This window comes from Macrotis lagotis, chromosome 6, assembly GCF_037893015.1.
Source record: "Macrotis lagotis isolate mMagLag1 chromosome 6, bilby.v1.9.chrom.fasta, whole genome shotgun sequence".
NCBI classification, from domain to species: domain Eukaryota; kingdom Metazoa; phylum Chordata; class Mammalia; order Peramelemorphia; family Peramelidae; genus Macrotis; species Macrotis lagotis.
Window position 1 is genome coordinate 220,542,127 of NC_133663.1, and position 72,089 is coordinate 220,614,215.

Genomic DNA, 72,089 nt, shown 5'->3' on the forward strand with positions numbered 1-72,089 from the left:
AATTGAAGTGTATAGAGAATATAATTATTAATTATTATTATTATTATTATACTTATTAAATTTGAAGAAATAATTTACATCCTCACACTATATCCATTTAGAATAACATATTTTTTATGTTTATCTCAAAAGGCATAAGAAATTCTATTGTAAATGTCACTTCAGAGATAAGCTCATCAATCAATGGATTATGGTCATAAAGCAAGGAATTATGCAAGATTATAAATGCCAAAATCTTTGACAAGATTGCAGTTGGTGTTGTGTAATGTCAATTTAATAAGCATTTTTAATCACCTAATATTTCCAAGGCATTATGATAGAGATAGGACAAAAGAACAATTTTCTACTGATACTGAAGTTCAAATAAATTGATATTCAAGCCCACTGACACAATTCTTATTCAAAGAAGATATTTTAATATGGCAATTAACTAAGCCCTGGAATATTGTGAAACTTTCTCAAAAAAATCTGTTATCCTGATAAGATAAAAAAGATCCATCTAACCATGAATAATGGAAAAACCATAGGGATTTTTTAAAAAAGTATAAATCAGAATATATCTATTTGAAGTTAAAAAGGCAGTTGTAAAATTAGATCATCGGAATGAGAATTTTGAAAAAACTTTCTAGATCTGCAATGAACTAGATCACCTACAGAGTAGGATAGGGCCATCAGAAAGAATCATATTACTTTCTTGTTTTACCTGACACATTTAACTTAATTTCAATAGTATTTATGGCAATGGACAGAGAAGAAAGAGCTAGACTCTAAGGCAGGAAAATTTCGATCTGAATATCATATATATATATACATATATATATATATATGTATATATATGTATATATATACATATATATACATATATATATATATATATATATATATATATATATATATATATATATATACACATATATATGATTCTGTGTTCTTGGGCAGATCTTTTGATCTCCCAATGCTTACACAGTTCTCTACAACTAAAAGTTGCATAGTGTGCATTGAAAAAGAAAATTTTCTCACTGGAAGTTTCTCATTTAATAAAGCCTAACAGTTTCCCTATTTTCCTTCCCCTCTTTCCATAAATGAATCTTCATGTATTATATGCATATACATGGGAATATATGGGAACAAATGATGTGAGTAGATATATCTTAGTTTTTGAAATTCCATCACTTTGAGGAACTCCTTGTTTGAGAACTTCTACTCAGCACCCTTCTCCCAATCCCTTAGCAATTTCTCTAAAATGAGACCAGACAGAATCAGGACTTGAACCCTGGTCTCTTTTTCTTCAAGACTGGCCAAGTCATCACTAAATCTTGCTTTTTCTCAGTTAAGTAAAACTTTTGAACTTTGTAAACTTGGTGTTTATAAGTGAAAGTATTTTTAATATGCACATATATTTAAAGCATACTAATATATATATATATATATTTTAAAAATTCCTTTGAGGTTATTAAATTTGCCTCCTATTTGTATTTTTGTCTCAAGTTTTGGGTTTTTGTTCTTCAGATTTATGAATCATGTCCAAATTTTGATGATCCCATTTGAGGTTTTCTTGGGGAAAATCTGGAGTGATTGGACATTTCCTTCTCCATCTCATTTTACAGACAGTGAAATGGAGCCAAATAAGGTTAAATGACCTGTCCAGGGACACATAACTAATAAATGACTAAGGCTAGATTTGAACTCAAATCTTCCTCAATCCAGGCCTCATGCTCTATCCACTGTGCTAGCTGGCATTTTCATAAAGTCCTAACCCTATTCCATATGTCCCAGTAGAAAGGAAGACTCATCTCAGTGAGATTTTGCTAGTTTCGTCCTATATATATTTTTATCCCTACTTTACAGAATTGTAATTCCCTACAAACAATAGATGCTCAATAAATGTTTATCATTGATGATTAGCTTGATAAATTCCATCCTTAAATGGTAAACAGTAAGTCAATTTATATTTCCCAAAAGACTTCTTAGAAAGTTTTTACAAGTCAGTCATAGTGATATGTACCTGCCTGGCAGAAGAGGTGAGAGGTTCTCTTGATATCACAAGTAACAAGGGCCTAAGCTAATTAGGGCAACTCCTTTGAGGAGGAGCCCCCTAGGTAGCCTAAGAAAGGGCAATGCAACCCAGCCTGCAAATGGAGTGGGTCAAAACTTCTGTGTCAATCTGTATTAGCATTGAGCCAATGAGTATGCCCTGTACTGGGTGAGATAAGTTGAACCAGTTTAAAAAGAAAAAACATTTAAAAGGGAACATACTCACATACTCTTCCCCCTCCACCACCACCACCACAACAAAAACAAGCAAAGAAAAAGAGGCAGTGTAATACAGGGGCCTGGTTTCAAATCTTGATTCGGACACCAATTCCATGAAAAGAAAAAAATCACTTGGCTTCCCTGAGCCTCAGTTTCCTAACCTGAAAAATGTGGTTAATTGCTGTAGCATATATCTTTCCAACAATGGTGTAAAGGTTCAAATATATTATTTTCAAAGAAGATAATTATAATTTTAATAATTGATACTGAATTCTGACAGATATTATACATCAATACAGAGTACAAATCATCATATTAAAATGTGAATTCAATGATCTTAATGATCAATTTAATTAAAGGTTACACTGTATCTAACTTGGGCTTCTCTGGGCATGTCCAATTCTCCCAACTGGGAGATGCCCTTTAGAAACCTTTTGAACATGCCTAGTTCATCTAACATGGAGTATTGCAACATCCCCCCTTCATGTGGGTAGTGATAGCCTCTTTTTTTTGACTATCTAATCTTTAAACCTGAAAAGACTAGCTATTTGTCCTCTTTCTGCTTATATTTTCTCTTATCTTCTATAGTCAGAGGGTGAAGATCATCATTCACTTATAGCATGAGCACCATGAACTTAAAAGGGGAAGAGAAAAAGGATTGTCCTTTCCCCTCGCACTCTAATATTACCTAAACTCTAAGAAATGAATCTTGGAATGTTAGTTTTTATTCTGTGTTATGTCTTACCTCAATTTCAGTTGATAGTTTATAATTATTTATACAAGACCTAGAAATCCAAACCATTCTGAGACTGAAGCCAGAACTGCAAGCTAGATGGTGTAGCTAGCACCTTAGCACTGAAGACTTAAGAAGTCAGAATGTCTGCTGCCATTTTGAACTTGGAATTGGGATGATGCTTTCTATAGGAATTAAGTTAAAATGAGAAACCAATACCCTTTCATCTGGCCCCAAATTTTGGTTTTACTGGAGGGGAAATTATTATGCCTCCTACATTATGGAAGAATATTTATGTTTGTGATTAAACCTTGAAGAAAATATTTTTGGTGAAAAAACTAATGTGAGTGTTAGTGGTTGGAATAGAGATGTAGGGCACCTACCTCTCTGTAACTAGTGGGGGGAGGGAAACACTATCAATGGGGACAAGAGTCATTTAAGGAGGGCCTGGACATAATTCAAACTGCCTTAAGGGTACAAGAGAAGCCTGGAAGAATGGAGAAATCCAACCTTCCTGATCTTCAGGCATGGAGGTCAGAGTAGAGTGTGTTTGTTTTTGTGTGTGTTTGTGTGTGTGTGTGTGTGTGTGTGTGTGTGTGTGTGTGTGTGTGTATGTTGAAACCTATATGTTGGAGGGTGCATGACCCAAAGTCCGGTCACAGAGATCATTTCAAGTTGGACTCCAAGTCAAGCTCAAGCTTTCTAACCAAATTTGGTATAGCTTAAGTAGCACCCCGCTCCCATAAATACAGACAACATGAAAGGCCCACACCACATCAGAGTTTGGATAACACTTCATTTTACCAAACACAAATATAATATAACTTCCCTATTCTATACTTATGGGGCAGGTGTTGACCTTCTACTAACAAGCTTGCTAAAGTAATGTTAACTGGCAAAGTATAGACCAACTGTGGTATTGGTATATACAGTGAGTTTTGAGGGAAAACACACTCTTTATATCTATTTTCCGAACTGGAGAGCAGGTCACAGCATATAGCAATTACTTTGAGGTTTTGTGTTTCACAAAAGGTGGATTCCAATTTCATTCCCACAACTCTTAGGAATGCAATAAGTTGTGGTCACAGTCTAGGAAGGCACAATTTAGCATTTCTCACCAATCAGGTTTTTAGCAAGTTATTTAGTGGGTACAGAAACATTATGTTGCTTGCAACTTTTTATTAAAGCAGTTCAAGAATAAAATGAACTGGGATTCTGGCGGAAATACATCCAACAACATGATCTTTTGAGGAGAAGATGAAGTAATTTTCTGTTTTCATGAATGACTCTGCAAGGAATGTCATTGCTTTCCATTTCCATTGCCTTTAATATCTAGCATTACTCTTCAGTTCCAGAAAGTATAAACTTTTTTAACCTAAAATGTAAAGCTTTATCATGCATTCTAAGACAATTTCTCATGTGATCTATATTCTATTGACTACATTAAGCTAAGAATTTGAACAACAAATAATACAAATAATTTTGAATATGTACCACAAAAGTACTTAAATTATAATTACAAATGCATTGATTCGCTTCTTCATCTGAGAATTCTTTTTTGTTGCTGTTTTGTGCAAGGCAATGGTTTTAAGCAACTTGTCCATGGTTACACAGCTAGGTAATTATTAAGTATCTGAGGTCGGATTTGAACTCAGGTCCTCCCGACTCCAGGATTGATGCTTTATTTACTACATCACCTAGCTGCCCCTCATCTGAGAATTCTTGCCTCAAGGATAAGTTTATGATAGAAGGGTAAGAGTATGAGTCAAAATTCTGGAGTTAGCGCTAGAAGACCCAGGTTCAAAAATTAAGCTTCTGTCACATAAACATACCATTATTCTGACCAAATAATCTAAGCTTTCTCAATCTCAATTTCCTTACCTATAAAATTAAAGGGCTCGTGCAGATGGTCTGTATGTCCCTTCCAATCTAAATCTATGAATCAGTTGAGAGCTGCTAAATTTCTTCAAATGCTAGGAATGATACAGGTGAGTCATAGCTAATAATGCTATTTGATTGTTTTACTTGTTAAGACTTGTGATTTCTTAAAATAAATGTATGAAAATCAAATAGAAATGAGGGCCATTTTTATGTATCCTTATACCTGAAAGTTACCACCATATATTAATACTATCAGTCTGTATTCTATTTTTATTTATTTTGTTAAATAATTCCTAATTGGGGCAGCTAGGTGGCACAGTGGATAGAGCACTGGCCTTGCAGTCAGGAGTACCTGAGTTCAAATCCGACCTCAGACACTTAATAATTACCTAGCTGTGTGGCCTTGGGCAAGCCACTTAACCCCATTGCCTTGCAAAAAAAAAAACAAACTAATAAAGAAATAAGTAATTGCTAATTACTTTTAAATCTGATAATGACTTCATTGAAGAATGTTGATAGTAATTTGGGAAAGGCTCCAAGAGTAGCAAAGTTTAACCTAAAATTTTAATATTGTGTTTTCCTTGCTGCCCTAAAAGGAGGTTTGAAATTTCAAAGATTCTCGATTCCAGTGCTGTTCCTGTAGAGTGATGGGAATTCACTAGGAAGCTTGAGCAGTACTTTTCTTACATATCACCTGCAGTATTAAAAGAAAAATGATCACAGACAAACAAGAAAAATGATCTTCCCATGAGAGATTAAGTAAAATAGAGAAAATTAGGGTGTTTGATGGTTCTTGGTTCATCACTAAGTGATTATAAGGTTATGAAAGTTTCTGCTAACAGCTGTGTGGAGGAGTATGGGAGCACACTTTTCCCCTACCTCTTTTGATGATTAAGGCTTTTTTTCCCTGTCCCTTCCATGCCAGAAAGCTATCTATATCCTATGAGAAGTAAATTTTTTAAAAAACTCACTAAAATCTTCAGCAAGAATAAAGTGCTTCCTATACTACTGAAAGAAAACATTCAGAAGGAAAACAAAGAAGAAAATCACCTTGAAAAAAATCTGACAATATAATGTAATGCAACATTCCACATTAGTGGACCTACTCCCTCTTAGTGTGCAAATTTTATAATTTCACCCTGCTCTACAGTTATCTCATCACTAGCCACTTTGCAGATATCATTCTAGCTAACCTTTCCCTCTCCTCACCCTCTTTTGTATATAATTGTATAAATGCTATCATCTCTACTAGGAAAGAAATGTCAATCCCCTCTGATTCCATTAATCATCTTTATAACTTTTCAAATTATAATACTTTTCTGTGGATACCACTCAAATGGGTTAATTGCCTCTATTAAAATATAAGCTCCTTGAGGGCAGATCCTATATTCACTTTTATATTTCAACTGCTAGTTCTTAGCACAGGGGCAGGAACATATTAAGGGCTTAAGGTGTAAGTTTTCCAGTAAAATTTTCAATGTAAAAGTTGGTGGTTTTATAATGCATATTTTAATTCAGGATGAATTTACTGATGAAGCAATAAGTAATAACTTGATCAACCTGCTTGAGTTGATTGAAAAGCCTTTCATTAAAATCTTTATCAGTTGAAGAAATTTTTTAAAGGTCTGCTCTAATGTAAGACATAGCCAATGATTATTCCTCTCTCTGTGGATCAGTTTCCAGAAAAGTTGTGAGTGTATGAGTGTGTGTGTGTGTGTCTGCCTGTCTCTCTGTGTCTGTGCCTTGGGGAGGTGGGTAAATTTAATAAACTTCTCTAATTTTTTGCTCAGTAACATGATAGCTATGAGAAGATCTGTTAAACAAGAATTATCGTTTTCATGAGAGTCCTGAAGAGGTACTCTGTTATGAAAATCTGTTAAATATATAAGCAGCAAACTCTCTCATCTCATATAACCACTATAGCTGACATTGTGGCTTTTTACAAAGGGCGTAATTCTTGGGAATGGCAGAATGCATGATGGGCTGTCAACTTTTCACTTGGGACAGTTTCACGGTCTATCAGAAGATACGCTTCTAGTTACTTGGGATGTAGAGCTAGCCAAAAATAAATTATGGTGACATGTCCCTTAATTTCAATTTGATGGATGGCTCAAGGATTAGAATAAAATAGAATCATACAAGGCAAACTTTGTTTATATAGGTAGAATAACAGACCTAAGTTGTTTCCTCCATGTAATATACCATTTACATGCACAGTCATAATAAACATTCCTTTGGCAGTTTATCCGAAATGTCAGGAGGGTTCATTAAACTCCATGTTGGTAAATTGATTGGTTTTATCCTTTGTACATATTTATGGAATATTTTGTAAAAAAAGAAAAAAAGTGATATTTAAGTAGCTAATCCCCCCCCCCCCCCCAAATACTGGCCTTCTCAATCAGACAGTGCAGGCCACTTCAAGGAAATATACTTTGACTATACTTTTGTTTCATATTAGACAAGGACAGCTATTTTTAGAGTGATGACAGCATTAGGACAGACATTTCTTTCTTTTCTGAGTGAACATACTGTCTGTGACATGAAAGGGAAACTGTGGGATGGTGACTAACACCAGTGGGAAGAGAGGAAAAGCCTAAAACACCCAAAATAGGTGTTTATGTTTAAGGCATTTACTAAATTGTTGCTTTTGCCTTAACTCCCCTTCTCTTTTCCATCACACACCCTAGAAGTGCCTTAAGTTGACTTTATGGAACATTTGCCACTAGAAAGATTATTTTACATCCTGTAGAATTATCTTTTAGAGTCCCTGGGTTAATGGGACTTTGAGTCCTATTTTAATATTAAAATGCAATACTGCCTAAAACCTCAGTTGTAAATTTTCTTCAGCAAGAATAAAGTGCTTCCTATACTACTGAAAGAAAACATTCAGAAGGAAAACAAAGAAGAAAAAGCCTCAAAGGAAATAGAAGGGAAACTAAAATATGAGTCTTATGGTTTAAAGCTTTGAGAAGTTGTTGCTAAAGGAGAGATGTGTGGTTCTTCCATTAGGACTCTGAAGAGGAATCGATTTCTAATACTCTGAGGAAAATTATGAGAAGTTATATATTTGGTATAAAGCTTATAGGAAAAACTACATATGCACAGATGACAACAAGATTCAGAAAATCATTTACAGCTTTTTAAAGAGGTAATTTCTAGTAGTAGGGAGATAATCTTTTGAGGAGCACAGACGTGTTCATGATAATGGAACAGTTTTTACACAGGAATGTTTATGTAAAAATACATAATCAAAAATATAAAAATTTATTCTCTCAATATGTGGAAAGCAGAATCTTTTTGCTTATACTACATTCCCTGATGAGGGAAAGGCATTAAATTCATTGCTTAGCCCAGTTCCTAGAGAGCATAATCCCAGTCCCAAATCCCAAACACCCTTCAAATTTTAATCCCAGGGACCCTGGGTTTCAGGGTTTCAATACCTGACTAGTTTGCTTCATACACTGGCTGCCATCCTGGCTACAAGATCATTATGGGTGGAACTCTGTCCAGTAGGGATCACTTCTGGCATTTAAAACTTTGGGAAAAGGAATCTATTTGTATAAAAATAATCATGGCAGGTTTTTTTTTAGATTTTTCAAGGCAATGTGGTTAAGTGGCTTGCCCAAGGCCACATGGCTAAGTAATTATTAAGTGTCCAAGGCCGGATTTGAACTCAGGTACTCCTGACTCCAAGGCCAGTGCTCTATCCACTGTGCCACCTAGCCACCGCCATGGCAGTTCTTTTTTAGAGGCAAAGAATTGGAAACAGAGGGGATGCCCAACAATTAGGGAATCCCTAAACAATTCATATCATGATTCTTTAGACAAATTCTTGGACCAGTAAAAGATGGACCAGAGCAAAAACATTTGCCAAGAATGGTTTCATTAATCATGAATGAAGGTTGGAATTTGGAAGATGATAAGATACCATTTTAGTTCTGACTATAAACAATGCTAACTAATAATCTGGCAGCATTATTCCCATGACCACTGGACAGCTTCAGAGAAACTAGTTTTGGATTTGGGGGAGTATGGAGTATACTGATGATACATGGAAACACAGGTTTGGACATATTACATTATCACCATTTTGTCACCAGAAAATCATACATTGTAACCTTGCCCAGATTGCTGTAGTGCCATGATGCCTCACTGATATAAGAAGGACCCACATAATAAGGCCTTCCACAGGATCCATATCATCACCAGAAGTCCGGTGTCTTATTAAATCAGGCCATGGGTGACAGCAGTTCTGGAAAAAGCAATGAAAAGTATAGCTCTGTACAATGTTCTCCTCACTATAATCAACATAATGTGCATGTCATGCATTCTTTCATTTGATGTCATGGTCTTCTTTGATTATGAAGGACATCAATCATCAACCATCATGATTGCATTGGAATGCTATTGTTCTATAAAAAATGATGAACCAGTAGATTTCAGAAAAAAACTAGAAAGACTTACATGAACTGATGCTGAGTGAAGAACATTGTACACAGTAATAATAATTAACTGTAAAGCCTTCAGTCTTCTCAGCATGAAATGTTCGAAGACAATTCCAAAGGATTCATGATGAAAAAATATTCTCCAACTCCAGAGAAGGAGCAGATGAAGTCTGAAAGGAGATAGAAAAATACTGTTTTTCATTTAATTTTTGTGTCTTTTTTGTCTTTATAATATAACTAATATAAACTATTTTATGTGAATATATATGTGTGTGTGTGTGTGTGTGTGTGTGTGTGTGTATAACCTTTATCAAATTGCAGACCTCATGGAGGAAGGAGGAGATGGGAGGGGGAAGAGAATTTGGAACTTAAACATTTTTAAAGAATGTTAAGGGGCTGCGGGAGAGGGTGGGGGGCTGCGGGAGAGGGTGGTCCGGCCGCCGGCCTGAGCGGGCTGGTGGCGGCGCCCACGATGTCGGTGTTTCACGACGAGGTGCAGATCGAAGACTTCGAGTACGAGGAGGAGACGGAGACGTATTGCTACCCCTGCCCCTGTGGGGACAACTTCGTCATCACTAGGGAAGAGCTGCGGAGCGGGGAGGAGGTGGCGGCCTGCCCCAGCTGCTCGCTGCTGCTCCGGGTGATCTACGACCGCGATCAATTTATGTGTGGGGAAACAGCAAAGAACTTCGACCAGCAAAGAACTAGTTAAATGCAGAAGAAAGCCTTGAAAACCTAATTTATCCCAGATAACCAAAGGACGTGCCCAGGTGAATATTATATGTGAACCTGAAAACTTCTGAATTACAAGAGGGTGTTTGTTTTTTCCTTCTTGCTTGCTTGCAGTGTGTGGCCAAGCACAGCTTCTTTACGTCAATTGCCAGTTGAAAATAAGGAACCAAATTGACAGGGGAGAAACCGACATTTTTTAAATCGTTGAACTTGTCTTAATTTCAGTCAAAATTTTTCATTTTCCAGAATTCAAAGGAAGAATTTCAGACTAGCGTATGACCTTATAGTCTAATCATTTCTTTGATATTTGTTCTTTCAAAAGGATCATCTTCCTGCAGAATCAGTAGTAGTGACTGATGCTCATTTAATTGTCTTCAACAGTAGAAACCTTGTCGGTAGCTGAATCTCATAGCACTCCTAGCTAGGTGTGGGTATTGTCTTCTTTTCTTTTGTCATATCCTCATTTCATTAAGTAGAAGCAATGGATATGAAGAGGAAAATCAGTGACCTCTATCCTCAGAAAATTAAAGTCTTCTGTGTCTTAGATACTAGAAACAAAACCCAGTGTGAAATTGCTAGAGACCTGGGAGTTCTCATGTTCTGCTTCCTCAAAACTAAGAGGAGCATAAAAAGGCAGGCATTAGGGCTGGATGATAAGAACAAAGTTGTAACCAAAGGGAAAAAAATGAAAGGCGCTAATCCTGTTGAGTCAAGTAGTGAACCAGTGGATTATTCCAAACCAGAGCCAGTGGTGTCCCTCTGTCTGATCATTTTCTAAAAGTCAAAGCCAGTATCATTTCCCCAAAGAAGGTGGCTTTGTGTATTTTGGTACCATGACAACATTGTGTCCACTGCATGTAAAAAAGGTGAAGCATCTCCATTAACCTTACCCATTGCTGAAGACCATCTTTCAAATGTAAATCAGGCCCATCATCTCACTAGTGAGGGCACAATCCGGGCAGGCACCTTTTAGGTGATAGACTACCAAGCCAGATCCTAGTAGTCCTAAAAGAGGAAACTCACTATGGAGAGAGGAAAAAAAAGACATATGGACAGTCTTTGCAGGAGTGATGATAGTAGTGAAAAATTAGAGCAATTTGTGGGGAAATTGGAGAATCCGCAGCTCATGAAAGGCGTGAATCATCTTCCCTGTGAATACTAAGTTAGCAAACATGCATTGATGACTAAAAAGTTATTTTGGTATTGACTTCTGCAATTATAAAAAAGGGGCTTGCCAAAGTAGATATTTTCATTCTGTTAGATGTGCTGTGGCTGCCCATATTTGAATTAAAACATGTGTACGTTCCTTTTCTGTCCTACGAGGTTTGCGTGAAGTCAGTAGGGACGGTGAACTAAAAGTTGAGTATCTGAAGCCTTTGATTACACAGAATGTAACTGTTTTAGAAATGGCATATGATGGCAGTGAGGAGACCCCTTGCTGCACAGGACACAGTCTCATACAAAAGCCAAGCCTGCCTTGAACACCGGTGATGGTCTGGACAAAACAAAAGGAGCGTCCACACTGACTTGGACTAGAATGAACTACAAAGATAAATGGATTGTACAGATGTTATTGATGTTTATGTAAATGTTGGCTACCTCTGCTGTTACTCTATCAGCATCAGGCATCTCTAATGTGAAATTTGTAGCAAAGATAAATGAAGAAGAGAAAGAAGCTACTTGAGCCCTTGAATCCTGCAAGAAGAGAAACTGGGAACGAAATTTGTGATAAATTATGTTGTCATGAAGGGACCCTGTCCAGAACATTGGGCAGGACCATTGAGTTTGTCTGAGGGTCTGAACCATGGGGGGAAAAGGAAAAAGTCACAAGTTCAGGGTTGTGTTTCTGATCTGTAACCAGTTTTCAGTTGTCAAATAATGAGAAATGCTTCCCTACTCATTTTTATTTTGGACTCCCTTACAGTAGCTTTGCTGTTTATTGCATTTGCAGCTCTGCTCCCTGGTGCTGGCCTGCCAAGATCCCTCTCTGCAAGCAGTGGCATGAGGGCTCTTAGTGTGACCTAGAGTAATTCTTAAGTGAGGAGTGCTCAGAGGAGGTGGATAGAAGCTGGCTGGGGCCTGAGGAGGCAAGGGACAGGGTGAGGCAGCTGCAGTCAGGCAGTTTGGGGTCCAGACTGGCATGGTGATGTGGCAGCTCCAAAGATGGTTTTTCAACTTTCCCTTTTTTTGTGCAGGAAAAAATGACCCATCTCCAGCATAAGTTAAGGAAGCTTCCTCCTCCTTCCCATGATTCATGGGATAGTTGGGGGAGATGTTGTCTTTTGCTTCTGCTTCTTTCCTATGAAATCTTTGAGTACTTTAATTGGTCAAGAGGGATGAGGATCATGGGAATTCAATGGTTTCCCCTTAATAAAGGGGATATGGTAGATGTTAATCATGATTCTAGATGCTTTGGGACCAATTGGGCTGCAAAGTTATAATTGGAGAGACTTTGTGACTGGTTTTAGAGATAAAAAACAAAAATGAGAGAGAAGCAATGATAAAGGTCCATACAGAAGAGTCGAAAGTACAGGCTTGTGTCTTTCCTGGAGGACCTGCCTCTGGTCAGTTGCTAGTACTACTTTGGACAGTGAGGAGCAAAGACCCTCCAATGGGGATGTACTTTTTGCTTTTTCCCTTAGGTTTACACAAGGGAAATTTGTGCAACTATATGTTCTGTAGGGGAGGGTAAAAGTGATTCCCAAAACACAAAGATCCTATTGGGGGTGGGAGGGTGGCTATAGCTATATGTAAATGTGTGTATGCATATATATTCTGTGGCAGGTAAAATCAATTCATCTACATTCTCCAGAGGAAGTGTGGCCCAATTCTTAAACATCTTTATAGATATCATAATAAATGTCATAAAAACCAAAAACTAAATACTGTGAAATAAATCCCAGCAGGCATGGTTTAATGGGCCCAACAACATAGTCTGAAGAGTCTGGTGGACATAGCAGAGGTTGCATGGCATCCAGTGTTTGAAGTTTGGAGAGGCTCAATGTTGTCATTTCTAAGTGACTTTTTGGGTTCCACCATGGTTTGAGAGTGTCACAACATCACAGTAAAAGTTCAGTGACTAAAAATGTTGGAATTTATTTCACAGGGATTATAGTAATAATAATAACTCGCATTGTATAATAATTGTTTGCAAAGGATTTTCCTCACCACTTTCTTAATAGTGTCACTGATGTGTTTTATTATTCTGTACCTGTGTCAGGATGAGTATCTTTGTAAAGATAAATGTAAGTAGACTTAGAAATTTTAAATCTCCAAAACAAGTTCAGAGTATGGGCCCTCTCTGCCCATTTATATGCTCTATCCAAGGAAATGGGGAACTTGAGGTCTTGGGATTGTGATTTCTAAACGGATTTGTGGAGGCAGTGTGGTACAGTACACCATCCAACTAAGACGTGGATTTTAGTTGTAGCTTTGTTACTGATTAGCAGTGTGACAGATGGGTTAAACTTCCTTCCAGTTTGTAACATGATTCTGTGACTACAAATTTAGAATGAATGATAATTAATTTGCTGACCTGAAACAAATTTAACTCAAATATTCATATTCTCTTTCATGGCAAATTCAGCTTATTTTTTGAAAGTAGTTTGGTTGAGAAATTAAATTTTTAAAAAAATCCTTAACTTTTTTAATATATTTAATTGAAAATGCTAGATGAACATGATGACACTTGTCCCAGTGCCCATGTAGGTATACCCTAGACACATGAGCATCAGTGTCAGACTGAGGAGCATATTCTGTAAGGAGACTTACTCATTAGTCTAATTTCTTTGGCCACCTTATAAACTCCTGGGTTTTTGTTATCCTCCTGTCCTCCATTCCCCTGCTCAGAAGAGTAGTCTGTCTTCTCTAGTCTTCAGCAAACATTGCTTTTTGCCACTGAGCTTAGTGTGCTGTATTGTTTGTTAAAAATTAGATTGGATTGGTAGTCTCAGTAATAGCTGACATTTATGTAGACCTTAAAGGTATACCAAAAAACTCTTGACATTGATTGTGTGGCTCTGGGCATTGCCCAAGTCAACTCTAGTTTATAAAGCAGTGGCAAATCTTTACTGGGAGAGAGTTTGGACTTGAGTTTTGTTTTGCTACTTGAATTTCAATCGTGACTATTAAATGGGATCTAATTAATTTTTAGAATGTTCTTTTGAATGGAATCAAAGTGCTTAATGTGCCTCTTATGTATCATTTTTCTTTTTAGAGTTGAACCTTTTCATCAATACTCAAGAAAATCAGAGTGAATTTAAAATGTTATGTAGTGTGAGACCTACTGATGACTTATCTTCATTGGATAGCCTCCATTAGGTCATTGCTATATCAGGCCCCCCAATATGTATGGTGACATGATACCAATGCTTTTCTCACTATGACTTAACCTGTAAAGCAGTTGTTGTGGCTGTCTTAACTCCCAGCATTATACCAGGACAGTGTTGTTCGATAAAAGTGAGTGTGTCTAAATGCAAAAAAAAAAGAATGTTAAAAATTGTTTTTATATATAACTGAGGAAAAAATAAAATATTGTTCAAAAAACAAGTTCACATTAAAGGTCTAGGTAAGAGTTGCCAAAAAACAGCCCAATAGATTGAGGGTGCACTGAAAGGAAAAGAGTGCACCATAATGAGACTATGGCTTACTCTCACCATTTTTAAAGATTCACGGCACAAAGACCAATCAAAGGACACAACCCTCATTCTTATAGCAGGAGATGCAGGCCTCCATGTTATCCAAGCAGGACATGTCCTACAGAGCCCTCATGCAATAGTTTGTATACAGGATATGAAAATGAGTTTCTATTCAATTCAACAAAAACCAAAACTTTAGAAGATGGTAAGGACTAGAAAAAAAATAAACAAACAAAATAAGCAAACAAGCAAGTCCATTACCTAAGACTACTAAAAGTCAGGGGATCAATGTCCATTTTAGATGATTTTCCTAATACTGAGTCAATAATTAACAGCATTTATTAAGTACCTAATACACATCAGATTGAGCCATAGGAATAAAAATTCAAGAAAAGAAAATGAAGTTGAAGACTTAGTCACTGAAATCCTTTCATTGCATTTCTTTTCTCCTTCTTCCTTCTTCCTCATCTTCTCCCTTTCTTTCTTTTTAGCATTTTATAAAACATAAAGACAATACAAAAAGTAAATTGTAAAGACTGTGACTTTTAAAAATAGCAGAAATGTTATGTGAAATGTGAATAAGTTTTGGTCCTGGGAAAATTTCATTCCAGCATTTTTTAACTATCTTTATATCTGATTTTAAAATTGACTATTTATTCAAAATGTTATAAAAGATATATAATTCTAAGTTTCTGCTGAAAAAACCAATTACTTAATCTGTAAAATGAAGATTTATACTATATTATCCCTCAAATACTTTTATCTCTATAATTTTATATAATCCTTCTATAATACTAATGATCATAGAAAATCTTGTTTTTAGCCGTGGGTCCACAGACTTCAAAAATTAAATGGGAAAATATAGATACATCCAAATTTCACCATAACTTTTATTTATACATTAATAATCCTCTACTTTTTAAGTATAAGTATTACTTTGAAAAGGGATTGCCTCCCTTCAGGACTCGGGCCTCCCTTCAGGACTCGGAGCATGAAGGCCCCCCAGTTACATGGGGAAACAAAAGAAAGTGAGGAAATATGTGACCATGAAGCGAATGCTTATTTTATGAGAGGAGAGACTGTGAGTGATCTGAGTTGGTCAGGATTCTAAGGCGGACTAGAGGAGAAAAGAAAAAGATCGGTTAAAACCAAAAAAGAAAGAGAAGAAAGATCCCAGTGATCTCAAAGAAAGAGAAGTTCCCCAGCACCCATCCTGTTTATTTTTTCAATATAACACACAAGTGGTACCCCCTTACTACATTTTAGTTGATACCAACTTTATCAACTTCTCCATCAAAGCCAAGTTGGACTTAGTGCAATCAATGATGGATTGTCTGTATGCCAAATATATTCCCTGCATAACTGTGTGATGGCTGAAATTGAAAAACTGGGGCAGAAATACCGAATAGCTCTGAGGATTGCTAAGGACCCAAGATTTGAACGTCACACAAAGGAACATATGCAGATGATTGCTTAGTCCAGAGGGTCACTCAGCACAAGTGTTACATAGTGGCTACAGTAGATTGTGATGTTAAGCGAAGAATCCGGAAGATCCCTGGAGTTCCCATCATGTATATTTCTAACCATAGGTATAACATCGAGAGAATGCCAGTTGATTACGGAGCTCCTCGATTGTAACATCAAGAGACTGAACTTCTGTGATGCCAGCCTACGAAATACCCATACTATTAAAGAAACAACATTCTAGTCCCTCTCTTGTCATACTATGTAAAAGGGGGTTACAGACTCTTATTTTTGATCCCATTCCAAAATGATTTTTTTATCTTAATGAAAAATTCATTTAATTTATACAGAATTTAATTTTGTTCAGATGTTTTTGTAGAATGAGTTTTTTTGGGTTTTTTTGTTGGGTTTTTTTTTTTTTTTTTTAGTTTTTGCAAGGCAATGGGATTAAGTGGCTTACCCAAAGGCTAGGTGATTATTGGGTGTCTGAGGCTGGAATTGAACTCAGGGCTAGTGCTCTATCCACTGCATCACCTAGCCACCCCCTGAGTTATTCTTAATTGTCTTATTCTTCTTCACTGCTTTAAGCTGGTACTTCTTCCATGTGATTTCTTCCCTTCCCTCTATGAAGTTACTATGTATCATATTTTGTATTGGGAATTAACATATAAATGAGAAAAAGTATTGAAGCTGTCACTAGATAAAAGAAATTTTTCTTTGAAGAATGTGGTACCAAATATCTTAGTATATATATTTCAAACATCTAAGTAATAATTTCTAATTTGTATTAGAAGGATGAGTGGCAGCTGGGTGGCGCATCAACTCTGGAGTCAGGAGGACCTGAGTTCGGATTTGGCCTCAGACACTTTAATATTTGCTTAGCTATGTGACCTCGGACAAGTCATTTGGCCCCAGTGCCTTGCAAAATCTGAAGAAGAAGAAAAATGTATGAAGAAATACTTCCTTGATAATTATGCATATTGATGTCAGCATTCCGGGAAAATGTCTTAACTTTCTCCTCTAAGGGACCTTTTGAAAAGTATTATTCATACCTTTTCTTACATTGCCTTCCTTTCTTAATAATTACTCCTCCACTCAGATGAGTCAAAAAAAGAGAGAAAAGGGGCGACTGGGTGGAGTAGTGGATGGGGTGCCAAGCGCTGGAGTCAGGGGTACCTGATTTTAGGTCAGACCTCAGACACTTGGTGATTGCCTAACTGTGTGGCCTTGGGCAAGCCACTTAACCCCATATCCCTGCTAAAACCTTAAAAAATGAGAGAAAGAAAAAAAAGTTCAGCTAAACTAACATATCTACAAATTCAAACACCTTGTGAGCTCCCATAATATACTATATCCAAAGAAAGAAGGGAAGTACATTCCTATAGTTTGGTAGGATTGGGGTAAGGGAGCAGAGTTGGTACAGAGCTTCAGTCTCCCAAATTCGTTTGGGAAGTATAATCAGTGAGATGTCTTGATTCAAGGATGAAAATACATTTTTAATTCACTTTGAAGTAAAGGTTGATCATTTTGTTCTTTCCCATTTCAACTACCTTATTTTTTTTTCATTCCCCCAAATTAGGTATTCTTATGTACTGAGCCCTATGCCTGGGTAGTGGGAAAAAATAGAAGTGTTAAATAAAGTGAGTTCATGCCTTTAAGATCAGCAAAGGTTATTTGTCATACATGACTTTTTTCCTAAAGTTTAGAAATCAAAGAGAAGAGACAGAAATGGAAACATAGTTAATGGGTGACAAAAAGGGTTTTATAATAGTGGGGTTTAAAAATGTATTTGGAGGCAAATGAGAATAAGTTAATAGTGAGATTGAAGGCATGAAAGTGGGGCAGTTAAGGGGCTTGATTGTTCCATGTTAGACTATGTGATCAAAGAGGGTTAAATTTAATAGGTTCAAGATTTTGTTTGCATGGAATGCAAAGAAAATAGGGTCCCATGATCTAAAAATTTCTTTAGCAAAGTCAGAGTCCATTGAGGGGGGGGGGGGACTAGAAAGCTCCCAAGAGTGACATCTCAAAAGCACAAATGAGAAACAGTCACAGTGAGAAGAAAAAGAGAGTTGTCTGAGGATGCTTGTGTAAGTGAACCCTTTAGATTTTTTTTTTTAGTTTTTGCAAGACAATGGGGTTGGGTGACTTGCCTGAGGTCAGGCAGCTGGGTAATTGTTAAGTGTCCCAGACCACATTTGAACTCAGGTCCACCTGACTCCAGGGCTGGTGCTCTGTCCACTGCACTACCTAGTTGCCTTGTACTCTTAGATTTTTAAAAACTCTGTCTAAGATATGGAAGTGAAAACAAAATGAATACAAAAATGATAGTGCAAGAATAACAGGATCAGGAGCAATAAAACACAGAATGAGTGCTGACTGGCCTGAAATACAAAAGACAAGTTTAAAAAGGCTTATTCCAATTTTTTAAAGCTATATTGAGCAAAAGGAGAATCAAAGATGGGAAGTACCCCAAACTGAGGTTGATGGAATGAGGTAAATGGCAAACTGGTAAGAGTATGATTCAGTTCTTATTTTGTATCTTTCCTCTCCACCAAGGATAATTATAAAGTGTTACAAAAATATTTATAGCAGCCCCGTTTGTGGTGGCAAAGAATTGGAAATCCAGTAAATGTCCTTCAGTTGGGGAATGGCTTAGCAAACTGTGGTATATGTATGTCATGGAACACTATTGTTCTATTGGAAACCAGGAGGGATGGGATTTCAGGGAAACCTGGAGGGATTTGCATGAATTGATGCTGAGTGAGATGAGCAGAACCAGAAAAACACTGTACACCCTAACAGCAAAATGGGAGTGATGTTCAACCTTGAAGGACTTGCTCATTCCATCAACGCAACAATTGGGAACAATTTTTGGCTGTCTGCAAAGGAGAGTACCATCTATACCCAGATAAGGAGCTGTGGAGTTTGAACAAAGTACAAGGACTATTCCCTTTAATTCGGAAAAAAACCCAGATGTCTTATTGTCTGATCTGGTTACCTCTGAGAATTCTGTTCTCTTTAAGGATATGATTTCTCTCTCATCACACCCAATTTGGATCAAGGTACAACATGAAATCAAAGTAAAGACTGACGGAGTGCTATCTGTGGGGTGGGGGTGGGGGGAGGGAAGCAAGATTGGGGGAAAATTGTAAAACTCAAATAATATCTTTAATAAAAATTAAAAAAATATATTTCACTAGACTGGCAGTAGAGTCCATTGTTTTCTCTCTCTGTCTCTCTCTGTCTCTCTCTCTCTCTCTCTCTCTCTCTCTCTCTCTCTCTCTCTCTCTCTCTCACACACACACACACATACACACGCAAATTTCCTCAAAAATTTTGCTTATTAATTTAATATAATACTTTGCTAGTCATACAACTTAGATCTAAAGTCTGCTATAATGAAGGATTCTAACTGCAAATAACGATAATTCTTCCTTCTCTTTCAAGTATGAGAGATAATTGTGCAGATCGATTTCCAATCCCTTCTTGGTATATACCAGGGCATCTGCATGGCACATTCCTCATCAATTAGGCAATAAAGCATAAGAAGAAAATAAAAGCATCAATAATAGTTATTGCTTAGTCTCCTTTTCCAGCCTAAGTGAGGTGGCAGCAACAAAGCTTTGCAGTATAAAGTCAAAAATCATGAAAACCAGTTTAGTCAGAATCTTTCTGATCAAAGTTCTGTAGTTAAACCACTTAAAATTTATTATTTTTGAAAGAAAGTTAATTCTATTTAAATGACAATTCCTGGCCCATTATAGATGTAAATATCCACCAAAATGACTTCTACATTATAGCATAATCCTAACAATGATCCTCTAAATAAAAGACATACAATTATTTCTCAAAAGATGTTGGAAGGGGCAGCTAGGTGGAGCAGTATATAGAGCACAGGCCCTAGAGTAAGAAGGACCTGAGTTCAAATGTGAGCTCAGACATATAATACTTATCTACCCATGTGACCTTGGGCAAGTCACTTAACCCCATTACCTTGCAAAAAGAAAAAAGATGATGGGAATAAATACCTCTCTCAGGCCCAGTTGATCCTAAGTCAAAGGTACACAACCTATAGAGTTAAATCCTTACAAAACTGCATTCAAATTTTTCCCCCAAATATAGTTTGAATTGCTTTTTAAAGTGGTCTTTCCTCTATACAAATTGAAAAGGAAAATTAGGAAAAGCAGGCCAGGATAGTGATGGAGGATCACACATTCCATTCTATTCCGATATTCTTTCAGCCTTGCCTATTTAGTTTCCGTGATTTTCATAGTAGGAAAGACCCTTGGGTAGCATCTAGTCCAAATCCTTCTTTTGGCAGATTGATTGTAGTTCTTTTACTCAAGAAAACAATAGGAAAGTTATTATTCTTCTTAGCATGAAAGCTGCCATCCTATCCTTAATTTTGTAACAAACATTATAGAGCTAAGAATCCATATCAAATATATTTGATAGTCCAAGGTATATATATATATTATATGGCACAAATTATGTGTGTTTAATATATGACATATGTATATTTATGCACATATATATAATACATATAAGAATGAATGTTTATATATATAACCACATGTACACTTTGTATGTAAGTATGTAAGCATATTTATCCCAACCTATCAAATACATATTATATGAATTATATATTCACCTGCTAGAAAAAGGAACAATTTGAATTAAATACCAAATTAGAAATGTGAAAATTAAAGGAGAAATTAATAAAATTGAAAGAAAACCATTAAATTAATAAAGAAAACTGTGTCATTTTATGAAAAAAGTTTTAAAAAAGTAAGAAGAAAATCAAATTACTAGTATCAAAAATGAAAACAGTGAACTCACCACCAATGAGGAAGAAATCAAAGTGGTAATTCAGAGCTATTTTGTCTAACTGTATACCAATAAATTTGACAATCTAAGTGAAATAGGTGAATAATTACACAATTATATGCTACCCAGATTAACAGATGAGGAAACAAAATTCTTAAATAACCCCATTTCAGAAAAAGAAATTGAAGAAACCATCAATAAACTCCCTAAGTAAAAGTTTCCAGGGACAGATGGATTTACATGTGAATTCTACCAAACATTTAAGAAATAATTAATTTTTAAAAATTGGAGGAGTTCTGCCAAATTGCTTTCATGACACCAACATGTTACCTAAACCAGGAAGAACCAAAACAGAGAAAGAAAATTATAGACCAATCTCCCTAATGAATACTGATGCAAAAATTTTAAATAAAATTTTAGCAAAGAGATTTCAACAACTTATTACTAGCATAATATACCATGATCAGGTAGAATTTATACCATATAGGCAGGGCTGGTTCAATATTTGGAAAACATTCAACATAATTTACTATATCAATAACAAAACTAGCAGAAATTATATAATTCTCTCAAAAGATACTAAAAAAACTCTGACAAAATACAAAACCCATTCCTATTAAACCACTTCAAAGTAAAAGAATAAATGCAATTTACCTTAAAATAATAAATAGTATCTGCTAACCATCAACAAACATTATATGTAATGGGGATAAACTTGGAGGATTTCCTCTAAGATCAGGAGTGAAAAATATACCTATTATCACCACTATTATTCAATATAGCATTAGAAATATTAGCTTTAACAATAAGAGAAAAAGAAATTGATGGAATTTGAATTGGCAATGAGGAAATAAAACGTTCGTTCATTCTTTGTAGATGATATGGTGGTATGCTTAGAAAACCCTAGAAAATCAACTAAAAAATTATTTGAAACAATTACCAACTTCAGCAAAGTAGCAGGAAAATAAACCCATATAAATCATTAGAATCTCTATATATGAACTACAAAGCCCAAGGACAAGAGATAGAAAGAGAAATTTCATTTAAAGTAACTGCAGACAACATAAAATACTTGGGAACCTACAACTCAAGAGAAACTCAGAAACTATATGAAGCCACTTGCAAATTGCTTTTCACACAAATAAAGTCATCTAAATAAATGGAAAACCACCAATTGCTCATGGTTAGGCTAAGTTAATATAATAAAAAATGACAATTCTGCCCAATTTTAGTTACTTATACAGTGCCATGCCAATCATAGTACCAAAAACCCACTTTACAGAGCTAGAAAAAAATAGTAACAAAAATTCATCTGGAGCAGCAAAAGGTCAAGGAAATTGATGGGGGGAAAATATTGCAAAGGGAGATAGCCTCATTGTACTAGATTTAAAATTATATTATAAAGTGACAGTCATCAGAACTTTCTGGTACTGGTAAACAAATAGAGTAATGGGGTGGCTAGGTGGTGCAATGGATAGAGCACTGGCCTAGCAGTCAGGAGTACCTGGGTTCAAATCTGGTTGCAGACACTTAATAATTACTTAGCTGTATGGCCTTGGGCAAGCCACTTAAACCATTTGCCTTGCAAAAACTTAAAAAAAAAACCAAATAGAGTAATGAATGGATCAGAGGAGTAAAGTAAGTACAAGAAGCCTAGCAGTAAATTACTATAATAATCCACTGTTTGACAAACCCAAAGACATTAGTTTATAGGATAAGAACTCACTTTTCAACAAAAAAAAATATGCTGGGAAAACTGAAAAATCATATGACAAGAAGTAACCATAGACTCACATCTAAGGTCAAAACGGTTACATGGATTTAGAAATAAAGAACAATACCAATTAAGAGAGCAAAAAATAATCTATCTATTGCATGTATTGATAGGGGAGAAATTTATGATCAAATAAGAAATCAAGGACATTATAAATTGCAGGATTGATGATTTTGACTACATTAAGTTAAAAAAGATTTTGTATTAATAAATAAAATGCATACAGCTAAGATGAGAAGGAAAACAAAAAGCTAGGAAATAATTTTCAAAGCTAATGCTTTTGATAAAATACTCATTGCTAAAAAATATAGAGAGAACTGAATCAAATTTCTAAAATTATAAGTTATTCCCCAATTGATAAATGGTCAAAAGATGTGAACAGGCAGTTTTCAGAAGAAGAATTTAAAGTTTTATGTATATTCATATGAAAAAAATTCTCCAAATCATTATTAGAAAAATGCAAATTAAAACAAATATGAGATACCACCTAATACTTATCAAATTGCCTTAGATGACAAAGAGGGGAAATGATCAATGTTGGACTGTTGTAGAAAACTGAGACATTATTGCACTGAAAGCGGAGTTGTGAATTGATACAGTCATTCTGAAGAGCAATCTGGAAATATCCCAAAGAGCAATGAAACTGATCATACCCTTTGACCCAGTAGTACTGATACTAAGTACTTATCCCCCCAAATCATAAAAAATGTGAAACGTCTCACACGTTCAAAAATATTTATTACAGCTTTTTTCCACAATTGATATTTTCTTTTCTTTTTTCCAATAGCAAATTATGAAAATTTTTCAACACTCATCTACTTACATATGCATATCTTTAATTTATATAATTTGTTTCATTCCCACAGCCCTCCCTTCAGTGGCAAACAATCTGGTGAATATTGTACTTACATATTTGTGTTTACCATAATTATAGATTAGTTATTTTCTGTGTAAGGAATTAGGATTAAGGGAAAAGAAATAAAAACATGAGATAGAAAAGAAAAAAAACATAAATGTTTTTAAAATGAATGTAGTGTTCATTCAGGTTCTGTAAATTTGTTTTGTTTTGTTTTGCTTTTCTTCCTCTTAATGTATATAGTATTGTCCAGAGTTGATCTCCTAAGGTTGTCTTAGCTCTCTGAGCTGCTGAGATGAATTGCATCCCTCAATAAAAAATATTATTGTTAATGTGTTCAATGTTCTCCTGGTTCTAGAAGCTCTTTTTTGTAATGGCAAAGTATTGGAAATTGAGAGGATACCCACCAAATGAGGAACTGCTGAACAAGTTGTGGTACATGGTGTTATGGAGTACTAGTTATCTATAAGAAAGTGTAAGTGGTTGAACTTCGGAGAAACATGAAAAGAATTACCTGAACTGATGCTTATTGAAATGAGCAGAACCAAAAGAACATAGTACAAATGAACAACAACATTGGGAAGTGATCAATTAAGCTCCTCTTTGCAGGTCATAGATTAAGGATAACTCTGAGACACCTGCTATAGACAATGTCATCCACATCCAGAGGGAAAAAATCACAGACTATGAATTCATACTAAGATAACTTTTTTAAAACTTCTTTTATGTTTTTTCCTTCCTCCTTCATGTTTTATTCCCTTTCTCCTCAGTTCTAATACTGCTTTTAAAACATGACTAATATGGAAATATGTATTACTTTTACCAGACTGTTTCACAGCAATGGGGAGGGGAGGGGAAGGAATGGTGATAGAAAAACATGTAACTCATAAATTTACAAATGGATGAATGCTTAAAAACTGCCAATCTGTGTAATTGGAAAAATGAAATGAAATGTCAATTAATAAATAAAAACAATTTTATATTTAACATGTTTAATGTCAATAAAATAATAGAAACATGAATATACATATATAACAATAGTTAGAAAACAAAGTAAAATTACCATACTTCCCACTTATTATCTGAAAGAATTGGCCAGGTGTTCATGGGAGTTAATTTTGGGGTTTCTAAATTCCTTCCATCCTCTCCAGACCCTTGGGGCAGCACTTACCTAAACTGAAGATCAAATTGCTTCAGGCACAGGAAAAGTTGTTTATTAAAAGTCAGCAAGTGCCAAACACATTATTAGAAAGACAGCAAGAGTTCTTGCAACCCATACCATGTGACTCCCTCACAGTTTTGTTTTCTATGTGTGTGTGTATGTGTATGTTGGGATTTAGCAGAATTCATTGGAGAAGGCAAGCAAAATTATCCTGATCACTTTACAAGAATGTAAATCATAGAAGTGAAAACCTGACCATTCCAGTTGAACTGGTGATCAATTTACCAAGTAAGTCCTTCACAACAAAATGGGTTGGAGCATTGGCAGTTTCAGAAATATCCCTAGGATACCTGTTTAAACTTAATCTAAATAATAGGAGTTAACATAGAGTAGCACAATGCCAATGGGTAATCTCAGGGAGGAAATGCCTTTGAATCCTTCCTAGACCAAAGATGAAAGAGTAATTTAAATGGTATTCAAAACTGTTGAATCCAAGAAACAAACAAAAAAAGTTGCTTATGTAGACTTTTACCATTTAGAGATGGCTTGAAATAATTTTCAAAACATATGAATAAAAGAAAAATTAACAGTATAAAACAATTTTTGAAATGACAACCTTGGTGACATATTTCACAGTTCTTTGAGCTCTTAATTGTGCTTTATAACCTCTAAAAATAAATAAATTAAGACTTGGTGCCCTGTTTTCAATAGTGAGTTAATATTTTTTAATTTATTTGCTCCATAATATTTTTTAGGCCTGGTCTAATCTATTGAGTCTTTCCAAGGAATCAAGACATAGTCTTTTTATATTATTATATTGATGTCTTTTTATGATTAGAAAATCCATTTGAGAACCAGGGGGAATCTGAAGAAGAATTCACATATCACATTTTAATTTCAACTTAATTTTAAAAAAAAATCTAATCTTTCTTTCTAGTACAAAGTAAGAATAAATCAATAGTAGTAAGTAAAGAATGACAAAAGTCTTTCTATGGTAGATGCTCTTAAAAAGTATAGGTATAGAGGCAGCTAGGTTGCACAGTGGATAGAGCAGCAGCCCTGGAGTCAGGAGGACCTGAAATCAAATCTGGTTTCAGATACTTAATAATTACCTAGCTGTGTGACCTTGGGCAAGTCACTTAACCCCATTGCCTTGCAAAAAAAACAAAAAAATAAGTATAGGTATCAACATGAATAAGAGAAATTAGGTTGGACAGGGATCTGTCATGTATTTGAGGATAGGAACTGGAACTATGATTCCATTGATAAGACAGAACTTCCAGGTGATCAAACTTCCTCTATCAACTCATCACCTTCATTGAAATTTACAGTTTTATTGAATTGTTGAGTGCTGAAAGATAAACATTTATGTTCAAAATTTACAAAAAAAAAATATTTCAAAATGGAAATAAACACTTAGCAAAGAGATGTCAAAGCGATTTTTCCTTGCAATGTATAAATGACACAGAAAGGGTGTTTATGGGATACAAAAGAGGCAGGATATTAATGACTCTCTAGTTCAGGTTAGTTAATGATTTCAATTCTACTCCATAACAATTGATGTGACTTTAGCATCAGCTCTCTATTCACTATATCACAGTGTCTATATTTAGGATGGTCAGTAAGATGATTTTTGCTTCACGTTACTCATGTAATTTGTTTGATTTGGGAGTTATGGTGGCCTTAAATTTCTGATAGGTTATTTTGTATATGATGTTCTTCATTATATACATTATATGTAAGTAATTGTAATTTCCTAGCTAATTAGATAGATGATATATAATAATATATATAGAGAGATAGATAGATTTCAGTCATGTTTGATTCTTAATAACTTCTTTTGTACTTTTCTTGGCAAAGAAAATAGAGTGATTTGCCATTTCCTTCTCTAGCTCCTTTTACAGATGATGAAACTGAGGCAAAGCAGATTAAATGATTTGCCCAGGGTCATATACCTTGTGTCAGAGGCCAGATTTTAACTCAAGAAGATGGGTCATCCAGATCCATGCCAACTACTTGCCCCAATTAATAAACAGATAAGTGAAATTGTGATGTTATTATTCTCAATTTCCATAAATGTTTTAGACCACAGAACTGTATCTGTTTAATATTAATAAGACATAAAATTTTACAAAAAGAAATAATCTTTCAAAATGGAAATAAAACTTAGCAAAGAGATATCAAAGAGCAGTTTTTAATTGCAATGTATAAATGACACAGAAAGTATGTTTATGGCACACAAAAGAGGCAGGATATTAATGACTCTCCAGTTTTTGTTGGTTAATGATTTCAATTGATGTGACTTTAGGATCTTAGACTTCTCTGGTACATGTTTTACTCATCTGATAAATTAAAGGACAAAAGAATACAAATTACACCTGTAATTTCATTTGTGTAGAGAATTCCCAAATGAAGATCTTTCTACCAGTATAGACTACTCAGGGACATAATCAATAATAATTCTTATAGAAATAGGATTTTCATAGACTGTATCAAGGGAAAAATCACAGGAATAATTAATTGAATTAAAAATTATTTGCTCAAGTTCTAAGGGATCTTGACCCCTTTGAATTTTCCTCCTAGAAAATCAGTTTTTACACTGGCAACATAAATTAATATTAATCCTCTTGATGAATTCCTTTTGTAATGTAAATATATATTTGAGAAGATGTTAGAATCCCTTTGGAAGTTTCTTGGAATTACTAAATTGCTATGAGACTGATTTCCTGATTTTGATTTTCCTTAAAGGCAGTCAGCAGCCGCCAGTATGGTACCATTAAAAAGTTTTCTTTCTAAGTATCTGCCCCATTGGGTCAGTTAGATGGTACAGTGGATAGAGCACAGTCCCTGGAGCCAGAAGGGCCTCAGTTCAAATCTGATGTCAGATATTTAATAATAGCTTGGCTGTGTGACCTTGGGCAAGTCACTTAACCCCATTGCCTTGCAAAAAAAATTAATAATCAAAAAATAAACCAAAAAGAATCTGCCCCATTATCCTTATGAAGTTTGTCCTTCCCTTCGATTAGAACCTTTATTAAATATTTTAACTTATTTTTTTTATAAAAATAAATGACACAGCAAGCCTTTATTCTTTATTCACAACTTAGGTTGACTTAGGCCTTAGCAAGTACCAGATGTTTAATTCATATTTGTGAATTTAATTCAGTTATCACAACAGTTAAGAAGATGAGGGAGTGGGTTCAGACTTGTTTGGATGAGAAGAGTAAGAAAAGATCTGAGAACAGATTTTGGGTTTGGGGCTTCTGAAATTGTAGTATTAATGAACTGGGTAAGCAAAGGGCTAGAAGGGGTGGAGATGATAAAAAAACAATTTTTTGAGAGTGAATACTCTTATAACTTTTAAATAGAACTAAAATTTTTGTTTTCAATGGAATGTCTTACTGAGTCAGTCTACTCATTATGCTTAATTCTTTTTTAGAGGTTCTTTACCCAGGACCTTTTTAAATATAGTTCAGTAAATTGACTTTTTCTGTACTTACTATGACTTTTATTTTATACACTTAAATACATTATTCTGAGAAATGATTCATAGATTTCACCAGAAAGCCAAAAAGGAGCATCATATATATTTAAAATAAAGTTAGGAACCCCTTCTTTATTGAGTGTATAATGGAAAAACTACTGGACTTATAGTCAGAATGAATCTAAATACAAATCATATGTCTAACTCTTATTAGATGTGTGATCATGGTCATAAAACTCCATTCTTAACCTCAGTTTCTTAGTACAATGGGAGTTACATTAATAGTAACATTTTTAACTACCTTAAGGTATCATTATGGAAAATACAAGTAAAATCTATGTAAAATGTTAATGTAATATATATATATATATATATATATATATATATATATATATATATATATATATATACATACACACAGATGTCAGACTTTGTTATTTTTAATGATAAAGTCCTACATTGATAATAGAGAATGGCATCAAGGAGACCCTGGATTCTGTAAATTCTAACTGAACCTTATATGTCTTCCTAGTAGACCCTGAGTCCTTGAAAGCTGTACCAAAGACAGTGAGATTAATTTCTTCACCAGGGTATAAAAGAGGATTATCTGAGATGTGAGCACTCAATTGTTACCAGTATCTGTGTTTGGTTTTAGAGTGTGAAGCAAGGAGCAAGTGGGTAGAAGTTGTAGAGGATAGTCTGGAGTGAGATTAAGGAAAAAATTGTATAATAATGTTAATCATCTAAATATATAACGAATCACTTCCAGGGGTAATAGTTTATCCTTTACAGAAGGTCTTCAGGCTGAGATTGAATGATCACCTTGCAGAAAAGATTCTTGTTTGGCTATGTGTTATTTTAGATCAGATATTCTTAGTCTTCTTTCATGTTATTATGAACTTGTTTAGACAGTGAAGCCTTTGAAGTCTACCCTCTCAGAAGAATGTTTTTAAATGCACAAAAATAACATAAGATTCTAAGGAAGACAAATATGTTGACTCAAAATATTAAAAAATGAAATGAGTTCATGGATTCCAAGTTAAGAACTACTGGTAAGAATCCTTCTAACCCTTACATTCTTCCTATGATTTTATCTTATGGTCACAGACAGTATGAAAACCATCCTAGCAATGTCTAGAGAGCCTCATCACTAATTACTTTCAGAATACTGAATGTTAGCCATAGCAACTCTCTATGACCTTCCATATTCTCTATCTTCAAATGTTACACTAAGTTCTAAAAGAGTTGTACTCTACTTCAATGGCCTTACCAAAGAAGTTTCAGATAATTACCATTGATTTAATTTATAGATGAGTTTGACAAAGTCAGATGACTGCTTCCTGTGACTCATTTCTATAAGTACAATTCATGTAGCTCTAGAAATGGAACCACAAAGACAAGGTATGTGAAGATACTTTATCCCTCCAGAAGTGTGTGGCATGGTAGGCCAATTGATAAGTGTAGATCCTTCAACTCTTAATGTATTTATTAGTATGAGGACATTTTTTAATCTTTATCTTTTTTAAAAACTACTCTTAATTATAAGGGAAAATGGCTTCTATCATTGTCAAATACACTTTGATCATGTAAAAAATTTTGTGTGTTCACATATTTATATATGTGTATATGTGCATATGTGTGTATATATACCCATGTATATTACTTCATAAATCTATATATGATATTTAAAAAGCTACAATAATATTATCTTTATTATCATGATACATATAGGCATATATTCATATTATCATGTATACATATGAATAACATATAAGCATACACAAAAAGACATATATCTTTTTTTCTTGCACATCCTAGATTTGATCTGTAACCCTCTCCCTTCACAATGACAAAAGGTCATCTTTTATAAAGGAAGACCTCTGGCCCCAATTCTTTGTAGAGGTGAGAGACTTCAGCTAGGCAGTACTGCATATAATGTTAGATCTTTTTGATAAATTGTTTTGTTTTTAACTGAACATTTTCCTCCCTCTTTAATTGTTTTATAAGAGATTCTCTGGTAAAGAGAAGAGGGAGAGAGAAGGGAAAAGAGGAAAATGCAAAGGCGAAAGGGTAGGATACATTGAAAAAGATAGGTTGTTTAAATTGTTTTTTTAAGACAGCAACATTTCTTAAAATGCAAATGAGATCAAATTATTATTTTTCTCATGGTATATTCTAAGTCACTAACAACCAAGAAGTGTACTAAACTCAGTGAACTATACAAATTAATTCTGAAGATTTCCTACCATTAAGACCTTTGCTACTCAATGAGCAAATAGGACTAATATTTACAAAATCATTTTTTTGATAATAACATTAAATTGTATATATAACATATATGTAGGGTCAATTAAGACTGGAATCATTGTGGAAATTTTCAAGTATAATATGTATTTTAAAGTATGCCTTTAAGTACAGAATGAATTTAGATGGTAGCAAGATAGCAAAACAGTCTTTGGCACAATTCAGAGAAGAAAAAGAAAGAATAAATAACCATCAATACATTTTAAGCAGCAGTTAAATTTCTCATCCAAAGATTACATTTACCTTAAATTGTATGCAAAGTATCATGACTTTGGAGACTTTGCCTATGAAATAGGTATAAACACAGACATTTTCATTACTTTCTAATGCATAAAGAAAATAATTGTCATCTTGTTAAATGCTATTATAGGTAGGAATGCCCCCTCATGAATAGAGGCTCATTCCTTTGCTTCAGAATAGAACTACACTTAAAATTATCTCCAAAAAGATAATTTTCTTTAAAATATGCAAATAATTTTACTGATTATTTTATATGTGTGTGTTTATGTATATTATATATGCATATATACAAACACATACACACACATATATATGTATATATCTATATCTATATATATATCTATATATATATATATCAAGTGAAAGAAGTATATTGCCATAAAAACTAGACCTGTGATTTCATTAATATAGGAAACTCTAGGATGAATAAATTCCCTCTTTCAATACATGTTGGTCCCTTCTCTACAGTTTATAATCTTAAAGAGTCACCTAGAATCTTGAGTGATTGATTCAAGATTATACAGCTAAAACATGTCAGGTAGGACTAGCATTAAAATCAGGTCTCGGACTAGCATTAAAATCAGGTCTCTTTCCACTGTCATAGTGAATATTGTACCTATTTAATTTATATATTTGAATACTCTCAGAAAAACTAAGAATTCCATATATAATAGACTGATTGTCTTTCACAATCTTGTACTAATCTTTCTAGCTTTATACAATATTTCTCAGCTTTGTAAACACCATTCCATCAAAATGGAGCATAGATCAATTATTTTGTCTTATCTAAATTTTGTATCTCCCTGGACCCAAATATAGTGTTCTATCCATGGTACAGACTAATTAAATATTTTTAAAGACAATTAGTTGAGATAATGATGAGAATTTGGCCTTGGACTCTGGAAGACCTGAATTGGACTGTCTCAATCATTTACTGGCAGTGTTATGCTGAACTAGTAATTGAGCTTCCCTTGATCTGTTTCTTCATATGTGAAGTAGAGATCATAAAACCATCTCCCTCACAAGGTGGTTAAAAGAATTAAACAATATATGTAAAGCATTTTACAAACCTTAAAGATCTATACAAATATTAGCTGTTGCTCAACTATTTTGTGTTTCTGTGTATGCACGTTTGTCATGTTCTCCTTTCCACCTTCAAAAAATCTTTTGCAAAAATCCCCTTCTCTATCCTCAGATTGCGCCCACCCTGTTGCAAGTGGTCACCATGTCATGTCTCAGGCTTTTCCTTTTAACTTCCTACATCATGGTGCTACTAGCTCAAATACAGCATCCACTCAGTTATCAAAGTGATTTTTCTAAATATCATTTGACTTTTAAAGTCTCTCATAATCTGACTTTTTCCACCTTTCCACTCTTCTCTCTTTTCATTTTTATTTTTTCTCCACTCCACATCCAACATAATCCAAAGATACTGGCATACATGCTATTCCTCTCACATGGCATGGCATCTTTCAGATCCCTGACTTTTTATTGACTTCCCCATGCCTGTATTGTTCTCATTCCCCACCTCCATTTTTGACTTCCCTGATCTCTTTTAAGACTCAGCCCAATTCCCATCTTCTGCCATAGACTTTTTCCTATTTAGTACCTCTGCACTAATAGTACCTTCCTTCTATGATTAACTGTCAAACTGTTTGTGTATATGTATGTGTTTGTGTGTATCTATCAATAATGCATTTTTATGTTATTGTCACCATTATTAAGAATAAAGTTCAGTGAGATCAGAGACAGTATTGTGTCTTCTTGTATTTCCTCTTCTTAGCACAATGCCTAACATATTACAAATGCCTATTGACTGACTCACTGAGGAAGGAGGGAAGGAAGGAAGGAAGGAAGGAAGGAAGGAAGGAAGGAAGGAAGGAAGGAAGGGAGGGAGGGAGGGAGGGAGGGAGAGAGGAAGGGAGGAAGGGAGGGAGGGAGGGAGGGAGGAAGGGACGAAGGGTAAAAAAGGAAGGAAGGAAGGGATGATATAGTCATGCCATACTGCTGACTTTTGTAAATCAACAATATGAAAGCATACTTCTAAAGATAGAAGAAAATAAAATAAATTTTTTGGTCTTATGGCAGTTAAAATATTTTAGTTTATGTTTTTAAGAATTCTAAGCACTTTGCAAGGAATTCTTTTTATATTCTTCATCTTAAAAAAAATCAAAATAACTATTTCTGATTCTTCTTGTCATTCAGAATATAGACAAAATGGTTAGGGATAGTGAAAAGCTATATCATTTACTTGAGAAAAACTATATAATTAGTCAGCACTGAGTATAAACTTCATCCATCTAAGTAAGAGATTAAAAATACACACTGGTAGTATGAGGATTGATTAGTTAACATATGAAAATTAGGGGAAAAAACAAGTATGAAGCCAAATGGATTTTAATGAGACAATGTTTATTTCTATGACAATCTGTGTATAAAATCAAGCTTTATTGTCTTATGTTGGAATAAATGTTGATATAGCCATGGCAGTTCTGAACAGCAAGATATCTTGGTTTTCCAACCAACCAAATGACCCCAATGAGACTGCTGACACTTAAATCCCCAAACCAATAAATGTTTCAAATTTCCATATTGTTTGGGTAACCATAGGCAATGACCATTTCATTTTATTTATGTTGTAGGATTACTCCACACCACTGAAATTCAAACTGAAGCAAAACACTGGAAAAGTAGCAGCAGCAGCATGAGTAAATAAGTCTAAATAAAGAAGCCCTAAATGAGAACTGAGAAAATGACTGCATTTGGGCAGCCTTAAAATATCAGACAGTTGTCCAGAGGAAAAAACATATGACTGACTTGGAGCTTCAAGAGTAAATTAATAAATAAAAACACCTACAATAAACTGAGGTCAAACAGTGGCTTTTGCCTCATAGATGTATTGTCTTTCACACCTTCCAGATGAGCTAGACTACTATGGAAACTATAGTCTCTGCTAATTTGCAATTGAAATCAATTGATTTAAAATGCTGTTGTACCTGGACTCTTGAGAACATAATTTCAATTATATTTGGACTTTGAAAAGAGAGGAAAGCCAATTTAGCTGTTACTGTGACTAGGAAGCCAAGGATCCTTAGAGTTGATAGCAAAAGACTGGGAAGGAAGTTATCTACTCAATTAATTTCTGGTATGTCTGTCTGTTTACCCTCTTGTGTGGCCTGTTTTATTCTTAGAGATTCAGATTTACATTGTCTGGGTGTTCTAATCTCAGAGAAAACAAAAGCATCTCTGTGAAGCAACCAGATGAGAATCAGTCTTTGAACTGAGGTCGTTTACTAATCCAGTCAGTAAATTATAACTACAGAAAAAGTAAAAACTATAATGTCTACTTTGTTTTTAAAAAAAGATTATTATTAAAGTTTATTGTTAAAACTTACAAATCCTAAGTAACAAATTCTGGTTGTAATGTTAATAATCTTTTATTTTTTATCTTAATTTTTTTTTACTGTCTGTATTTTGCCAGATCTAATAATGAATCATTTTTAAAATTATTTTAAATTAATAATAATAATAATAAAATTTGAATTTGGAATTGCCACATATTTTAAGATTTTATAAATTTTGTTCAATCAGTTTTGGTTAAGATATTAGTCTCATTTTATAGCATTTATAGCATTGAATCTAATATTGTGATAAGAATATAGTCATGGAATTAAGAATTTGACTTAAACTCATAAATAAGAAATCAGCAAATCTCATCTTTAAATTATAATCCAATCAATTATTTTACAAATGGTTTATTTACAGCAAATCTTGCTTTCAATTATATGCATGAGGTGTTCAGGGATAACTGTTTAACCCTTTTCAGGCTGGCCAGTTCATCTTTGACATTCACAGTCACCCAACTTTCATCTCTGATTCCAAGCAGCTATAATGTAGGTAGCAGCTGCACCCTGCTAAACAGTCTAAACAAGATTGAAATAATCAACAAGCCTCAAACTTGTCAGTAAATTTGGGGAGTGTCTATACCAAGCATGCAAAGACTTCCCCCTGGTAGAATGGGCAGATGAGAACAATTTGTTTCAAGGCCATGAAAGCAGCTGAAGCAGTCAAAAATGAAGTAGGTAGAATTTGATGAAGCATGAAAAATGTCAAGTTCATCCACTGCACCCTTGCCTATTGCCAGTCATTTTGACTTTTGTCCTGCCACTGGACTTTGACTCAGGAAGGGAGATTGAAGCTATGATGTTGTGCAGTTCTGACTCCTTTAAATCATATTTGAGGCCAAACCATCACTTATGATATAATTCATCCTCCCTGAAAACAAAGGACAAGTTTTCATATTCAAAAAATTAGTTTCATCAATATAGGGAAACCAGGTGGAAAAATTCATTTTGCTAATTCAAGTTGGCATCTTCTCTGCACCCTGTAGACTTAGAGACATACCCCCAAAACACTGGGCCCTGGGTCACACATAGTCTGTGTGAGAGGCAGGGTTTAAATTCAGATCTTCCTAACCTCAAGTTCTACGGTGTCTATTATATTACACATACATACACACACACACACACACACACACACACACACACACACACACACATACATATAATATACAAATAACTTTCATCTCTGTTTTTCTCCTGTCTAAAAGCACATTGTAAAAAATAAATAAAATAAAAGCATATAGTCATCAGAAGCCAGGAATGACTACTTTTAAATTAAAAATCTTTATTTCTTGCCTTTTATATTCAGGATAAGTGTAAACCTCAAATAGATGAGGCATTAAGACAACTTCCATAGGATTGATGCATGGTATCTTTCTGAGAAGTCTCCAAGCATATTATTGAACTGTATAGTAGGAAAAGATAAACAATGAAGTTACTGGTTGAAAGGATGTGTATTCCTGAGAGATATTCATGATGCTATTTCATTTTTTCTTTTTGCAGACCTATGATTTCTATAATTCAGGAAAGTCCAGATGAGGAAATCCTTTCTAGCAATGCAAATCAACAACTTATTTGTTCCTTAGAGCCTTAGAGAATTAGTTACCTAGATCAAGGAGAAGTTAAGAGGCTTGCACAGGATTACCCAGTTAATAAATGTCAAAGATAAAATTTCTGAATCCAGGTCTTCATGGCTTTGAAGCCAGCTCTAATCTCTCTGCCTCTCTCTCTTTCCCCATTACAAAATTTAAAATGTTGTGAAATGTCATCAAACACATTTAAAGCCATATATCCTAGCACTTCTAAGCATGAAAAATTCCAATTAAACATATATGATTTTCAAAATTTATCTTCATTTGTGGATGATACAGACCTTTTTGGTTTTTGTTTTTTCTTTTTTTTGGGGGGAGTAGGGGGGTTGGGCCTTTTTTTGTTTATTTGTTTTGTGTCCTACACACATATCCACCAGTCATACTCAGGAAGCAGAGAGTGGGGCTGGCTGAGTGAGGAACCTACCTGGAGCTAACCTCAGAATGTGTAAGAAGAGAGGTGCAAAGGAACAAAAAAACCTATAAAAAACAAAAAAAAATTGAGCTTATTCAATGATCTTAGAAAAATAGAGAAACTGGTTTCTTAGGCTAATAAAGAGTTTGCTCAAAAGGCAGCAAAGTATTGACAAAAAAGAATTTTGTAATGACATATATTTAGAACTGGAAAGTCCAATTGACTCAATGTACAGTTAAGGACTCTAAGACCCAGAGAGAGATCATAGAACTGGAAAATCAGAGGGTTATAAAGGGCAAGGAGCTAACATTCAAAATTAAGTCCATAGTCCAAATTCTGATCTCTAGGCCATTCTACAACTGAGTTCAGGTATAAAGTCAAAGTTAATGAACAAGAAATGTTGGTTCAAAATTATCTTTTGGAAATATATTTACATTGCCTACCTGATCTTTTGAATTAGCCATACCCCTTCATTTAAATACATAATCAATTAATCAATAGTCAGAAACTTCATTTGATGAATGGAAGTTGGTAATATTGACAGAAATTAATAAATTTTGCAATAATTTCATAATCCCGTGATAACCATCATATTTCTTTTATATAGCAATGACATGTTTTCCAGGTAACTGTTGTCATAACACCAAAGATTAACCTCTGTTTCATATAGGCTTCAAATGCCAGAAACAAATATTAAGGAAGCATAAGTCAAAATGAGACTTGCTGACTGAGGGGAGGATGTTATACCCCGGAAGAAGTTCAAATGTATTTCTCCAAGTCTCCAATGTCAAAAACAGTTCAGAGACAGAATTCAGAGAGTGAAATAGGAAAATAAACAAGAAAGATATTGAAGCATGTTTTAAAAAATTAGAAATATTTGTTCTTTAATCATATCTGACTCATGACTCCTTTTTGAGTTTTCTTGGCAGAGACTTGCCATTTTCTCCTTCATTTCATTTTACAGATGAGGAAACTGAGGCAAACATGGTTAAATTACCTAACCAGGTTCACACAGCTACTAAGTATCTTAGGTCACAAGCCCAGCACTATATCCACTATGCCACCTGGTCTCATGGTATAATGAAATAACTAATCTAGGAGGCAAGAGACTTGCCATATGACTTTTGGATTCATGATTTAATTTCTTTGAAACTTAATTTCAGTGATGAATTTGGACTAAATTATTTATAATTACATTTTAGCTTTATTCTTTTTTTTCTTTAAGGTAATGGGGTTAAGTAACTTGCCCAAGGTCACATAGCTAGACAATTATGAAATGTCTGAAGTTGGATTTGAACTCAAGACTTCCTGACTCCAGGGCCAGTACTCCATTTACTGCATCACCTAGCTGCCCCTACATTTCAGCTTTGATCATCTATTTCTATCATTCTGTGAATGAGTAGTGATTACAGTCTTTAGGAAATATTAACAAAAAACAGTCAATTTTTTAAAATTTATTTTTGATCAGTCAAATTCAAAAGAAAAAATACACATAACCAGGTAATATTTAAAGAATAGAGGAAAACCAAAGAAAGGGTTGGTATCTAAAGTCAAAGGGCAGGATCATATACTTTGAAGTATGTTTTTGGTTTTTTTCTATAGAGGAACAGAATAAGACATAAGCTCCTAAAGAACTTTTTTTGCCTTTTTTATTTTTTTTCTAAAGGATTAGCAGAATTTCCAGCACATAATAAATATTCAACAAATATTCATTAACTAAATGAACAGTAAGTCAAAATTGCTACAAATTGAACAGGGCATTATTTCATGTCTTTTTGAAGTCATAGTACATGCTTGACATGATAGTAGCCTGGAATCTAAAATATTGTCACCTGTGTGATAGCTAAGCTAGGAGATATCTAGAGTTAGCTTAGTGACCTATTGTCATGGATCTATGAGTTACAAATGTTATGACTGATGCAAATTGGAAACCAAGTAATGTTTTTGAGTCAAAAATATGAATGTTAATCCTAGTAATAACATTGCACTGACTGTGTGATTTTGAGCAGTTCTTTTTCACCTGCCTGGGTCACAGCTTCTTCTTCTTTAAAACAAAGGGATTAACCTCAATGAACTCTAAGATCCTTTCCAACTCTTATTCTATAAACCTATGAACTTCTATTTCTATTGTGTTTTGAAATACGACTTATGTCCTATGTCCTAGGTTACAAAAATGCTACAGGACTTTTAATAATCCTTAGCACTATTCTGAAGCACTTTAAAATAGAGATATTCCTACATGAGATACCTTTTTATTCCTTTGTAAAATAGACTTCAATTATCAAGGCAAGGTGAGAATGTTTATTTTAAATAGCAGGAGAGGTAAAAGTAGCAAAACAAATTAAGAATTATAGACTACCAGTGATGGTAATAGCTAGCAAAGATATAGAACAAAAAGGTTTACAAAGCACTTTCCATCCTTTAAGTCATTTGATCCTTACAACCTGTAGAACTGGTGCTTTTGTTGTTGTTGTCCAGTCATTTTAAGTTGTGTCCAACTTCTCTGTGACCAGATTTTGTGATTTTTGTTTATTGGCTTGTTTGCTGGCAAACATACTAGAGTAGTTTGCCATTTCCTTCTCCAGCTTAGTTTCCAGATAAGAACTGAGGCAAACAGGATTAAGTGACTTGTCTAAAGTAACATAGCTAGTAAGTGTCTGAGGTCAGATTTGAATTCATGAAGGTGGGTTTTTCTAATTCCAAAACCAGTGCTCCATCCACTGCAACACCTAGCTACCCATTGGTTAGATGCCACACCACTTTAAAAAAAATAAAGAACCTGAAATACAAGGAGATGTGCCCAGGATCACATAACTAAGAAGTGTCTAAGAGGATTTTAATTCAGTTCTTTCTGATTCCCAATTTCACCCTCTATCCACTTCATCAATAGTAATAAAATTAAATTTAAAAATGGTAGGACTAAGAGGCACTCATAAGAGGGACAATATATGGATACAAGCATTCTGAAAAATAGCATGACAGCATGTAGTAAAAATTAAACTTAAAAAACTGATCAAGTAAAATATTAAGACCTTTTAGGAAAGTATTATTTTTTTTCTATTTCTTTCTTAGCACCTTGCACAGACTTTTACACATAATGTTGAGCCATTTTTCAGACACATGTTTGACTTTTCATGAACCGATTTGGGTTTTTCTTTTTTTTTTCTTTTTTTCTTTTTTCTTTTTTTTCTTTAGGTTTTTGCAAGGCAAATGGGGTTAAGTGGCTTGCCCAAGGCCACACAGCTAGGTAATTATTAAGTGTATGAGACTGGATTTGAATCCAGGTACTCCTGACTCCAAGGCCGGTGCTTTATCCACTATGCCACCTAGCCGCCCCCCATTTGGGTTTTTCTTTAGAGCAATTTATCATTTACTTCTTCCATTCATTTTACAGACTGAAGAACTAAGGCAGAGTTAAATGTCTTACTCTAAAAATAATTGTTGAATTGAATTAAATTGATAATTAGCTTTCTTACTAGCAATTCTATTGCCAAAATTTTATTCTAGCAAGCAGTGCAGAAATGGGAAAGCTAAACCCTAACACAAATAAGGCAGTTAGGCATATTCAATGAATTGGGCTTCAGGCTAATCCTGGTTCCAGAAGTGCCTGTTTTTCATTTCCAGAAGAGGACTCAAGGCTCTTTTCTCTCCTTGAGAGGACTCCAAAAAAAATGTGAGGAGGGAAAAATATCTGCACAAAAAGTATTCAGAGATGCTATATATTTATAATAAGAGAAAATGGAAATAATCTATATGTTCAGCAATTGATGTAATTTGTCCTTCATTCTTAAAGAAGACTAAGATGTCAGGGAGGTGATGCATGAGAAGCACATGAATTGGATTTGAGGGAGGGGGAGGAATTCAATAAGTCATACTTTCTCCTCCAGAGTCATCTGTGTCCAGTAGCAAGATATGGATCAGGATGACTGGAGATGACCTGGATGCCTGGCAATTAGGTTTAAGTGATTTAACCTAAGATCACACAGCCTAGTGTCACATGTCTGAAGTTGGTTTCAATCTCCCATCCTGACTCCAAAAGCAGTACTCTATCCACTGCTCGACCTAACTGCCCTTCCAGGAATTGAGTAATGACTAAACACATTGTTTATATTGTTTATATTCCTGTAATGGAATATTATGGTGCTATAAAAAGATATCTAGGAAACATACAATGATTCTGTGGAAAAATACTCTCAGTGATAAAAATCAAGATTAACAGAACAAGTATATAAATTATCAATATATTAGTATGCATATATATATATATATATATATATATATATATATATATATATATATATATATTGACCAAAGCTACATTTCTGAAATTGAATAAAAGAGGGAAGAAGGAAAGACAGGAAGAAGGAATAAAGATCCAAGGTTAACAGCACATAAGAAAGATCTCAAAAAGAACACAGAAGGAAAATATGTCTTTTTTTAAAGTTATTTTTTTCTATTTTGTTATATGTTAATGGCTTTATGAAAGATTTTGCTCATTACTTTTGTAAGTTTATGTGGCAGTTTCTTTTAATGTCTATTACAATATAATACATTCCAAAATGCTATGCAATGTTTTTTTCCAGATTTGAAAGTTAAGAATTTTCCCCCTTAAAAAAAAGGCAGGGGCAAAGGGATTGAGATTTTCAGGAATGTCTTTGATTCTAAATCTTGGATAGGAATTGGAATTGTAAGAAAATTTGATGGTTATTCTTAAATATCTAAAGGGATGCATTTCCTCCCCTCCAAAAAACCCAGTAGAAGTGACAAAGGCATTAAATCCATGTCTTTTAAGGATTTGATAAATACCCAAGTTCCATCTTTTCTGCTTTTTCTTTCTGTTTTCTTTCTCCTTTTTTACTCTCCTCTGCAATTAGATTTAACATAATAAATTTATTCTTAACATGTTACCTAAATATGTTATTATTCTAATTAAGTAAATTTTTTTATATATCTATTCTCATGTACATAAGTGTATAGGTAAAATATTTCAGATTGATCACTTTTTTTAACTCTGTAATGTCATTTTGTTGCAAATCATAGAATTCTATGATTTTCAAAAATTCAACATTGTATCAATGGAGAAATATATTGGGCACAAATATCATATATATATTTCCAGTGATGGGTTCTATAGTATAAATGAAAATTTAAAAATCATTCTCAAGAGCCTATATTGGCAGAAAAGAAAACTCCATGACTACTTAGCAAAATCAAGGGATAATAGATGAAAAAATCTGAGCACTACGCTGATCTGTACAAATTTGAAAATTTGACGGAGGTCCTCTAAAACTGGACAAAACTTGCTGAAGATTTAATAAATTTTGTGGACAAAAATTACATAAAATGGGAAGACATTAACAAGTTAGGTTTAGTACCAGTATGTTGAGTCATTTAAGTAGTAAATTCATTTTTGTTCATCTGGTCTTCCTTTTTGCCAGTGGCCTTCAATGGAAAAATAAAATTCTATTTATGGGGACATAGATTTAGAGGATAGAAAAACTTAGTAATAATCTGTATTCTAGAATATTAATTTTATTCATCAGGAAAGTTAGGTCCAGTGAAGTAAAGAAAAATCAAATTTTAACCCACGATTATACTGATAGTACATAGTAGAACTGTAATTCAAATATAGACCCTTTAACTACAAATTCAGAATTTTTCTATTATATAAAATTGCTTCATTATATTATTGTGTTATATGAGGCAATTTCATCTATTAATTACATTTTTTCTTATGTGATGTGACCTAGAAGCGAAAAAGAAATCCAATACCATCTGAACATATAAAATGCACACCTGAAGATTCTCAGATGACATATATTAGTATCCAGGTTATATATTTTATTGCATCATTAGTATTATTACTATTATTAATGTTAATATATTAATAACATATACTACTTTTACATATTTTATCATGTCTATTACCATTAAAATATTATACTGCTAATCATATCTGATAGACTTGTTCTTTCAAATGAAATATTTGTAAATAGTTTAATAGCAACTGGTTCAAAGCACTTTTAAAATGTTTGTTTCCTTCCCCTTCCTGAGTCTTCTAGGTTAAAAAAAACCCAGTAACTCATAGGATCCTAGACCTAAATGAGAAAGATCTAAAGAAGGAATTTTTATAGATTAGGAAATTTAGGCACAAAGATTACAGGAAGTGATTTGACCAAGGTCCTATAGGTAGTAAACAGAAGATATGAAATTGAAACAGCTCCTGTCATTTCAAGTTCAGTAGTCTTCCCAATGCACTCTGCTGCTTCACAAAGAACAAAAACTTGTAATTTCAGAAAACAAAAATTAAACCAAGGAAATTTATGACATTGCTAAAAATAATACTGATGATAATAATAAAATTTTAAAAGATGATCTTTGGAAAAAATTGGTCATTAGATCAGTAAATAGCATACAATCTATCTGGCTTATTCTCTTTAAGAAGGGTCATCTACACAATCCTATTATTATATTTTGTGGGCAATGATGTGAAAACCTGGTCATATTTTAAGTTGGTCAAATATTCAGTGACAGAATAGTAATTTCCAAATGATAGCATTTATTTTTCAAAACCGAAAAATCATCCCCCAAGTCTTTTACAAATGCAAATGCACTTAATTTATAAATTGTGTGTACTTCAAGGGCAATGGAACACATATGTTTCCGATTCATATACATTAACTCATCAGCATATTGTTTTATTAAAGCTATTTGATGTTGGAGAGGCCCTTTGAGTCTTTGCATAAAACACTCCAAAGGGTTTAAGTGTTCTCCTTAGAGAAGGGAAGTTAGACTGAGGCCATATTTGACCCAAAGAACTCTCAAGTTTTGTTCAGAACACAGAATTCATGGAACCCAGAATAGCCCTGATTATAAGGAAACAGCTTTAGTAGAACAGAAACCTGATTATGTACTCTGTGTTCTGAATACTTCTGATCAGTCTGGTCTGGACCTATAGTGTGATCAGTCTCCATCTTTCAAATAAAACTATTTTTGATGCAATTTGACCTAATTATAAAATCAGAGTCTCTTTTCTGCAAAACAAAATGTCTAAGCAAAATTCCAAAAGAGCCAAGACCTTTGAATTATAGCTTGCTATGGCTTCACTGAGTTTTAATTCAGTAAAAATTATGTATGAACTTGAGTAGAGAATAGACTTTATTTGTTTCAAATATTGCTACTTAAAGAAACTCATGAACTTAAACAATATATTTATAACTCCTAAAACATTTTACGTACATAGTCTTTGACCTAAGTTTCTTTTAACATATGTAGTTTGTGAGCATTTTTTAAAATAGAATCAGAAGGCCCTAAGTCAGATATTTAATTGGATTGATCTGGTTGCTAGCATATCCATGCAAAAATCCAAAGGACAGATTTACAAAGTAACCCATTTGTTTCTCCATTGCAGTGAACTGCCTAAAAGTTTAACACTAACAAATCATCAGTTGTTTGTTGTGAAATAAGTTATCTGAGCATGGTGGCTAAGGGAGGGACTCCAATCACTTTGCTTACCAGTGAAGCAATAAGATAACACTCTGTATTGTGATTTTAAATGAGGTTCCAATTCCTTCCTGCAAATGACACTCTTGCTGACACTCCTGAGAATGAAAGTATTTTAATTACACTACACAAGGAATAGATTGATTACAATAACATCCAAATACAGCAACTAATACATTAAAGATAATGGGTTAGTAATACTATAATCAAAGTAGAAGAAAAAGATAAAGATAACATCACCAATTCAGGGGAGCACCAACTCTGAACAGTCTGTGGCTGGGGGTATCCCATGTTCTTTTCCAGCCTTTCTGTTAAGTCCGGTTTGGGAAAGAAAGGAAGAGAGAGAGAGAAAGAGAAAGAGAGAGAGAGAGAGAGAGAGAGAGAGAGAGAGAGAGAGAGAGAGAGAGAGAGAGAGAGAGAGAAAAGAAAGAGAGAAAGAAAAGCCCCAGGCAGAATCAACTCTCCTTGGGTGAGATTCTCCCCAATGCTTGTAGCCTCAAGAGTATTTATCAGTGGAGAACAAAGAAGGCTAGTTGTTAATTCAGTTGGGAGGGATTCCCTTAGTTGGGAGGGAGTTCCTTTAATATGAGAACAAAGAAGGCTAGATGCTAATTTAGTTAGGAGGGATTCCTGAGTTCCTTTGACAGAAATGTGGGAAAAGCCTACAAGTCTAGCAGTTTGAAGACTTCAAGGAAATGCCATAGGAGGCCAGAAGATTTTACTTTGAATAAGGTCAATACTGTGAGAATAGCCAGTTCTCCTCAGTACTACCTGTGTATTCCAAGGAGTGGCTGGCTCCTGGAGTCTTTGAGATGTGGCCAAATCACCTATGGAATATCTGGGGGGGGGGAGGTAAATTCGTGAGGAAGGCACATCCTCATACAGGCTTGAAAGAACTTACTTATAAGAAAACTTCATTTTCTCATTCACACTCAAAACATTATTAATTCACAAACTCAACCTTTGCCAGTTTGGCAAAGATTATAGACCTCTAACACATTGTTGCTGATGAGAGCTTTTGTAGTATAAAAGCATGAAGGGGTAACAATATTTACACAAAGTCCTCAAACAATTCTACTTTTTTGATTTTGGCATTCTAATAGACCAGTATTTGGGGGGGGGGGGGGATGCTGAGGAGAAATTGAATGTAGCATAAAATCATAGATGAGCTAGCATTTCAGTATAATGATTGTCTGGTACTCCCAATAGAAATGTGAGAAAATTTGGACAAAGAGAGGGTAAAAGCCAGGCCAACTAGGAAACAAGATTTCCAGTGTGAGGAGAAAATTATATAGAGCTAAATTTGTCCAACTTTTTAGTCTTGTCTTTCTTACATCATGGTAAAACTGAATTTATCTTTCACATTCCCCCATCTCCATAGATACAACATGGTCCAAAAGTCTTGGTGTAGATTTTAGCTTCTGAAGCTAAAAATTGCATCAAGACTTTTGGGACATAATGTAGATAGCATAAGATCAGTAGTTTGCAATAGTTAATTGACTGTTTTCAAGAGAGACCTTAGGGCCATGGTAAGAGGTAGATTAGATCTGGAGCTAAGGACAAAGGGAAGGCTGTTTGAAAGAGGCCAGCACATACTATCTTAAAAGCCTGAAATTCATAGACCCTTTCACATATTATTGTCTTACTTTTTTTTCCAAGCATTAATTCACACACTCCTTTTGGAATTTCCTTCCCCCATTTTGCTCATGAATAGTTTTGCCTATTTTCTTATGCCTTTGAATCTCTGTGATGTGAAATCCTTGGATTTGAGTAGATTAAGAAAAGCAGCCTAATATTTTGTACACTTAATGATCATGCCTTTTACCCAAGATAGTCTGGTTTTATGAATGGCTTTTGCAATTTGTGCCAATATTTTGGAAACAAACTATCTAGCCACAGTGTCTCTGCTTCTACTTGCTTATATGTTTGCATAGTTTATTAGTAAACACCCTTGGCTAACTAAAATTCAAAGCTGATCTCTGAGCAAACAAACCTGACCTCTGAGATTTCTCTCCTTACTCCTTCACCGGTTTAACCATTTTCCCTCCCTCTTTATGAACATTAGACTTATTGATTCAAATAAATTATTGAGTTTTCTGATACCCAAATTCACCATAGCCTGGTAGGAAGCTGTTGCCTGGCAATTAACTCTTGACCTCTGGGAAGTACACATAATTATGGCTTCTGTGTCAATGGTTCAACTTCTAAGGGGAAACATTCAATTAATATTGTCAAGCTGCAATGTCACAGCCATAATACAGAAGAAACCTTTGTTGACTCAGAGTCAAATGGTGTCAAAACACAGCAGGAAGCAGTTATTAACTGATCTGGACTTTCTCAACTCCAGATCACTAGTAGCAAATTCATTATAGAAAAAAGATAATTTAATAAGCAAGTTAGCTGTAAACATAACTATTGACATTGACAATAGAGCTATTCTACCATTAAAGATAGACTCTTATATTGGTTTTTTCACCTGTGAGTCCCCTATTCCCTCTCTCTCCCAAATTTGGCAACAATAAATCATTTCTGCAAGTAGATAAGAACAGCTAACCTACTGGGAGGGTGAAAGTAGAAGGTTGTATGAACACAAGAAACATGTGAAGACACACCAGCTGCTCTAATATGTTTATCATGCTAGATATTATAGAAACTTGTATACCAGGCAAAAGGCAGAACAGAATTTCAAGGCAACCATTCTGTGAACTGGAGCATGTTTGATCCATCCTTGGGATGTATTTATCTTTCAATGTGACGAAGACCATATGCATTCACTTAAAAGATGCCAATATCATACACGTGTGTCTTCAAAAGCTCTACGTTCATGAAAACAATTTTTTGGCATTTCATCCTCATGTGGGGGGGAGCTCAATTTAAGTTCCTTATGTCACTAAGCTGTATTCTGGGATTTAATAGAGAAGGGTGCTCTTAGACTCTCATCAGTTTCCTAAAGAATCCAAAACATACTCATGGATTTAATTTATGGCAAACATTAAGAAAGACTTGCATCTTTACCCTCTCATTCCTCTACACCAGCCAGGCACATTTATGTGCTGCCACTATCAAGCTTATGGCTACTAGAGCCTGAGATCTGTTTTAAACTTAGAGAGTAATTGGGGTTTTTTATTAAGTTATTTCAGTTGTGTCCAACTTTTTGTGATCCCCTATTTGGGCTTTTCTTGGCAAAGATACTAGAATGGTTTGCTCTTTCTTTCTCCAGTTTATTTTACTGGTAAAGAAAGTAAGGCAAACAGTGTTAAGTGCTCATCCAATGCCTGGTACAGATTTGAACTCAGGTCTTTCTGAACCCAGGTCCAGCATTCCAATTACTTCACCACCTAGCTGCCCCAAGGGAACCTGGTTTAATCACAATCACAATATATATTCTATTTATGCTGTTCTGTGTACATGTTTTCTTTTCTGGCACTCCATGCTTACTACTGAGACCACTGTCCTAGATTATGACTTCCTATTGCTCTGAAGAGTTGGTCTGAGTTCCTGACCTCTATCTGAGTTCTGTTTTTTAGGCTCAGCCAAAATTTCTCCTCCCAGGCATCTGACATCATTGTGCTAGCAAAATTAAGAACACAGTGGAGAGAGAAAAGAAATGTGAACACTGCAGTGAGAAATGCTTTTCCAGTATTTGCATTCAAACAATATTCATAAACCACTGAAAGAAACATAGATATCTAGTATTTGATCTCAAAGACCAATTATGATTGTATATTTGAGAATAAATAAGATGGATACAAAAACAGAACAAGACAGAGAGCAAGACAAAAAAAAATGTTTTTCCTGATCCTTCTTCCTCCTATTCCCTCTCTCCTCCATATCTACCCTATATTCATGTAGCATATATTCATGTATATATTATGTATATATTTTCACATTGCAATTATATTCTGTATGTAATATATATATATATGTATATGTATATATATGTATATATGCATATGTATATTCTGTAAGGCAGGTAGCTGCCCAGGCAGCAGTCCTGGAGGCAGGTCTAGTCTTAGTTTAAATTTGGCCTCAGATGCTGATAAATTGAATAATCCTGGCCAGGTCACTTTATCCTCTTTATCTCAGTTTCTTCATTTATAAAATGAGTTTAAGAAGGAAATGGCAAATCATTCTAGGATGTTTCCCAGGAAAATCCCAAATGGAGTCACACAGAGTTGGATATGACTGAAACAACTAAATAACAATTTATTTCATATATATTGATAGGTGTAGTTGTTTCCTTCTCCATTAAAATGTAAATTTCTTGATGTAAGGAGCTATTTCATTTTTTGTTCTTGTAACCCCAATGCTTAACACCATGCCTTAAATAATGCAAATGATTAAGAAATACTTATTAAGGGGTGGCTAGGTGGCACAGTGGATAGAGCACTGGCCCTGGAGTCAGGAGTACCTGAGTTCAAATCCGCCTTCAGACACTTAATAATTATCAATCTTTGTAACCTTGGGCAAGCTACTTAACCCCATTTGCCTTGCAAAAATATAAATAAATAAACCTAAAAAAAGAAATACTTATTAATGTGAATGAGCAAGTGAAAGGAAAGGTACAGAAAGTTCCTTGTTGGAAAAGTCTTGACATTCCCCTTGGAATATATCATGTTTATTCATGACTATAATAGCAACTTGCCTGGATAACAGGTATATGGAACTGGCCAGTGAAAATCTAATGCTCTGGGTAATCATGTCTAATTGATAATTTTGGGGTCATTCACCTTCCCCCTCCCCCAACATCAGAGATTCTTGTCATTCTCAACATGATTACTGCCTGCCTTACACATAAACTGAGAATTCTCCTATATTGTTCCACTTGATTTGGTACTTCAGATATTATGTAGTCATTGCCTCTCTCTAAATGCCAGTAAATAAATAAACATTCTGGACAAAAAATAACTTGTGAATATAGTGAACCTCTATTAAGAAAATAGAGTAAGAATTAAATCATATTGTATGAAACAAAGATCTCCTAATATGAACTAATACATTTGTATGAACATGAACATGAACAATACCGAAAAGAAAAAGTAACTGCAAAAAAGGAGAATCCATTGCTGTGACTTAGCTATCAGTAAGAATAAGTTCTTCGTAGTTACCAAATTTCTCCATGTATAAGACACCTTAATTTGGGGGGTCGAAATTAAAAAAAAAGTATGACATAAAATTAATGAACTCAAGTTTTATTCATCATGAAATTCAAGGACCTTCTGCTCATAGCTTTCAGGCATCTTTCAGGCAAGTCTGGTGCATATTCAAATGCTTAGTCCATTCCTTTTCTGAGCCATTTCTGGGAAGAACATGGCAAAATATAACCTAATATACAGGTAAAAATTGTGAAACAATGAGCACAAAGACAAAAAACTCAAAAAAGTGGGAAATGCAAGTAAAAAATCTACAACTCTAAGACACTCCCAGTTTTTAGACCCTACATTTTTCAAAAAAGGTGTGTCCTATTCATGGAGAAATATAGTACTATTACTAATTACATCATCTAAAATTATCAAACAAAATACAAAGAAATCAAAGAATAAACAAGTATTCATTGTCTGGGTTAGAACTATTCCTCTATAACTGCCCAAATGAAAGTCACTTGGGATTCCTAAGTCAACGCCCTTGCAGCTGTTAAATATAATTATTCCTCATCTATAAAGAGAAAGTTAGACTAAATGATCTCTAAGGTCCCTTCAAATTCAAAATCTAAGTTATGAATTCCCAGGGGTAAATTCAACAGAAAAAGGGAGAAGGGACTCAAAAATCTTAATTAATTTTAAATGTGATATATTGAGCATTTCAAAATATTTAATGAAAATCTATAAGAATTAATCTTTAAGAATATATATATGATGTGTGGTGAGTACCCTTAAGGTTGGACAGATATTTGGTGTTACTCAAATTTTCTCTGTGGAAAGGTAAAGGATATTTCTTTAAAATACATAAATATAGAAAAACTGAACAGAAAATTGAGGATGAGATCTCCCAACTGCACAGGTACTTATAATGCTACTAAAAAATAAATTTAAAAAAACCAACTGGAATAGTACAGATACTAAAATATCCTGACAGATGGGAAAAGAAGAGATGGAGATTAAACTTTTGATGTTGATCCAAGTTCAAGAGCCCAGAGAACAGCCTCTATGGAGCTTTTATCATAGAATCTTATACTTGGAAGGCAATTTACAGATTATCTAATTTGACAGCTTCATCTTCACCCCAGGCAACCGAGAATGACTTTCTTAAGGTAATGTAGACAGTAAGAGAGACAAATCCAAGTCTTGAATCCAGGTTTTCCTTCTCCCATGCTACAAAAATCAGAAAGAAAAGAAGGGGCGGCAGCTGGGTGCTACAGTGGATAGAACACCAGCCCTGGAGTCAGGAGTACCTGAGTTCAAATCCGACTTCAGACACATAATAATTACCTAGCTTTGTGGCCTTGGGCAAGCCACTTAACCCCACTGCCTTGCAAAAACCTTAAAAAAAAACAGTCAGACATGAATGAAACAACTAAAGAACAAAGATGGCAGGTAGAAAGTCAGATAAACCAACCAGAAGAATTATAATACTAGGAGATCTCAGGATCAAGGGACTGAGGACCTGAAAAGTCAAATGGAAAGAAAAGTAGGAGCACTTGAAAATCAGTGCTTTTAACCTTTTCCAAAGTAATGCATACAAAGAAGAGCCTTATCATATACCCCAGCTATATATATAGTTTGTACTGTGAAATTCCATACCATAAATTTCATAGTATAATGAAGTTTCACTGTTTAAATATTTTGGGTCCTGGACAGCATTAAGGAAGGAATGAAGGAAAGACTAGTAAAAACACCAGATCCAGAGTCCACCTATAAGACATTCAGGAGTAATACATATCATACAAAGTCAGCAATAAAGGAAGAATTAAATATTTGGAGAGCTACTAATAATTCATGATTGGCCCATTTTAATGAGATAATAAGAGCAATATGGCATAAATTAATTTACAAATTTTGTATATGTTATTCTAAAATACAAAGGGTTAGTTTATAAAGCTGGAAAAAATAATAAAATTCACCTGGAGCATCAAATAATCAAGAATTACAAGACCAATATTATTTTTTAAAAAAAGAAGAGGGGCGGCTAGGTGGCGTAGTGGATAAAGCACTGGCCTTGGAGTCAGGAGTACCTGGGTTCAAATCCAGTCTCAGACATTTTATAATTACCTAGCTGTGTGGCCTTGGGCAAGCCACTTGCAAAAACGTAAAAAATAATAATAATAAATAAATAAATGACTGACTGAATAAATAAATAAATAAATGGATGGATGGATGGATGAAAAAGAAGAAAAGACATAAAGTATCTAAACATGTACTCCACAGCCATAGTCTTCCAAATTACTTGGTACTGATTAAAAAATAGAAACATGGGGGTGGGAAGTGGTAATGGTAGAAGTATATAAACAAAATTCATGAGCTAATGAACATAATAGCATTTTTTTTGTCATGCAGTGTGTCCAAATCTTTGTGGTTTCCCCCACACACACACACACACACACACTCCCTTTACATAGTACATCAACACTATTCTTTGGGGTTTCTTGGAAAAAGATATTGCATCTTACTGCACCATTTCCTTCTCCAATGGATTAAAGCAAATAGAAGTTAAGTGACTTACCTAAGGTCAGAATTATTAAGTGTCTGAGGCTAGATTTTTTTGATTCAGTTCTTCCTAACTCCAGACCCACAACTCTAAACATTTTGCCACCTAGCCTTCAGAATTGAAGAAAAAATTGCTGGAAAAATAAAAAGCAGCATAACAAAGAGGGAAGTCATACTAATGGAAACTATACTAATCTGGAGATAGAAAACTTGAGTTCAAAGACCAACTGACATTTACTACATTATCTGGGACATTCAATGGAGACCAACAGGTGAGGCAGAGCTGAGTCTCAACTGTGTATGATTGAGAAGGTTTGAGTGCATACATCTGGTATTCAACCCTTCAAAATCAAAAGATGAGGCTAAGTTCTGCCTCATCTGCTCCCTCCCAAGTTGTAACCTTGGACAAATTAATTAAGGTCCCTGAACTAAGTTAACAGGGACTAACTTTACTTATCTAATAAATGTGGAATTTCATTAAGTATCTCTGAGATTCCTTCTACTACTTAATTGATGATCCAATGATCCAAGGTCAAGACCGACATTTGAAACTACATACATTTAAAGAAGCTTCCAGTGAATGTAGTAATGTAAAATTGAAAATTAATTTTAATTCTATTTAAAAATTTAATTAAGCTGGATATAATATTCCCTTTCACTGCTCCTAACCCTTGTAACCTGAATTCCTGGAAGAAACTTGATTAACCTAAAAGGTCAAATAGTTACAATTTAAATTCCAATAACAACTCTGATGGCCTGCAGACTAATCCCATCACTTCATCACTACAGAAAACTAATCTCATTTTCCAATAGGGAGGAGCTAAACTGACATTTCAAATTTGAATTGTTTTTTACTTGGTCTTGTGATTCAAATTACTTGTCTTGTTGGTGATTGGGGTGGGAGATTCTGAAGGGGCAACTTGGTGGTAGAGTTGGATAGAGCACTGGAACCAGAATCTAGAAGAGCTGAGTTCACTTTGACCTTAGACACTCATTAACCAAGTGAAAAATCATTTACCTACCTCTGTTTGCCTCAGTTTTCTCATTTGCAAAAAGAACTGGAGAAAGAAATGGCAAACTACTCCAATATCTTTGTTAAGAAAATCCCTTAATATGGTAAAGAAGAGGTGCACATGACTGAACAACAAGAAAACAACAAATTCAAGAGGGGCCTATCCAAACAATTTTAATATCCAGCTGATGCTAAAGGGTTTTTACTTTCTGGCTAATCAGAAAAAGACATGCCTATAAGATCAAGATTTTGCTCTGTTATCCTGTTTATCACCATAAAAGATCCTGCCCTCCCTGGTTTTTGAGAAGACATGGATGCAATTTTGTGTCACTGCTAGCTTAGCTAATAAATTGATTATGTGCATAACTTTGTTCTCAGAATTTCTATCATAACAATAACATGACATACATGACAAATTAGTGAAACATGCAAGGATAGGCCATTCACACATATAGTTAGGGGAAAGTACTTAGCTAAACAAGTGGTAGAGATTATTACCAAAAATGTGAAATGAATTATTTTGATCACATAAAATTGAAATACTTGTATACAAATAAAATCCATGCAATTATTTTTGGAAAATCAATTGGGAAAAATCGGCAACAAATTTCTTTGAAAAAGAGCTCATATTCAAGAACTGCATGAAATTGATACACATATGTAAGAAAAAGAGGCATTTAAAATGGGGAAATGGTAAAAATATATGAGTTGGTAATTTTTCAAGGAAGAAATTCAAATTGTCAATAACTATATGAAAACACTGTATTACTAATAAAAAAGAAATAAAAATAGTTTTTAGGTTCTACTTCATGTCTATCATGTTGACAATGATAGTGACTGTCACAAATAAGGCCCACAAAACCATTATTGGTGGAGCCTTTATTTGGTCCCCAAACTCACTAAATTGTATTTTTCCTTTGACCTAGTAATACTTGATATATATCCAAATGAAATCAAAGACAGAAGAAAATATATATATTTCTACAAAACTCATATTTTGTTAAAGCAAAGCATTGGGGAATAAATGAGTATACATCAGTAGTTAAAAGACTAAATACATTTTGGACATAAATATAATGGAATATTATTGTTCCATAAGAAATGATGAAAAAGAAAGTTCCAGAAAAAGTTTAGAAGGCTTATATGAGCAGATGTGAAGTGAGCAGAACCAGAATAATCTATACAATCATCATGATAATTATGTAAAGAAAAAAAGTTTGAAAGAAGTAATTCATGACTTCAAAAAACCAGTCAAGAAACAAGTTTCCCTGCACATGGTTGAGAGATGATGGAATAGAGATGAAAAAAATGGGACACATTTTTTTCAAACATAATAAAATATGAATTTACTATTACAAAAAAAGGTTTTAATAAAACAGTTTAAAATACTTTGAATAGGATATGAGGGAATTCATAAAGGGTAATTTTTTACTATCATATAAAATATGTAATGTACTGTTAAAAGTATATATAAAAAAGTTCACATTTTCATATTGAAATAAGAGAAATATTAGACAGAAAAAAATGTTTTATTATCTATTCCCTCTACACTGACCATATTAATACTAATCCTCCCCCTCCCATCCCCTTGCCCAAGCTATGAGATGAAGTCAATGAACTTTTAGTAAAGTACCTTGCCCCAGCATGGCAAGGACTCCTAGTAAATCTTTAACCCACCCCCCATCCCCACCCATAGGCACAAAACTAGCCCTTATAAACAAAACAATAGATCCCAGCCTTAGCCTGAAAGGATTAAGTCTTTCACTACCACTCCTTACCTTATATCCCTAATTACCTCATCTTTTCTCTCTTGAGTTATTGCCCCCATCTACATATACCTAATTATCTCATCTTCCTGCCACTTTAAAAGTTCACTCCCTCCTCAAATGAATTTCCTTACTTCCTTGGAAGACAGCTGGCTCTGGCGGAATGTTCCCCCCAATAACCTCTCATAATACTGTGCCTTTCTTTTGCACTCATCCCAGATTGCTTTTATTCCTTTGGCAGGTCAGCCCACTCTGGGAGAGCTTGATTTCCAATATAACCTCTCTTGCTTCTACACATCCTCTCACAACTTAGGTTGTTTAGGTTGCTTAGGATCAACTTCCTTTAGTCTTTGTTCCCCTTAGCTTCTGCTAATCATAGCAATATTTAAATAAATGTTTTATTTCCCTAAAATTTCTTCTGGGTCAGAGTACATCTTTCGTATCAGTTCTTTCATGTTCTGCCTGAACCATTAGCTGTTTATATTTTTCCCTGACAGTAATAATAAAATCCTGTTTTTCTGCTCTATATATTTAATTTCTCATGTTGGTTGATGTTAAAATTCATAAGGGCAGCTAGATGACACAGTGAATAATAGAGCAGTAACCTTGAAATCAGGAGGATGGAAGTTCAAATTCAGCCTCTGACACTAGCTGAGTGACCTTGGGTAAATTACTTAACCATGATTGCCTTACATTCAGGGCCATCTCCAGTCTTCCTTATACATATCTGGTCACTGGACCCAGATGGCTCTGGAGGAGAAAATGAGACTGGTGACAGCATAGCACCCCCTCACTCAAATCTCATTCATGTGCTTGTCATAGCATCATCTCTCTGATGTCTTCGTCTACTTCAAGAATGAAAGACAAGCATTATGATGTTATAATTCATAATAAAAACAAAAAATAGTTCTAGACATGAAGTCTTGATTAAAATAAAAAATATTAAAATTTCATGATTGAGAAGTAGTGAAGTTGGTTAGTCAACAAGAATAAGTCTTTTAATTTAATTTAATTTAAGCATGTAATCCGAAGTAGAATTAGATGGCCCCTCTCTAATTTAATGGGATCACCTGAACTCTCATCGCAAAAAGTGATTGATTCAGAATTTCATATTCTACACCTTGTGAATGTCCTCATTTGCCTCATATTTTAATTGGATTGCTTGAGAGTAGAGTAGGAAGCTCCTCCCAAAGTTTTAAATTTTAGCATTTCCAAGAAACTCCATTTTCCTTCAGAATTTGATTCTGCTAAACATCTGTCTTATCATTTCCCTGACTCTTTTCTGGTTCTTTTAGTGTATTGTCTTCCTCCAATAGTTAAACTCCTTAAGGACAGAAAATGTTCCCCCGTGCCCCCTTATTTGTATACAGAGCACTTAGTACAGTATGACTAAGACAAAAAGATGAAATATATAAAAAAAAATTTAGCCCTACACTTGTCATTAAGCTCACTTTCAAATGGGGAAAAATGGTATTCAAGCAGTAATGTATATAAAATATGTATACATGGAAGGTATTTTTATTGGAGAGTTGTGCTGAGGAAGGCAGGAAGGCAGGAAAGTCTTTTTGCCAATTTGAGCTAAGACATTAAAGAAGTCAACAAGCAAAGATGAAGAGGGAGAGAACTCTAAGTCTGTGAAAAAGTAGGGAAGGAGCTTTGTATGAAAGGAACAAAGAAGGACATTACATAATTATAACCAGAGGGAAACAAAATGATGGATTATTGGAAAGATAGAAAGGGACGAGTTGTAAAAAGATTTAAAAATCAAAGAGGATTTAATATTTTATTCTAGAGGTAATAAGGAACTATTGGAATTGATCAAGCAGGGATATGAGATAATATGGGCAAGGAGAGATACTTGTGGGAGAGAAAACAACTTCAGTGTGAGGTAGCTCAGGCACCTCAGCTCAACTGAAAGAGAAGGGATTAGACTCATGCCAACACAAGAAGCAAGAACTGGAAGACTGGATTACAGGAGGCAGGAATAGTCATGTATCCACACAACAATGTAGGAAAGACTGAAAGCTGGTACACAGACATGGCAGAATTTTGGGCATCTTTTTGAGGCCGCTGCTTTTAAATGCTTTTTTTGCTTCAGTGATTGGAAGCAGGTGCTTTCAATTTGTTGAGGTAAAAGACTTTGGATATAGAGCAATGTATATACTGGTTAATTCAGTTGGTTTTATTCAACTGGTTTTTTTTTTCTCTTTCCTTTTCTAAAAAATAATTCTTATTTATACAGTTAATACAATTATTAATTCCCTTGAGTAGGGAAGATTATGCTCATAAAAATGATATTAAACAAAACATACATTTCTCTTTATTTTTGAGGAAAGCAAGTTCATACAAGGCAGAAACAGTAAGTTTGGTGACTAGTGATAGTCTCCAGGAACAATTTCACTTCACTGATTATATGATTTGATAAGAAAAATGAAAGTATAAAATCAACTTATACATCTTATACAACTCTAAACATGGAAAATCCAGGAAATGGTATCAAAGGTTAATTCCACAAGTGTAGAGGGAGAGAGGAGGTTGGGTCTCCAGCTAATTAATAGAGTGTATTATCCTGGAGGACAGATGATACATGACTCTGTATTCATATCTTCAGTCTCTAGAATAATATTTCACACATAGTCACTTCAAAATTAATTCACATGTCAAAGAGATTCCCACTAGGAAATTCATATCATTGTAAACACATTGACATTGAGATCTTCCCACCCCTCCCTTTTTTTTGCCAATCATGCCATAATTTTGACTCATATTAAGCCCATAATCTTTTTAAACTCTTGGATTGTTTTGTTGAATATGGTGGCTAGGTGGTTTAGTGTATATAGTACTTTTGTTGTTTCTGTTAACAATTAGGAATAATATGCTCCATTGTTATTGTGGGTTCATTTCTAAAAAACTTTTTTTTGGTTAAGCAGGCTTTTATTTTGGTCTCTTTTCTTTATTTCTTGGCCTTCTGATAATGTCCTGTAAGTACAAATGCCTAATGGGAACTTGTTTCTTTAGTATTATGGGATGAATTGTACTGAATATCCCTAGGTGAGAATTTCAATGATATTAGTTGTTCATTTAATGATTAGAGAGAAGCTCTGAAGACTGAACACAGGATTCTTCATAAGAACAGGGATCTAGGAATTCCAAATGGTATGTGTTGCTCTAAAGTTCACAAAGAATTTATTTTAAAGTTAACATTTTGTAGTACCTGGTATAAATATGTATATTGTAAAGTATGCGCTATATACATACACACATATTCATGTATCTGTACTCACACACACATACATGGCTATAGGTATGTATCAATGTATGTGTGTATGTGTATGTCTATATGTACTCATACAAATACACATGCACATATATTTACACATCTACATATGTGTATTATGTGTATTATGTGTATTATGTATATATATATATATATATATATATACATGTATGTATACACAGAAATAGGAACAGAATCCGTGTGTGTGTGTGTGTGTGTGTTAGTCCTTTTGGAAAATTATGAGATCATTCTCTCCTTTTCAATGCTCTGTTAATTCTCCTGTTGTCCATAATCCCTGTAGAGTCTAGACTGTTGTTGAATAATGTCTATAAATTCTCCTCAAGGCCTCCAGATATGATTCTTATGTTTCTAGAAACCTAAAAGCATTTAAAATACCAAAGTGCCCCCTGTATCCTTTATCTCAATCAATTCATTCTTAATCATATTTACTCTTCTTTTCCAAACTACAGATTATTCAGCTGAATAAAGAAGATGGAAACAAATTAAGGGTTAAGATCCTTTCCCCCCCTTTGTCTATTGTCCATTTCATATCACATTCTCTATAGGGTTTTGCCCTTCCTGGTTCTGAGCAAATCTTACCCCCAACTCCTTTTTATTTGCTTTTGCCATTTTAAAAACTTCAGTTCTTTTAGAGTATTAGAGAATTTCTAATACTTCTTTATCTTTGTCCATATTCTAATGCACTTTCAGAAATGAGACCTCTGGGGCGGAGCCAAGATGGTGACAAGAAGGGATCGAGACTTAGGAGCATTCTGATAAAAGTCACCAGCTAAGGACTCTAACTAAACTTTCGAGAGACAGAACCCACAAAGGGACCCAGTGAGGAAGTTCTCCTACTCAAGGTAACCTGGAAAAGAGCAGAAAGGCTCTGCTCCCTGGGGCCTGAGGGGCAGCCCGCCAGAGGGGTGGCCCACCAGAGCCAAAGAACCTCAGCCTCCCAGAGGCAGCCCCAGGGCACTGGGGGGTCTCAGCTCACAGCAGCGGGGGAGTCTCCTGAGTTGCACTCTGAGGAGCACCAGGCACAAAGTGGGGGAACAGCGGGGGAACTCTGCCAGAGCAAGCATGTGGAGCCCAGCCCTCAGGGCACACAGCTTTGTCTTTCCCCAGCCCTGATCCAGGAAACAGAAGCAGGCTGAGCGGGTAAGCAGGAGCCCCCAGGGCATGAGCCCATTGAGCTGAGGGAGGGGAGTGAAGAGAGACTGCCTAGCTCTGTCCTCAGCCCCTGAAACAGGACTCTGGGGCTCTGACCACATTCAGATCCTGACCACAGTCTAGGCCCCCCCATAGAACAGCAGCCCCCCCCCCCACATCAGCCCCTTGGCACAGGGGGGCACTTATGGTCATTCACAGACCAGGAGGGAGGACAGAGCCTCACACACTGCGACCCTTGTGGGACTGTCCCAAAAGCTCAAGAAACACCCCAAACTAGGCCCAGGCTGGGAAAATGAGCAAGCAGAGAAACAAAAAGAAGACTATTGAGAAATATCAGTCTGAAGATGAGGAAGCACAAGCTCCTGCATCTAAAGACTCCAAGAAAAACAGAAATTGGGCTCAGGCTATGATAGAGCTCAAAAAAGACTTTGAAAATCAAATGAGGGAGTTGGAAGAAAAACTGGGAAAAGAAAGGAGAGAGATGCAGGAAAAACATGAAAATGAAGTCAGCAGCTTAGTCAAGGAAATCCAAAAAAATGCTGAAGAAAATATCATGCTAAAAAACAGCTTAGGTCAAATGGATAAAACAGTTCCAAAAGTTATTGAGGAGAAGAATGCTTTCAAAAGCAAAATTGGCCAGATGGAAAAAAAAAAAAAGATAAGAAAACTCTCTGAGGAGAACAAATCCTTCAGACAAAGAATAGAATTCAGGGAGATTGATGAATTTAACAGAAATCAGGAATCAATACTTCAAAACCCAAAAAATGAAAAATTAGAAGAAAATGTGAAATATCTCATTGAAAAAACAACTGATATGGACAACAGACTTAGGAAAGACAATTTAAAAATTATTGGAATACCTGAAAGTCATGATCAGGAAAAGAGCCTTGACATCATTTTCAAAGAATTACTACAGGAAAATTGCCCTGATATTCTAGAAGCAGAAGGCAAAATAGAAATGGAGAGAATACACCGATCCCCCCGAGAAAGAGATAACAAAAAAACAACCCCCAGGAATATTATAGCCAAGTTCCAGAAGTCCCAAGTCAAAGAGAAAATATTACAAACAGCCAGAAGGACACAATTCAAATATCGTGGAGCTGCAGTCAGGATCACACAGGACTTAGCAGCAGCTACATTGGAAGCTCGTAGGGCTTGGAATACAATATACCGGAAGGCAAGAGAGCTTAGAATGCAGCCAAGAATGAACTACTCAGCAAGGCTGAATGTCCTTTTCCAGGGAAAAAGATGGACTTTCAATGAACCAGGAGAATTTCAAATGTTCCTTTTGGAATGGCCAGAGCTGAACAGAAGGTTTGATCTTCAGATAAAGGACCCAGGGAAGACCTATGTGGTTGCAGATGGCATGTCTAGAAGACAATAGAACAACAAAGCTATGGTGATGCCTGAAGAGAAAGTGAAGATCATGCATAGCAACATCTATTGAACTGGATTACTAAAAAAAGATGGAAGAATATTTGAAGGTTGAAGACACCAGACAGCATCCTGATAGCCAGTGCTTCATGGAGCCATGCTTTTTTAACCCATGATAAGCAAGTAGATGGTTGTCAAAGAACTAAATAAAATAATCTATGTCAAGAAAGGGGTATGATAGCACAGATTCTTAAGGCACTAATCTCCTTAACATATTTTAGTATTGAGATAATGACAGAAGTTAAGAGTCACACCACAGATTACTATACCAGACTGTCACTAATCCCATATGTGGAGTAGGAAGCAATTGGTGCTATTGTGATATAATGCACAATATTCTGGCCCTGAAAGTATTATACATCTTTGGACATACTGGCCAAGAAAGGGCCCTAGAGAAAGTAAATAGATTTAACTGATCCAGTGGCTTCAAATAGTGTAGCCAATGGCTACTTGGGTTCAGTTCTGCCTATAAGGAATCATTATTCAGACTTGGGAAAGCATAGGTGGAACTAAAACAAAAATTTACTTAAAAGGTTACAAGACATAGGAAGGGCTAGAGAGAGAGAGATAGGAGAGAGATAAAAGAACAGCCAAGCAGTGTTGGCTGGGCCATGGTCAGAGAAGACTGTGGCCTTGAACCAGGGATTAGGTAGAGGTTGAAGCCTAAGGAGATCAGGCTGCAAATCAAAGGGGTCTCCAGTCAAGCAGCTCTTTAAGATTCCGATTGTTTCTGTTACAATCATATTTCTCTACTTCAAGGCAATTTACATCTCCACCCAAATTCTGTTCCTTTCACAATTCTCTTCATCTTTCCCCTACATCATTCCCCACTCAAATTATTCAGGACCAGATTTTTCTGGGCCTTTTGAAGTCCATTTGGAGATGAATGCATTACAACAAGGGCTTCATTGAGGCAGGGTCGAGGTAATGATTGGCTGGCACAGCTGGTTGGCAACCTGCAGAGGCTGGTCTTGGAGTTATACAGATAAGAGAAACAAAACTCAAGGCAAAAATTGAGCAAGCAAAAACCAGAGATACTGTAATAGAAAAGGTTATTTAACAGAGGTCCAATAATTAATAAAAAACCAGAAGGTCTATAAGGGGCAAGAATTATACTTTATGATCCTAAGCCAGTATCAAAATCTTTTATAAGAATATGGGTCCAATATAATAGATTTGTTGATAGAGGTCACATAAGTTGCAAACAAAAGCTCAAAAAATAATATAAAACAAATGTACTGAAAAGGCCTACCCAAGTTGAGGCTAGTGTCATTCTTTCAAAGGTCACTTACTCCATCTGAATATCAAACCCCATAGGGCTAAATGACTTAATTGGCATATTGTCTATTTTATCATATCTGATTTCAGGCAGATCAATGTTATAATATAGCAATTACCTAGAACTAGAGCTTTAGATGGCTTGAGCACTAAGGAGAACCAAGAGCATGCCAGGCTGTAATTCGGTATAAGAGATTGGGGGGGATCACAATTCAGGTGTTGTTCATGTAGCTAAGGACAGTGTTAAACAGATTTTGTGATAACATATATATATATATATATACATATACACACACATACAATATATATATATATTATTTTAATAAAATCAACTTTTTGCAATGGAAAAAAAAAAGAAATGAGACCTCTTTGGTGAACTTCTTTTTATTTGCTGTGGCTGTCATCCTTCCTTTTTCTTTTTTTCATTACTAATGTGCATCAATATATAACACAATTTTTGTTTTCAAAAGCTTTTCATCCCTATTGAGTCATCTTTTATTTTTGAGTATCTAGTGGCCAATCATATTTAACATATCTTGAAACTTTATTTTTCATGTTTTCCTAAAATCTAGAGTATATCTTTGAATATTCCCAGCATCCTTCTCTTTGACTATTGTGAAATTTAATATGATATAATCGCTTTTAATTTTGTCAATTTTGACAATGAGTTATTCTTTGTTTATGCCAAGCAATCTACTTAGGCCAAGAATGTTAAATTATGAACAAATTTAGGAATTCATTTTAACTTTGTTGCATTAGCAATGACTGCTATAAATTTTATTTACAAATCAATGACTTACTAATTACAAAGGAACATTCAACATTATGACTTAAATGAAAACCTATAGAATTTAAGACAATTTCCAAAAATAATTTATATATGTGTACATCTTCTCTTTAAATTTCAAGAAGGAAAATTATTTTATACCTTTTATATTTGCTGAAGTATACATATGAAATATAAATATATGCATATATATTATATATTAAATTCATTATTTTATTTTTTTTTATCTTTACTTCAAAATGTAAATGTTTTCATTCTTGTAAAAGGGCATTGTTCTGAAAAAATGGCTAACTAGAGAGGTGGTAGAGACTGGATTTATTTCATTGATATTGCTTATTCTTAGTTAAGGAAATTTATTACTTTCTGTGCAACCTGTAGTGTTGCTTGAAAATCTGAGATTTAAAAGTTTTGTCCAGTGGCATGTGTGCCAGAAGTAAAACTTGAACGTAGGTATTTCTGACTTGAGGGTCAATCATCTATCCACCCTGTCACTGACTTCATTAAACCCTTAAAGACTGTATCATAATACACTATGCTTATAGTAGTTTCATAGAATTAAAGCTGGAAGGCCTTTAAGAAGCTAATTCAATAAACTCATTGCATAAATGAGGCACAGAAAGATTAAATAATTCACCCATTGTTACATAGATACCAAGTAGCAGAGGAAGGATTAAAACATAAATTCTGTGATTCCATGTCCAAGTTTTGTTTTTAAAGACTTCCATTAAAACATCCCAATTAATGAATCCAACAACTCGGTATATTAATTCCAGTGTTTTCCATCATATTAATATGATAACTCCCCTTCAACTAGGCTGATTTTCCCCCTACTCCAGGCACCATAGTCATGAACTTCATTTTTGTATTCTCCTACTTTAGCTTACAAAATATTTTACCTTTTTCTCTCAAGTAATTACAATATTTTAATTCAATGAAGACTTAGGAATTTTTTCAGTGCCCAATTTTCTCAACATGATTTGAATTCTTTTCCTCACTGTGGAGGAAATACTTCTGTATATAAACTCTACTATATGGTTATAAAGTCATAGACATATCTCTTAAAGGTACCTCAGAGTTCACCCAATCCAACTCATGGATTTACAGATGAAGAAAAGTAAGCCTAGAGATATTGTAAATTATTTCTTATTTGAATTCTTACTGTCTAATGTTTTTATTGTCTCCTCTATAAAACTTGTATCATCCAGGGATAAAAGCGTCAATCCCTTTTGAATCCCGCCATGGCACCTCAAATGATAGATGCTCAATATGTACTAAAAAGATAAATGGATTTCCATTCCAAATATCTTCCAAAAGGATAAAGTTGTGGATTTTCTTTATGTTTAACTCCCAAAAGTCCATGTAAGAATAATCTAGAAGAGGAGTTTTAGGGTTAATTTACACTTGTTCAATTTAAATACATACAAATTTCAAGTCATAGGTTTACAAACTAGGAAGGAATTACAATGGTTGTTTAGTTCAACCTATACTTGAAGTATGAACTAGATCTTGGATATCCTGGGGAAAAAAATGCTCCAAATTCATTTATGCAAAATGAATTCTCCATACTATGAAACTTTAGAAATAATATAAACATATTAATAATATGATGGTAAACACTGGAATTTATCCAGATTTTCTTAAATATATTCAGTGAGTCTCTTCCAATTACATTTCAACAAAATTGAAATGCAATAGTCTAAGTCCTATAAAATTCTACAAAGAAAACTTTGCAGAACCAGGTACTTTCTTCTTAAAGTTTATAGGAATTAATATTTCAATGCAAAAATATATAATGCAAAAATATCATCATCTCAGTAAAGGAAATCTTGGGTAACTAAGTGGTGTCATGGATAGAGTGCTGGTTTGGAGTCAAGAAGACTCATTTTTGTGAGTTTAAATCTGGCCTCAGATTTATTTACACAAATTTCTGGTTGTGTGACTCCTGGGCAAGTCATTTAACTTTATCTGCCTCAGTCTCTTCATCTGTAAAATGAGGTAGAGAAGGAAATGACAAATGACTCCTATATCTTTGCCAAGAAAAACCCCTAAAAGAGTCACAAGGAGTCATAGAATAACTGAAAAACAACAAAAAAGGAAATCTTATGCAAATTCCTGATCTTCTATCCTTTTTTTTATAATGTAAATATTTCTAATCCTAAGATACTGTAGTTTAGTATGATGGAGAAAGCAGAAAAAATGAAGTAAGCTAAATTTAATTCACATTACTCCTACCTTTGACAAAAATATATAGAGCACTCTGTATATGGAAGGTATTTTGTTAAGAACTGGAAATAGAAAGATGAAAAAATAATTACCCAAACTCAGGACTCCAGGCAAGAAGACAGTGTGTAAACAGAAAATTTTAATGTAAGGTAGTATAATGAAATGTACAATACATAGTACACAGTATACTTTGATGTGGGAGAAGAAGTTGTAGACAAAGAGCAAAGAGCTCTAAGCAAGTTTGGTGATGGAAAGAATACATTTTTGTTTTTGCGGGGAGGAGGAGAGGAGCAAAGGGAAAGAAAGTTTCACAGAGATGCCAATGCCCAAGGGACTAAAAAGAATATTGAATATGTAGCCATAGAATGTGCATTCAAATTTTGTCTGTCATATTTTATCTATGTGACTTTAGAAAAGATATTTCTCCTTTTCAAGCCTAAATTTCCTTATCTGTGAAATGAGCAATTTAGGCTTGATGTTTTTCTAAGGTTTCTTCAACTCTAGATCTATATGCCTAAAATAAAGGAAGATAAAGATTTTGAAAAAAAAAACCTGATGATTGAGAATATGACATTATATACTATATACTTGCAGAAAGATAGCAGACAAAGTATGACCTTAAATAATTCACTTAGGTGATCTTGGCTCCAGTTTTTCTTTCTGATTTGACAATCTGAAATTGATAAAAGGCAAATTTAGAATCACCTAAAAAAGTCAACAACAAATCCCTAATAAAGATCTCCAAAAGCAGAATGGGCTATCAAGGGAAGGGGTTATCTTTCTCCTTAATGACCCCTTAGTAGGTATGTAATGGGGTTCTTTTAGTATTTGAATTGAATTTGATAACTGGCTAGGTATTCCATTTCTCAAATTCTCTAATCTTATGATGTAATATAGAATTACTTTAACAGTTTCTACAAATTCTGTTATATTTATTTTAAGCAAAAGTAATTCTGCACTTATTTTGTTAATAATAACTCCAACTTTTTATAGTTCTATAAGTTTTGTAAAGAGCTTTTAACAAATCAACACTTCAACACAGTAGTGAGAAACAGTGGTTCTGTGTGTAAGTGATTCAAAGTGAGATTTGAATCCAGATTTCCTTAAATTTGTCTGTTGCTCCTCTTACAAGGTCACATTGTCTCTCATTTAAAATAAGAGGAGAACAGTGAAGAAAGACATAGATATAGTGTTAGGCTTATAGAAGGGATAGGAATATTGAAAGGGATAATGTTAGGGAAAGTGTAGGTATATCATTCAAAGATGGGAGGATTAAAAACTGTGGATCTCTATATCATGTAAACAAGATTGTTAAAAATCTTTTTTAAAATATCAAGGAAACTTTCTGAATTTCATACAGCTATAATTGATATATGCTGATAATTGGTGTAGTCTGGGTTTAAGTGGTTCAATATTCAGCAAAAAATAAGGAAAGAAAAACATGTCTATAAATAGATTAGTACCTAATGGAGCCAGTGAAATCCAAATTTATTGTATAACTGGGGAAGTAAGGGAGAGAACAAAAAATCTGTAAAATAAGAGCAAGATCTCCCATGGTGTAGGAAAAATAACAATTAACTGAGAGACAGGAAATAGGTTCTGTTTCAAGCTCTGAAACTCTCTACGTCAGCTGCAGAATATAGTTACATTTCTGTTCCTTAACTTCCTTACCTATTGGAGGTAGGGCAAGAGAGGCATAGGGATTGGACAAGCATTAATTAAAAATCTACTATGTGGACACAGAAATAAAGAACACCTTTTATACAAATAAACAGAACTAAATTGAAGTAATATTTATTGTTCATGGATAGGTAAAGCGAATATAAGTTTTAAGTGGCAATTTTATCTAACTAATCCATTCAATATCAACCCAATTAAATTATTAAAAAAAATTTTACAGAGTTGGAAAAAATAATATAGTCCATTTGGAGGAGCAAAGGGTCAGGAATTTCAAAGAAACCAAAGACAAAAATATAAAGGAAAGAGATTCAGCAGTATCAATCCTTAAACTATATTATAAGAGATAGTGAGCATATAAAAGGATAATTTTGATTATTTTAAATTAAAATTTTCTTGTATAAATAAAATCTATAGGAGCAGCTAGGTGGCACAGTGGATAGAGCACTAACTAGCCTTGGAGTCAGGGGTCCCTGAGTTCAAATGCGGCCTCAGACACTTAATAATTACCTAGCCATGTGGCCTTGGGCAAACCACTTAACCCCATTGCCTTGCACAAACTAAAAACTAACTAACCAACTAACTAGCTAGCTAGCTAACTAAATAAATAAATAAATAAGTAAATGAATAAATGAATGAATGAATGAATAAACAAACAAACAAATAAATAAATAAATGAAATCTATAGAGCTAAGAATGAAAGGAATGCAGGAAAATTGATGGGAAAAAAACTTTCATAGACAAAAATGATGAGCAGCTTGATTTAGAAAAGCATGGGAACTTGTACTTATGAAGGAAAATCCTATCCAGTTTAAGAAAAGCAGATGACAAGTGAAAAGAAGCATGTATGTATGAATATGTATAAAAATGTATATGTTAATAGATATCTATGTATATGTTATACACACATGCATATATTAATATATCTATATCTATCTATCTATCTTTGGAGCAGTTAGGTGGTCAAGTGGATAGCTAAAACTGCATTTGGACTCTGGTCTTCCTATTCAGCTTGAATAAATTGTGTTATCTAGGTGTAAAAGTAGGTTTTGATTTAGATTATCTCTCAAATTCCTTTCAGATTTAAAATTCAATGAATCCTATTTATTTATTTATTTATTTGTTTGTTTGTTTGTTTATTTATTTGTTTGATTGTTTATAGAATGTTCTCTAATATCAAAAAAAGGGGACAATACCTTGGAGTCAGGGGGTTGAGAGTTTGAATCCAACCTCAAAATGTGACACTTTACTAACTATGTGACCTTGGGCAAGTCACTTAATCCTCACTGCCTCACATTAAGAGTCATCTCCCATTGTTTTGATTCATATTTGGCCACTGGACTCAGTTGGAGAAATTAAGGTTGGTGACTTAGGAGGGAACTCCATCATTCAAATCCAATTCATGTACTTGTTATGGTATCATTTCCCTGTTGTCAAGGTCTTTAAGAATGATGGACAAAACAACATAAACAACAATGTTTAAAGAGATATCATGTTTTATGTCGATATCAATTATTTGTTATATACAATGTACAAACATAATATTGATAATTGAAGCAGACAAGCATGAGAAATACATATATTAAACAACAAAGCTTATCCTCCCTCATTAGTAAAAGGCATTTCTTGAAAGTTTACATAGTTTTCAAAAGACATTGTGAATGGAGAACTGGCTTTGAGGCTGGAAAGTCCAGAGTCCCATTTTTCCTCAATTATATAATGACTGTGTGACCCAGGACAAGTTATTTAACCTCTCAGTGCTCTGGATAGCTTTCTAAGTCTCAGAGAAGATGCTGACCTTTATGAAGATGAGGAATTTCTTTCCCGAGGAGTTCTCTATACCAATGAACCACAGGTCCAGTCCAAATCCCATTAATTTTTCATTAAAATGTATACTAAATTATTTTTTAGGTTTTTGCAAGGCAAATGGGGTTAAGTGGCTTGCCCAAGGCCACACAACTAGGTAATTATTAAGTGTCTGAGACTGGATTTGAACCCAGGTACTCCTGACTCCAAGGCCAGTGCTTTATCCACTATGCCACCTAGCCGCCCCAAAATGTGCATTAATCTTAATCATGTTTTTCATTTCTTCTTAAAACACTCAAGTAGGTATACTAGGGATGATTCATTTCAAACTCCTTTTGGATATTTTCCATAGTGAAACGTTTAACCATTTGATTCAAATTTTGAGTCAGGCTATATTAATTATTTTTACGTTAAAAAAATAAACTGATAGGGTGGCTAGGTGACACAGTGGATGTGGATAGAGCACCGGCCCTGGAGTCAGGAGTACGTGGGTTCAAATCTGACCTCAGACATTTAATAATTACCTACCTATGTGACCTTGGGCAAGTCACTTAACCCCATTTGCCTTGCAAAAAAATTTGTTAGAGTATATCTATATTCTGATACTTCATTAACATGTATCTCATCTGGTACAGCTAGGTAGTGCAGTGGATAGATCACTGGCCCTGGAGTCAGGACCTGAATTCATATCCAGCTTTATACAGTTAATTTTTACTTAGCTGTATGACCTTGGGAAGTTCACTTACCCCTGTTGCCTTACCAAGAAAAAAAAAAAGATGTATCTGATCCAGATAAAGATTTTCCTTCCAGCCCAAGATTTATGATCTTATGTACAAATATCAAAGATGCAAGGTCATCCTCTGTATTTCTGGTCATTCCTAATTGTCTTGATTTTTGTCTTGCCACAAGACTTCAATAACTCAGGAAGTGAGACTGAGGCTGATGACTGTGTAATTCTGCCTCACTTAAATCCAATTCACATACAGGTCAAGACAACACTCTTCAAAAATTAAGGACAAAGAATGATATGATCTGTATTTGCATATAAATCATGTGTAGAAACATTTATATAGATATTTATATATATGTATTTGTATATACATATATATGTTTGTGTGTGTGCGTGTAAGTAGTTTTCTATTATATAATGCTATTATCTGACAGTGTTGAATACTAGAATTAGAGTATATTATTTCTGATGGGTTCCTGCCATCTGAAGTGGCAATCTACTCCAGGGTAGAATTCCTAAAAACTTGACAACACAATCACAAAATCTCAGTTAGAAGGAGCCTCCAAGGCTACCCAGACCAACCCATATCTGGCCCAGGAATCTTCTCTATAAGATACACACAGGTGGACATTCAGCCTTTGTTTGAGCTAAAGTCTTAGACTTGGTTTACATTTCTCTTATTTAATGATATAAAGAGACCCTTACAATTGTTATTATTTCAAGAATTTTTGGTCCATAAATTTTATTCTTTCAGAAATGGCACTTGGTTTTGCATATTAGTTCCTTCTTTCTTCTTTTAAATTGGAAATAATTCGATATTTAAGGTTTATGTCATGTTCAAGGATCTCTGGTTTAAGAACTTGCTGAGTCTTTTTCAGAACTATTCATCCACCTTTTGTATTTAACTGACACTCAGCTTACATCTATAGGTCCAAGAAGTTGTAGTATACAACTGACTCAGAAGGCACTACTAAACCATATTGAGGGCTTTTGAGAGGTCTCAAACCCATTGGCCCTAAACATGTGAAGATTACTCCATCAAATGGGAGCAATGAGAACAATTTGATCCAATGGCCACAGAGGCAACTGAAGCAGGCATTATGGATTGCTTGGAGCCTGCTCAGTCATTGAATATGCCAATGTCATCTACCACAGCCCTATATCTACCATTGATCTCAGTCTTGCTTGCCATTGAATGCTGATAACTCTGGAAGAGAGAGTGAGGCTGATAACTTGTACAACACTGCCTCATTTAAATCCAAGTCACACAAAAGTTAAGACTATTCCCCACTTTGATGTTAATAGTTCCCTTAAAAATAAAGAACAAAAAATTATTCAATAGTTAGCTGAGCCCTTCAAAGTCATTATTATGTCTTGGTATGATTCTTATAGGTACTCTAGGCAACAACATGCAACATGCATTAGAGATACTGAGAACAATAAAGATCACAGATTACTTAGGATTTAAATAATAATAATATAAATAATTTAAATAATAAAGTTCATAGATTACTTTTTTCTTTTTGGCAAGACAATGGTTAGGGCACACAGCTAGGTAGTAATGAAGCTTCTGTTATGATTTGAAAATCAGGTCCTCCTGATTCCAGGGCCAGGGCTCTATCCACTTGGCCACTTAACTGCTCCAAATCCATTTAACTTTAATAATTCTCAGAGGTAAACATGAACACTGACTCTTTTGGTATGCTGTCAAAGAAATACAGAGTAATATTAACAAATCTCTTTTCTTTTTATTGCTAATAATGACAATCCATCAAATGGAGATTTACATATAGGAAAAAATGTCTTTATAAAAATGTTGAGGATCACAGAATGGCTATGCAAGGGAAGAAATCTTGAGATGATTATGCTTCAAAGATCCTATACATGTGATAAAGTAAACATCTTCAAAGCTTTTGAGTTAGTGTTATGCTATAATTATCCTCTTGTTATCCTTGTTATTATTGAAGAAGTCAAGTTTAGCCAGTGATGACTTATAGTGCTAGTATGGTCCTTCTCAGGAAAGAAAGGGCCAGCTTTTGTTTTTGCTTGTTTTTTTTAAATTTTGTAATGTTTAATTTTTTTTAATAAGAGATTCTGCATTGTCTTCTTAAAGTAGAAAGTAAAGAAAAATAGAGTTCTCTTAGGCAATGGACACTATGTAATACAGATAAACAAAAAAAAAAACCAGAATAAAAAATCATCTGTTCTCTTTCTTCAGGGAGCTTAAAATGTAGGCAAAGGCATTATTGATAAAGGAGGCACTTTGAAAAAATTCAAACCCCAGGAGCTAATGTGTCATCAAATTTATACTCTTTAGTCTGACTGAAGAAATAATGATTCAATTTCTGAGAATTTGGGGGGGGAAACTTTATAGCTATTTTTACATATGTCTCAGCTGGGTAATCATAAAAGTTATTTCCATACATTGAAGGGTGGAAGTAGTGGGAGGGCCTGCCCTGTTTCATAGTCCAAACAATATGGTCCACAGGAGCCACATAAGAAATGAATTAATGAATTCTGTATTTTCCTGCTCCACTTCCTCTGCTTAATGTTTCATTTCTGCCTGGCAGGAGAGAAACCTATTCCATATGCTCAGGATCACTCCATTTTAGAGGCATTCATATAGAGATGATGGCTATGCAAATCATGGGTATACTTTTCTGTTTATTTCTCAGGTTCTTCTAAACATCTGGGGAACACCCGGCACTTGTGCAGACTTCACATTACCTTTTATTTGGATCCATCTGTGATCCTGTGAGTAAAACAACAATGCTATTGAAATCTGATTTCATAGACATTCTTGCTTCTATCTGTCTCAATGGTGCTTATTTCTTCATAGCCTGTTCTGTGTAAAAGCATAATAATTAAAGACACTAGTTATAGTGTGGATAGCCAAAAATTATTTTTACATAAATGTTTTGAATCCAGTCTTGTAATGAGATAAATAGGAAGAAGCTGACATGTTGATAAAAATAGTTAGTACATCTATTTCTCAGGGAATTATTTTGAAAATGACCATTTATAAAATAACCATTAAATAGAAACAGAAGTGTATATCAACTTTACTTTCATTTCTATGAATTAAATATATTAGTCTACATTGGATCTATGATATCTTCAGTGTGGGAACTCTGTGCAGATTGCAACCTTTCTATATGTTCTTATCCTGGAAATACTTGACCATGTTGTGCCATAAATGCTCCACAAGGAGTCTTTGAAGATGAAGAGGATCAAAGTGCCATTCAGATTATCTTAGATGCTTGATCTTTATATACATTACTAATCACATATGTCCTTTTGATACTTTTATATGTAAGGTTCTGACTTATGTGAATAGCTTTGTCTCTCTATTGTCTTTAGGTTTATCTGAAATTTTTTTCTTTAAAGATTATCTTGTTTCCTGATTTGATCCATAGTAAAAGTACTCATACATACATACATGCATACATACACCCATGTCAAAGACAAGGGAGGAAATATTGAAAACATTGAACAATTTCTCAGCACTAATCCAAACCATCCAATCTCTTCTTCCTGTTCAATTTTCACCATTCTCTTAACCCATATTAGCTTAAAAGAC

At 34.5% G+C, this 72,089-nt stretch overlaps 1 long non-coding RNA gene and 2 pseudogenes across 1 annotated transcript; all 3 read left to right on the forward strand.

The window, feature by feature from the left end:
• Window positions 1–9,738: 9,738 nt before the first annotated feature.
• LOC141492031 (diphthamide biosynthesis protein 3-like) lies at window positions 9,739–14,512 on the forward strand (annotated as a pseudogene).
• Window positions 14,513–15,691: 1,179 nt separating this feature from the next.
• LOC141492032 (rRNA-processing protein FCF1 homolog) lies at window positions 15,692–16,437 on the forward strand (annotated as a pseudogene).
• A 13,043-nt stretch (window positions 16,438–29,480) lies between these two features.
• Window positions 29,481–33,674, forward strand: LOC141492033 (uncharacterized). The gene is made up of 2 exons (XR_012469836.1): window positions 29,481–29,652; window positions 33,438–33,674. It is a non-coding gene; the product is annotated as an uncharacterized LOC141492033 (long non-coding RNA).
• Window positions 33,675–72,089: the final 38,415 nt, after the last annotated feature.